The sequence below is a fragment of the Mizuhopecten yessoensis genome, unplaced genomic scaffold, assembly GCF_002113885.1.
Source record: "Mizuhopecten yessoensis strain PY_sf001 unplaced genomic scaffold, ASM211388v2 scaffold9615, whole genome shotgun sequence".
In the NCBI taxonomy this organism is placed as follows: domain Eukaryota; kingdom Metazoa; phylum Mollusca; class Bivalvia; order Pectinida; family Pectinidae; genus Mizuhopecten; species Mizuhopecten yessoensis.
The window spans coordinates 759,556-813,649 of record NW_018408136.1 but is presented as its reverse complement, the minus strand read 5'-3'; the positions used below and the strand labels follow the sequence as shown (position 1 = coordinate 813,649).

At 38.2% G+C, this 54,094-nt stretch overlaps 3 protein-coding genes and 1 long non-coding RNA gene across 5 annotated transcripts; all 4 read right to left on the bottom strand.

The window, feature by feature from the left end:
• Nucleotides 1-7,950: 7,950 nt before the first annotated feature.
• Nucleotides 7,951-16,073, bottom strand: LOC110458455 (mucin-22-like). The gene is made up of 5 exons (XM_021510156.1): nt 13,286-16,073; nt 12,213-12,528; nt 11,898-11,977; nt 9,814-10,105; nt 7,951-9,432 (listed from the first exon to the last, which is right to left on the bottom strand). Exons 1-5 carry the CDS (start codon nt 15,956-15,958, stop codon nt 8,744-8,746), a joined length of 4,050 nt encoding a protein of 1,349 aa, XP_021365831.1. The 5' UTR covers nt 15,959-16,073; the 3' UTR covers nt 7,951-8,743.
• Nucleotides 16,074-18,107: 2,034 nt separating this feature from the next.
• Nucleotides 18,108-24,437, bottom strand: LOC110458481. 2 transcript variants are annotated; one of them, XR_002463799.1, is made up of 3 exons: nt 24,206-24,437; nt 23,841-23,945; nt 18,108-18,208 (listed from the first exon to the last, which is right to left on the bottom strand). It is a non-coding gene; the product is annotated as an uncharacterized LOC110458481 (long non-coding RNA). The 2 variants fall into 2 exon arrangements; XR_002463800.1 differs by having other exon boundaries at nt 23,865-23,945; nt 24,206-24,436.
• Nucleotides 24,438-31,524: 7,087 nt separating this feature from the next.
• On the bottom strand, nt 31,525-34,376 carry LOC110458480. Its single transcript, XM_021510199.1, has 3 exons — nt 34,082-34,376; nt 32,370-32,449; nt 31,525-32,021 (listed from the first exon to the last, which is right to left on the bottom strand). Exons 1-3 carry the CDS (start codon nt 34,113-34,115, stop codon nt 31,782-31,784), a joined length of 354 nt encoding a protein of 117 aa, XP_021365874.1. The 5' UTR covers nt 34,116-34,376; the 3' UTR covers nt 31,525-31,781.
• A 17,107-nt stretch (nt 34,377-51,483) lies between these two features.
• Nucleotides 51,484-53,103, bottom strand: LOC110458478. Its single transcript, XM_021510197.1, has 2 exons — nt 52,825-53,103; nt 51,484-52,030 (listed from the first exon to the last, which is right to left on the bottom strand). Exons 1-2 carry the CDS (start codon nt 53,081-53,083, stop codon nt 51,801-51,803), a joined length of 489 nt encoding a protein of 162 aa, XP_021365872.1. The 5' UTR covers nt 53,084-53,103; the 3' UTR covers nt 51,484-51,800.
• Nucleotides 53,104-54,094: the final 991 nt, after the last annotated feature.

Genomic DNA, 54,094 nt, shown 5'->3' with positions numbered 1-54,094 from the left:
GTGTGGTATTTATACAACTATACCAGGTACGGTACAGAGGCATCGTCACTGTTATATGTAAGTGTGGTATTTATACAACTATACCAGGTACGGTACAGAGGCATCGTCACTGCTATTTATATGTGTGGTATTTATACAACTAAACCAGGTACGGTACAGGATCATCGTTACTGTTATATGTAGGTGTGGTATTTATACAACTATACCAGGTACGGTACAGGGACATCGTCACTGTTATTTGTAAGTGCGGTATTTATATTTCTTGTCATGTCCTCACAAACCTTTATATCCACGAAACCAATACCTGTAAAGTTATAAATAATTCCGAGCTTATCATTGGATGTAAGCCTCAAACGGCTACTGTAACGGAAGCCCAAACAACATAGGTAATTAAGACATTCGGATTGGTGTGAGTATCTACATTCATATTACCAATATAAACAGTGTATTTATATCCAAGAGTAATCATTATTTATATAGTACTGAGTGTGTGACGTACACAGATGATGATGAGTTGATAACAGTATTACCTTTACGTTATAAATAATACTCAACTTGCAATTCGATAACAAATAAAACATGTTTTGCTTTCTGTTGCATTACTGATGTATAGTATTACTGTCTTCTAAATGCTTTTTTATGTTCAACATATATATTGCTAAATATCATTTCATCAATAGAAATAAGAAATAATGAACCACATATTAAACCAAATCTATGTAGAAAGCAAAGCTGAGTAAACATATGCTGTCATATATATCTACAGAATACCGCGTGGATTGATATCCTGTATACATAAATAATACATAATAATTAGGCTCGAATCTCTGATCTTGGATAACCATATTTGACTTCATCAAGACAAAAAGCACAGAATTCCACCCGGTCACATTATACTGACAACACATGAACCAGTTGCTGAGCGTAAAGCAGGGATGGCAACTTTCATTTCTAAGGACTATGATATGTCCCTGCATAGGGACAGACCCAGGGTGAAAAAACAAATCCCCAATTCTGCAGGGGGTTCCACATCAGCTGTTTCTTACGATAATGTAGTTGATAACAATAGGTGTATTCCTTTATCCAAGACTTGCAGGGGTTCTTCGGCATGGCATTTCAGTGAGATAGTAATATAAAGACGGCATCAAGATCCGCGCCATCACAACGAGGCAAATTCACCAACATATTCAGCCTCCGGAACACATACACGCATGCATACACAACAGATATGGAGGCTCGCCCTCAGTCATATTTTACCCATTCGTATTCAAATGCGAGGACCAATCTCAATATGTAGCATGTTACGATCCATTTACAGTAAAACACTTGTTATTAGATTGCAATGACTTTCCGCCAACACGAGAAGAGTTTTATAATAATAAAACAAATCTCAAATCTCTTCGAAGCGGTAAATATTACAACAATTCTAATCTACCTGAAAAGCTGTTAGTCTGTGTTCCAAAAGATATAACTAACCATAGCCATTTTTGCTTTTCAAGATGACATTTGTCCTTTTATCATTTTGTTTGTTCTTTTTCTTGTTTTATCTACGTTTTATTGGCCATAAAGACCTCTTCTGTGTTGAAATAAATGATCCCGAAACAAAGTAACAGATAAACTGTGTACATACTGTACCTGTTTGTGGTGTTTTGTTTTGTTTTGTGTTTGTACATATTTCTTTAACAGGTAATGACTGAACGTGGCTGCAAGAGACATCGCTTTTAAGTCTACCTGTTTTAAAGGATTTAGATGCCACTAAATTTGTCATTGAGTCTGTACGCCATTGGTTACTCTTTACGTCTCCGATCCATTACGATTAAACAAAGCCGCTGTGTTCAATTCATGTTTACAGTCATGCCCCCCAAAAGTGCGTATCAATTTGAAAGTACACGTGTTTAAATAAACGTTGTGAAATGGATTATTCTTGTAGAGAATCTGACATTATTAGTGTCAGATGCAAATATACATTTCCATATAAATGCGAGGGAGTTTTATCAATCGGCTGCTGTTTACAAAGTTATTTCCAACAATCTTACTTACTAATGAAACCCATGCAGGTTTGGGAACAGGCCTGCTGTACCCCACTGTATGAGCGTAAGAGGAGACTGATGGGGGGACGTCCTTGTTTTCTATCAAGAAGACATTGAAGAAATCAAAAATAACCCTAATGTATCCACTGCATGCATGTCGTATCGGCGACACATGTGGGGCTCAATGAAAAAAGGGCGCTTTCATCCATGTCTTCTACGAAGGGGACATGAAAGAGACAAAAAAATTGCCACAGTTGGGATTTATTTTATTTTTTGCGTTTCGTGTTTTCTTTACTTTTTGTTTCAATCGGTATCTCCATAGGCATCCGTCCTCATGTGACCCTGGCTGTTGCGAGGACGTTAAACTTCAATGTGAAACGTTTCAGATTTATTTTATTATATGAATTATTTTGATGTTTCTGTTTGAACGACATTCCTCAATTGCTATGATTTTTAAAATTAAACCTTGATATAATTCAGTAAAATATGAACCCCTCAAGAAGGTATCAGGGACATCGATGTTGTTAGTTGTGTTCCAACCTTTTATTTGCGTACGTAGGTGAGACAGTTTGATGTACGAATATTGACAAATAACAACAGAACACCGTGTTAGCACTGCGATGAGATAGACCACCCGTCGTATAAATGTACCACTTTTGTGAAATTACTGATCATATTGCACGGCAATACCTCTAATAACAGCCTCGAAAATGGCATTAATGTCATTTGCCCAATCAAACTTAAACGGAATTCAAACAGAACATCGACAATGCGAAATTGATAAATACGCAGACGAGCTTCGGTAAGGTAGGGATGCACGAACAAAGTTTGAAACGCCAGCAGAAACAGTTGGTGATAAAGAGTCTCGGAGCGACAACGACAAAACTGCAAAACAAGTGTCGGTATCGCTCATACTCGGTGCGTCCAACTCAAAGCGCATACTATTTTAAGGGTCAATTTAGTGAAGTAAAATTTGTTCGGAAATCTTGACATAAAATTCCTCGTGATAATATGGTTTGATACTCCTTATGAAAAATTCATGTCATGAAATTGACAAAGACAAAAGTCTCTTGGCATTATTTATCAATAATGAAGAAATCCTTAACTGATTTAACGGAAGCTGTCGATGATGCACTTCTAGCTGAGCATGTGCAAACCTATTTTATTTTATTAAACACATTTGTCTTTTCAACTGATGAGAGAAAGTACATTCACGCTGTATACACGTAACTTTATCGGAAAGCAAGTGCTCGCATTTATTCATAATCAATAACAGCTTCCAAAGAACACTTCAATCATCGTTACTAGTTAGTACTTTAGTTTGAATTCTCCTTATAGTACCCTCTAAGCCCGTTTCTCTTTATTCAAATCAAACTGGGAACAGAAATATTGCATAAGGTTATGTTACGATAGTTATATGTTTTGCTTGCAATGTTTTGTGTAAATTCAAAACGACAAGAATGTGTGTGAAATCAGACTCACTTACACTATGTTGTCGGTCTACAGCTTGGTCCTGTATATTTTTATTTCCTACGGAGAGACTCAGATATTACGCTATTTGGTCGTAGATACACAGGACAATGTTATACTAGGCTACTCCAGGAATAATGAATTTTCCATATTGATAAAAAAAATACAGTCATATAAATTATAAAATGGATAATTTGGAAAGGAATGGATGATAAAAAATATAATAACATAACAACCAGCAGTTAGAGATATAATGGAAGCTAATAGTGAATTATAAGATAAAATTGATAATTGTGATATGTAGGAACAAAAAGGAAAAAGGGGCAAATAATCATATTGATCAACAAAAAGCTTTAGATAGATCAAAATGGAATTGAGTAAGTCACTGCTTTAAAGCTTTCAAATTTGGTAAATTATATTGCAATTGGATTAAAATGTTACAGTATAAGATAATGTCAAAACATGTATTGAAACAAATTATTTCACTTCCAAGTCCTTCCCTATATCCAGGGAAGTGCGTCATGGATGCCTGATAGCGCGTTAATGAACATAATCCAAGCAAAGCCTTTGCTTGTACTATTCGAGCTAACTCCGTAAAACGTATAAAATTACCAAATCAAAATATTTCAGAAGTAAAACTTAATGGATTTGCTGATGATCTTCAACATATACACAAGACTGAAGAATCAATAAGAAAGTCTTTTAATATAAAAATATATGAAAAAGCATCAGGCTCAAAACTTCATTTTGTAAAACACGAGCTAAAAACATAGGGAAACAGCATTAAGGGGAATGGCAACAACTGGTTTACCCGTTGTCAGTATGATGTGACCGGGCGGAATGCTGTACTTGGTACCTTCGGCATGGCATTTCAGTGAGATAGCACTATGAAGTTGGCATCAGTCTCGCGCTACCACAAGGAGTCAAGCACACCGATATACCCTGTCTCCTGCATACACACACGCAAGCACGCATACACTACACACATGGAGGCATGTCCTTAAATGACCTTAGCTGTTAATAGGACGTTAAACAAAATGAAACCAAACCAAACCTAGGGAAACGGAAAAATAAAACCATTTTCATTCAAATCAAATGGACCAAAAACTCTAGGAGTCCATCGTGGATATAATATAGACATTTGTAAAGAAAAGATTCAAAACTTAAGAACTGATTATATGTACATAATAATAAACAGAACTCTCACTCATAAGGGTAAGAATAAATATGGCTGATATTGATGTATTTATACAAAATAAAAATTCTTCCTGCAGAATATTATTACATGTATTACCAATGCTTAACGGCCCTTCAACACAGGATAGGTCATTAGGGCCAACAAATGGTCGACAAAAAACAAATGCTAAATAAAAAACATCAAGCCAAACTTAAAAGTAAAAGACAAACGTCAAATTGAATATTCAGAAATTTGATAGATTTTGTAATAAACGGTTCATTTGTTCATGTTCCTGTCTAGAAGGTATTAATTTGAATAACATTCCAAAATTGTGTTAACATTGTACTAAATCTTGGTTACGTTTTAGAGCTAGAATCCTAATCAATAGTAAAAGTAAAGTCTTAAACCAGAAATTATTCAGAAATTCACTTTTTAAGGTTAACTCTTAGTCCCTGCACTACACATCATTTCAACAAATAACTTTAACAACATCAAAAGATATTACAAAGAATGTTAGGAAAACTCAATTGGATATCAAAATCACAACAATTGAGAATCAATCGCACATAAGTATCAACAAATACTTACAAATGATGTGTACCAAGATAAGGAGTGCTTCATTAATTGTGAATTACAACTCATTGATAAAAATAACGTAACAAAATTGTCACATTATCATTCTACATAGAACGTTTCAAGAAAATAAGATACACAAAATAGTTAGTGTCTAACTGAAAACCTAACGCAGAAATAAAATGGGAAGATTACTATCGTTCTAGAAAAAATCAAATACAAAACTGGGGAACTATTTGGACAAAAACTAAGCATCCTGCAGTTTCTGCAAACAATTAAAGCATTTCGATTGGAATTTTATTCATAGGACTGTATTTACTGAAGCAAAATTACAATAAATAATTAGATGTGACAAAAAAAGTCATTTTTGTGAAAACTTAGCATCACAATGTCATCAGATTTACAATTGTAATTATGTACAGCAGTTCATATTACATGAAGAACTTCATCTGATAATCCTTTCTTGAAATGGAAATCAATTGACATTATTAGAAATGAAAAGAAATATTTTCTTGAGGATTTTGAAGACGACCAAAATATTTCATTTTACACGTTTACAAGAAATATGAAATATACAATTTTAAAACTTCGAAATATAGTGACATACCAAAACAAGAACATCACTAATACCTCTGCTTTTGCAATATTTAACGAAATTTTATAACTTAATATAGGAACTTATCTTAGGACAACGAAACCAATAAATGAGGATATTTTATGCCATCAAATAATCACTAATAATAGGTAGTAGTATATGTACATTTATCACATAATCGGCCTGTTATCCAGTGAATTCGCCCGTGTAATATTTTTACATATGTCACTAGTGTAATGTACCCTGGAGCGTTTTGTATTGGCTATGCCAGTCAGAAATCGATTGTGACGTCATAATATGGACATTGACGTGACACTATAAATTGTGAATTGTGCAACAAAATGTCTGTCTCAGTTTGATTAAGCCCTCTACATTTTGGCTTTAAAACTTGTCAAAATGTAAGTTTTCCGAGTTATGTGATAAAAGGTATCTTCAATTCTTTTTTATTTCATATGGGCTTTTATAAAACTCGTCTCAAAGTTTTAACTTTTGCTCGCCAAGGCTCGCACACAAAAACCTCCTAAGACTCGTTTCATAAAATCTCATGAAATGAAAACTCATTTAAGATCCTATATGTATGTTGATAAAGTGTCACTATGATAGTGTAACTCTGCTAAATATAGTGTAACTATTAGTATAAATACAACTGAAGTAATAGAAATTAATATTATTATAAAGTGTAGCCATGGTAACAGAAGTATGGTTATATAGCTTAACTATGGTAATATATAGTAACTATTGTAATATTGTATAACTGTGGTGCTATAATGTAACAACGTGTTACTGAACTGATTTACTGTAACTGCTGATAAAGTATAATTGTGGTCATATAGTGTCACTATGGTGATAGAAGTGTCACCATGATGATTAATTATAACGGTGGTGATTAGTGTAACTTGAGTAATATATCGTAACTACAGTTATAACGTGTATCCCTGGTGATAAATTGTAACTATGGTGATACAGTCTCAATTAAAGATGTGCTAACATAGTGTTACTGTGGTCATATAGTGTTACTATGGTAATGTAGTGTAAATATGGTAATTGAGATTAACTATGGTAGTATAGTGTACTTATGGTTATATCGTGTAACTGTGATATGTAATTTAGAGTAACTATGTTAATAGTGTAAATATGGTAATGTCATGTAACTGATATGATACAATGAAAATAATTATGGTAATGAAGTACAATTGTGGCATCACCATATTGATAGCTTGTAATTGTGGTGATAAGTGTAAATATGGTTACGTTGTGTAATTATGGTTATAACGTGTATTGTGGAGATATATTGAATAATGGTGATACTGTGATAGAGTGTAACTGTTGTAGTATGGTGTAACTATGGTCACATATTGTAACTATTGTAGTATGGTGTAACTATGGTGATATAGTGTAACTTTAGTAATTAAGAGAAATTGTGATGAGATTGTGTAACTTTGATATGATGACAGAGTGTAACCATGCTGACATAGATAACTGTTGTCACAGTGTAACTATTGTAATATGGTGTATCTATGGTGATGTAGAGTAACAATAGTAATTAGGAGTTAATAATGTAATGAAACCATCAAATTTAGATCCCATGAGTGATCGTGAACATACAGTGTGTGCCCTCAGTGTGTAGCCTAGTCAATCATGTTTATAGCTCGCTTGATGTGATAAAAGTTGATATGATCAGCACAGAGATTAAGCTCTCGAGATGATTGATCAGGCTAACAGGCACTAAACCGAATTATTTTGTAACCCCTGCAGAATTGAGGATTTGCTTTACTTTTGGCTTGAATGTTGAGCGTTCGTTCACGTGAGGAAGGTTATGGGTTTTGTCCGCAGGCCGGGATATACCAAAGTCCTTAAAAATGGTAGTTGTTATTCCGTGCTTAACGTTCAGCATTTAGGAGAATGGCAACAACTGGTTCACCTGTTGTCAGTATAATGTGACCGGACGGAATGCTGTGCTGGGTGTCTTGGGCATGGCATTTCAGTGAGAAAGCATTATAAAGTCGGAATCAGATCCGCGCTATCACAAGGAGGCAAGCACTCCAACATACCCTGTCTCCTGCATACACACATAGAGGCACGTCCTTAAATTACCTTAGCTGTTAATAGGACGTTAAACAAAATTAAACCAAACTAAACTTATTAAACCTTGTTGTTAAAGTAAAATAAAACATGAATACGTTATCCCATAGACAGTCGGCTTTATGTAAAATATGTGGTCTGCAGGTTAGTTATATAATGTCAAAAAAAGAGCATTGCATGTGTTATATATACAATGTCGAACATTGTGTAGCTAATGTCTTATACAATGTCCAACATTTTGTATTTTCGAAATTATTTTGACTTTTAATTTTGCTCAGGGCTGTAGGTGGGGTATATATCATGTAAGTTGGTCTTAAAAACATAGTGGTATAAGTTTATGTATTAGATTCATATTATTTTTTATATTTTAGAATAAACAAAGATGGGGATCATTATTTGATCAATATTTTCTTTATTTACTAATGTTTTTCTTCTAAAATACAATACAGAATGAAATGCGATGTCTTGGAATGTAAGAGGCATGGTGCAACATTGTGGTGAAAGATAAAAATATAATATTAAGTAAGGTATTTATGAATAAATATAAGAATGACAGATGCAAGATTATTATTTTGTATATTAAAAGAATGGCGTTGTTTGCAAGACCCCCTAAGTAAGAACAACAGATTGTACGGGAAGCTATTTCCAGGATGCTCAGCCCTGGAAGCTCTCATATATATATTCTTTTCATTCTGAGCAAGTTCACTTTTGTTTAAAAAAAATCTCTCAGTGAAAGCGAAACTATACTGTTGCATAAAACGTTAAGTTATATAGCAGATGTAAACAAAATATAACTATGTCGTGTCCGCTGAATCATTACAGCATATTGTGAGCGAGAAGGAAACAGTCCAAATTACATACGCCACAGTGCCTGTTTTTCGGAATGCCGTTTACCATGGCCAAAGCGTTTCCCATCTGTTTTGTTGTAGTAAAGAACACACTACCGAACCACAGCAAATCCGCGACAGGTAAGTCCTCAGTGTAGAATACTTCTACTGTAACGTTCATTGTTACTTGGACAATTTCAGTGAAACCGTATCTCATGAGAAACGGGTTGTTGGTCTGGTCAACCAGCACGAGTCGTTCACTACAGTAGTGGTCAGTCGGACTGCCCTTGACCGTAAGGACCAATTGGACCTTGTGATTTAAATAGTGACAGTAGAAGTCAGAGAAATACATGTTCATGTTGCGGTTCAACAGGACGAATGTGGGGACATGTAACCTTACTGGCCCGAAAAAGGAAAAGTCTGGAGGAAAACATGTCACCGGGTCCACGGCTGCGCTGAAGAACAGACCCTGTACTTGTTTGTTGAGTGTGGAGGCCTGATCTCCTCCGAAGTTCTTGTCGTACTTGTGCATCAAACCATCTGTATTCATGATATTGTTAAAGTACTCCTTGGACTTATTGCGATAGAAATGAGAAATATTGAAATAGTTGGGCGGTCTTCTTAAAACGAAACGTGTCGCCTTGATGTAAAGTTCGAACACCTCATTTTGCGTCATATCTGAAATAAACATAGCTTTTTACAGGGTCAAGTGTGACGTGTTGTTCTACATGCATACATGTATATCTCTAAGCCAGAATGGAGGCTGTCACGCTTTGAAGTGCAGATTGCTTAATAGTAATGTTAAAAATATGTTTTGCCTGTTTTTTAGTATGAATATACTAACAGAAATGTTGTGTTTAGTGTCAGAGAACGTTAATGTTATACAGGTATTTTTCAATATATCTAAACCGGACTACTTTTGTATGAAACAGCCACTTTACTGTTCAGAACAGTATTTGAGACAATTATACAAATTTGTTCACAAGTGCATTTCTTTGATATAATCTGTGTTTGTATGAATAGGCAAACAGAGTTCGTTATTATTCTTTATACACTTACGTGCAGTAAAAGTTGTTACGGTTGAGTGTGAATTTCCAATAAAAAACACGTCATTCATGACGTATCTCGTGCAGACTCTGAACAGCTGTAGTTTATACTCTGTGGCGGGGTTTAGATCGAAGGGGATCTCATACGTTGTTTCTGAACCGTGGTATATCATTATACATGCGGCTGGAGGGTGAGTCTGATACAGAGTGATAATAAAGGCGTCCGTGTGTTCGCCCCTGTGCTGTAGGTCTGTCAACATGTACCGCCGTGGGCCGGTACTGACTACAGTTACATGGTAGGATTCCTGAAGTGAGAAAACGGGTAAATGCAATATAACTATGACAACATGTACAATTCATGACATTTTAAATAACTGTCCTTTATACATATTTCTGGCTGGTAAAAAATGATATGTTTGTGGAACCTATTCAGTTGGAAGAGACAACTAATATGGGAACACCTGCATAATTGTGCACTCTGCTTCGAGACAATAAAGCGACCAAAATAAATCTGAAACACCCACTGCAAACTTATCCTTGTAACCCTATCCTTTTTTACTCCATTCTTTCTACCAACTTTTTAATTTCCAAGCGCCAAGCAATATACCAAATGGGGAAGGCAATGGGTTCTGTGCCAGAACGGGATATACAAAAAGACCTTTAAAATGGTAGTTGCCATCCCTACTAAATATTCAGCACTAATGGTACATATAATTACAATTTAACTGTTTAACATAACGTATCATTTTTGTAATGATAGTGTTAGGTTTGGTTTGTTTTTATTTTGTTTAACGCCCTACTAACAGCCTAGGTCATTTAAGGACGTGCCACTCCATGCGTGTTGTGTATGCGTGCTTGCATATGTGTGTGCAGGAGACAGGGTGTGTTGGTGTGCTTGCTGCCTTGTGATCGGATCTGATACTGACTTTATAGAACTATCTCACTGTAAGGGAGTGCCGATGTCACCCAGCACAACATTCCGCCCGGTCTCATTTTACTGACAACGGGTGAACCAGTTGTTGCCATTCCTTTTAATGCTGAACGTTAAGCAGGGAATAACAACTACCATTTTTAAGGACCTTGGTATGTCCCGGCCTGGGGACGGAACTAATTGCCTTCCTCAGCTCAGCATTAGAGCCAAAATATTTATATATAGGTTTTGCCAAGCAATGCGCTAGTAAATAAAGGGAAGTTAAGAGAATACAGAAATCTAAAAATCCCAAATATTGCAATGGGTGCAGCAGATTTATTATTGATCATTTTTGTGTCTCGAAATAGAGGACACAATAGCAAATCCCCAATTCTGCAGTGGGTCCCCACCTATATCGCCTTTAACGATGGATGCAGTGGATAACAGCAGAGGTATCCTTTTCTCGATCTCCGACCTGCAGGGTTTTGATGGTGTATTAGTGAAGTTGCAGTCCAAGGCTGGTATCAGATCCGCTCTATCGATAAGAGGCAACTGTCCGTCTTTTACACACTCACATATATATATAACACACATGGTGGCTCGTCATTAAATTACTAATATTAAATTGTTTCACATAAATAAGATCGGGACTAAATTATTAAAAATAGTATCAATTTCATAATTTGCGGTGAACTTAAGACAAGGTTTTCTTCCATGTCTTTTGCTTGGGGAAAATTGAAGAAAGACGAAGGAGATGCACCTATAAAATAGATACTGTTGATAATACTAACTCATACATTCATTAACAAAGATGATTTGCTGCCCGTAGGGCAGTATTTGGATCTGTGTGTTTTCTTTTCTCACTTCCCTACCAACTCTTATTTAACGGTAGGCTCTCCCTAGGTACCGGACTTAACATGGCCTTAGCCTTTGATGGGACTTCAAACCTCATCCCATATAAACAAATTAACAAGGGCTAAAGGTTATGGCAGAAATAAGCAGATTTATCTGTAACCTATTGGCCTGTGAGAATATCGTGTGAAGCCAGAAATATTACCATTTAAGGGCAAATTAAATCTATATCATTGGGAAGAGAAACAAAAACATGTTTAATTGTTACCTACGTGCATCCTACGCTGGCCTGTCTATTGATATAACACATCTCTCCGAAAACAAAATTCATTTACCTTTTTCGAATCATCTGCTACAAAATCTTGGTATGTTCTTATAGGTTGTGCAGTCATCATCAGATCAGTGTAATTCAGGCCTGTGTATCAAAAATATGCAGCAATTCGATTTTCAGTTATAACCATACATATGTGCATATTTTTTGTAAATCAAACGGCTATTACTTTTGCAATTTTACCAAGATAATCAATGGCGTTTATGATTTTGTCAGTGCAAATTAAAAATCTACTAATTTACCTAGTGAAGATACTCATAAATATAGAGATGATAGATAGTTGAGGTTATTATCAAATGATATCATTAACAACAGTTACCATCTCTAAAGAGCACTGTTTTCTTGTCTCCAGTCAGGACGGTGTACCAAAGACGATTGTTCACACCAGACATGCGTACACCGTGTACAGTTACTGTTGCTGTGGACGCTTCCAATACGTCATATGGGCACATGAAGTTACGGATCTCAGAGGCACGACTATTTCTGATAAATGTTTGAAATATCGCGTGAGTTTTCAAATTGGTTACTTGCAACAGAAGAAATTCTAGATCAGGTTCGTTTGCGCGTTTGATGTCTATACGGAATGTTGATGGCGTTTGGACTCCTTGGCCCCACAGGATAACCGAAGTCACTATCTGAAAAATGTAATAAACACATATGTTATATGGGAATAGCCAAGGTTCGGACGCTCGTAGGGTAAGATATTCCCCTGGTCAGGATATCACATGGGGATTTCTCGGAGTACTCGCACACTAACAGTTCATTGTATTTGAAGAATGAGTCACTGAATTTGAAGTTAGGAAGCGCTAATTATAGTTCAAGTAGTTTGGAAAATATGTACAATGGCAGCAATTGGAAAGGTACTTATCACCCTTTATTACGCCACAAGTGTTTAACTTTTGCTTCATCTGAATGTATATTTGAAGCTTAAAACAGCATGTTATGTAACATTGTAACTGTTCTGTATCAACCTGATACGTGAAACTTCTGGGACCTAATCTACCAGCAGAATCCTATAAAATAGACCAAACATCTTGTAAGACATGCAAGGATATGTTCAATATACGTATTCTGCACATACAATGCTGTTTAGTGTACGAACACGAGTGCAATGCTGTTAACAAACACATAAGCTTACTGAAATTTACCCTCGTGGCATCCAAGAAGTTTTGAACATGACGTAAAGGAGTTTTTTTAAGTTAGCGACCAGAGCTGTTGGTTTAGATTGCTAGACAACCCTTACTTAGGTATTTCTATAATATTCTTTACTGAATGTACTGTGTTATTTACACATCTGTGATCAAACCTTGTTTTTTTTTGGGGGGGGGGGTTAACATATACAAACATCCATTAACTCAAGTTAATTATTTATACATGTGTGTATCATCCTACCTTGTCATGCAGGTTCCATTTCTCACGCTGCCATTGGTTATAGACTGCCCTGTCGACGACTTCATCAGAGGTTTGAACCTCATTCGACTTCAGCACATTTGGTCGAATACTTGAGGACACGGTTGTTGCCGTACTCGTATTGATCTGTATGTGCTTCAATGATGTATGAGCACATTGTTCAGAACATGTCACTTGAACATTCTCTTGTACACTATTAGAGTCCATGAACGAGAAAGCACTCGTGGAAGCAGCTCTTGACTTGGAGAAAGATTTTATGAAACTAGATTTGTTGGACATGGTAGACACTTTGGTTGTAGGGTTTGTACTAGCTTTGTGGGACATGGTAGACACTTGGGTAGTAGAGTTTGTACCATATTTGTTGGACATGGTAGACACTGGGGTTGTAGAGTTTGTACTGGATGTGTTTGCTGTGGTATACACTTGGGTTAGTGTGTTTGTACTAGATTTGTGGGACATTATAGACACTGGCGTTGTAATGTTTGTTCCAGATTTGTTGGACATGGTAGACACAGGGGTTGTAGTGTTTGTACCAGATTTGATGGATGTGGTAGACACTGGGATTGTACTAAATTTGATTGACGTGGTAGACACCGGGGTTGTAGTGATTGTACTGGATTTGTGGGACATGGTAGACACTAGGGTTGTTGTGTTTGTACTAAATTTGTGGGACTTGTTAGACACTGGGGTTGTAGTGTTTGTACTAGATTTGTGGGACATGGTAGACACTAGGGTTGTTGTGTTTGTACTGGATTTGTGGGACATGGTAGACACTGGGGTTGTTGTGTTTGTACTAGATTTGTGGTACTTGTTAGACGATGGGGTTGTAGTGTTTGTACTGGATTTGTTTCCCGTGGTTGACACTGGGGCTGGTGTGTTTGTACTAGATTTGTGGAACTTATTAGACCCTGGGGTTGTAGTGTTTGTACTAGATTTGTGGGACATGGTAGACACTAGGGTTGTTGTGTTTGTCCTGGATTTGTGGGACTTGGTAGACACCTGGGTTGTTGTGTTTGTACTAAATTTGTGGGACTTGTTAGACGATGGGGTTGTAGTGTGTGTACTAGATTTATGGAACTTGTTAGACACTAGGGTTGTAGTGTTTGTACTGGATTTGTGGGACACGGTAGACACCGGGGTCGTAGTGTTTGTACCAGATTTGATGGACGTGGTAGACACTGGGGTTGTAGTGTTTGTACCAGATTTGTTGGCCACGGTATACACCGGGGTCGTAGTGTTTGTACCAGCTTTGATGGACATTGTAGACACTGGGGTTGTAGTGTTTGTACCAGGTTTGTGGGACACGGTAGACACCGGGGTCGTCGTGTTTGTACCAGCTTTGATGGACGTGGTAGACACTGGGGTTGTAGTGTTTGTACCAGATTTGTTGGACACGGTATACACCGGTGTTGTAGTGTTTGTACTATATTTGTGAGACTTGTTAGACACTGGGGTTGTAATGTTTGTACCAGATTTGTGACACAATGTAGACACCGGTGATGTAGTGTTTGTACTAGATTTGTGAGACTTGTTAGACATTGGGGTTGTAGTGTTTGTACCAGATTTGTAGGACACGGTAGACACCGGTGTTGTAGTGTTTGTACAAGATTTGTGAGACTTGTTAGACACTGGGGTCGAAGTGTTTGTACCAGATTTGATGGATGTGGTAGACACTGGGATTGTAGTTTGTATATTAGATTTGTTGGACCTGGTAGACACTGGGGTCGTAGTGTTTGTACCAGCTTTGATGGACGTGGTAGACACCGGGGTTGTAGTGTTTGTACTAGATTTGTGAGACATTGTAGACACTGGGCTTGTTGTGTTTGTACTAGATTTGTTGGACGTGGTTAACACTGAGGTTGTAGTGTTTGTACTGGATTTGAGGGACATTGTAGACACTGGGGTTATTGTGTTTGTACTAGATTTGTGAGACGTTGTAGAGGCTTGGGTTATTGTGTTTGTACTAGATTTGTCGAACATGGTAGACACCGGGGTTGTAGTGTTTTTTCTAGATTTGTGAGATATGGTAGACACCGGTGTTATAGTGTTTGTACCAGATTTGTTGGACATGGTAGACACCGGGGTTGTAGTGTTTGTACTGGAATTGTGGGACTGGTTAGACATCGGGGTTGTAGAGTTTATACTGGATTTGTTGTACGTGGTAGACATTGGGGTTGTTGGTATGGTATAATATATTTGGGACTTGGTAGACACTGGGGTTGTAGTGTTTGTACTGGAATTGTGGGACTGGTTAGACATCGGGGTTGTAGAGTTTATACTGGATTTGTGGGACATTGTAGACACTGGGGTTATTGTGTTTGTACTAGATTTGTCGAACATGGTAGACACCGGGGTTGTAGTGTTTGTTCTAGATTTGTGAGATATGGTAGACACCGGTGTTATGGTGTTTGTACCAGATTTGTTGGACATGGTAGACACCGGGGTTGCAGTGTTTGCACTGGAATTGTGGGACTGGTTAGACATTGGGGTAGTAGTGTTTGTACTAGATTTGTGAGACATTGTAGACACTGGGCTTGTTGTGTTTGTACTAGATTTGTTGTACGTGGTAGACACTGGGGTTGTTTGTATGGTATTAGATATTTGGGACTTGGTAGACACTGGGGTTGTAGTGTTTGTACTGGAATTGTTGGACATGGTAGACACCGGGTTTGTAGTGTTTGTACTGGAATTGTGGGACTGGTTAGACACCGGGGTTGTAGAGTTTATACTGGATTTGTTGTACGTGGTAGACACTGGGGTTGTTTGTATGGTATTAGATATTTGGGACTTGGTAAACACAGGGGTTGTAGTGTTTGAACTGGAATTGTGTGACTGGTTAGACATCGGGGTTACATTGTAGACACTGGGGTTGTAGTGTTTGTACTGGGTTTGTGGGACACGGTAGACACCGGGGACGTAGTGTTTGTACCAGATTTGGTGGACGTGGTAGACACTGGGGTTGTCGTGTTTGTACTGGAATTGTGGGACTGGTTAGACATCGGGGTTGTAGAGTTTATACTGGATTTGTATGACATGATAGACACCGGGGTTGTAGTGTTTGTACTGGATTTGTGGGATATGGTAGACACCGGGGTTATAGTGTTTGTACCAGATTTGTTGGACATGGTAGACACCGGGGTTGTAGTGTTTGTACTGGGATTGTGGGACTGGTTAGACATCGGGGTTGTAGAGTTTATACTGGATGTGTTGGACATGGTAGACACTGGGTTTGTAGTGTTTGTACTGGATTTGTGGGATATGGTAGTCACCGGGGTTATAGTGTTTGTACCAGATTTGTTGGACATGGTAGACCCCGGGGTTGTAGTGTTTGTACTGGGATTGTGGGACTGGTTAGACATCGGGGTTGTAGTGTTTGTACTAGATTTGTGAGACATTGTAGACACTGGGCTTGTTGTGTTTGTACTAGATTTGTTGTACGTGGTAGACACTGGGGTTGTTTGTATGGTATTAGATATTTGGGACTTGGTAGACACTGCGGTTAAACCTGGGATATTGATAGGAGATTGTGTATAAACTGGTATTGTATATGTTGATTGAATATCGATATTCGACTTGTTACGTAAAGTCTGAGTGAATCCAGAGTTGGTCAGTGTCTTTCCGGTAATAGATAACTTTGCAGGTGAAGATAAATATCCAGATGTCGTCGAGTCGAAAGTTTCGAACAGAACACATTGTTTAGATGGTTCAATCTGATGTGCGGCGTTTACGTCATGTTTTGGAATTGGTGGTGTAGCATTTAATAGTGGGGGTCTAGTATGGAAAGGAAATGGTGTAGAGCTTGGCAAAAGCGATCGTTCAGCCGCTGCAGGGGTACAGGTGGACTGATATATAGCTGGTGTTTTAACGTGGACCGATGTATAGCTGGTGTTTTAACGTGTACTGATATATAGCTGGTGTTTTAACGTGTACTGATATACAGCTGGTGTTTTAACGTGGACTGATATATAGCTGGTTTTTTAACGTGGACTGATATATAGCTGGTGTTTTGACGTGGACTGATATATAGCTGGTGTTTTAACGTGTACTGATATATAGCTGGTGTTTTAACGTGGACTGATGTATAGCTGGGGTTTTAACGTGGACTGATATACAGCTGGTGTTTTAACGTGGACCGATGTATAGCTGGTGTTTTAACGTGTACTGATATATAGCCAGTGTTTTAACGTGGACTGATATATAGCTGGTGTTGTAACGTGGACTGATATATAGCTGGTGTTGTAACGTGGACTGATATATAGCTGGTGTTTTAACGTGAACTGATATATAGCTGGTGTTTTAACGTGGACTGATAGATAGCTGGTGTTTTAACGTGGACTGATATATAGCTGATGTTTTAACGTAGACTGATGTATAGCTGGTGTTTTAACGTGGACTGATGTATAGCTGGGGTTTTAACGTGGACTGATATACAGCTGGTGTTTCAACGTGGACTGATATACAGCTGGTGTTGTAACGTGGACTGATATATAGCTGGTGTTTTAACGTGGACTGATATATAGCTGGTGTTTTAACGTAGACTGATGTATAGCTGGTGTTTTAACGTGGACTGATGTATAGCTGGTGTTTTAACGAGGACTGATATATAGCTGGTGTTTTAACGTGGACTGATATACAGCTGGTGTTTTAACGTGGACTGATATACAGCTGGTGTTGTAACGTGGACTGATATATAGCTGGTGTTGTAACGTGGACTGATATATAGCTGATGTTTTAACGTGGACTGATATATAGCTGGTGTTTTAACGTGGACTGATATATAGCTGGTGTTTTAACGTGGACTGATCTTCCCGATCTTCCTTCTATACTGAACCTGTCTAGTACCTTCTTCGCTTTGAAGTCAAATGTGTCTGTTAACGACAGATTTCTCCTTAACTTCTTGGAAATCTGAAACACAATTCATATTCAAAAGTGTAAACTGGCACACAAGACATCTGCAATGTCAAAATTGTACCACTGCAATACATACTGCATTGTTAAAACTGTAACAATGCAAAAACGTCCGATTTGCTTCGAATTACTCGATTCTAAAATGTGTGTTTTTTACTGCTTTTTTAGAATTAATTCTAATATATTTTATTTAATAAAATGTAGTTTAAAATGTAGTTGTAAATTATACTGTGCGTATAGTTCATTGTTTTTATGCAGATGCCCGGCCCATTTATATGAATTTCCTTTGTTAAGGGTGAAAGCGTTACAGAACAAGTACATGTATAAATATATTGTTATCATTACTTGCATAAAATATTTTTTAACAGTATTCATTTGCAACTGACGATCTGAGGATCTGTGCTTTCCTTCCCTCCAATTAAAAATGCGTCCTGACCATGTAATGCCATATCGCTATTGAAATGTAAAACATTGTACAAAAAAATACTAAACCTAACCACATTTGGAAAGTTATTCATTTTCGGCTATACATAGCATGGCGTTACCTGAGCTGGTATGCATTTGCTCTGAGAACATAAACTGCTTGGGCCGTGATACGGGACATGGCCATGTAAACAAGTGAGTAAGGAGGAGGAAAGATACACGTTAATTTGCTCTGAGAACATAAACTGCTGGGGCCGTGATACGGGACATGGCCATGTAAACGAGTGAGTAAGGAGGAGGAAAGATACACGTTAATTTGCTCTGAGAACATAAACTGCTGGGGCCGTGATACGGGACATGGCCATGTAAACGAGTGAGTAAGGAGGAGGAAAGATACACGTTAATTTGCTCTGAGAACATAAACTGCTGGGGCCGTGATACGGGACATGGCCATGTAAACGAGTGAGTAAGGAGGAGGAAAGATACACGTTAATTTGCTCTGAGAACATAAACTGCTGGGGCCGTGATACGGGACATGGCCATGTAAACGAGTGAGTAAGGAGGAGGAAAGATACACGTTAATTTGCTCTGAGAACATAAACTGCTGGGGCCGTGATACGGGACATGGCCATGTAAACGAGTGAGTAAGGAGGAGGAAAGATACACGTTAATTTGCTCTGAGAACATAAACTGCTGGGGCCGTGATACGGGACATGGCCATGTAAACGAGTGAGTAAGGAGGAGGAAAGATACACGTTAATTTGCTCTGAGAACATAAACTGCTGGGGCCGTGATACGGGACATGGCCATGTAAACGAGTGAGTAAGGAGGAGGAAAGATACACGTTAATTTGCTCTGAGAACATAAACTGCTGGGGCCGTGATACGGGACATGGCCATGTAAACGAGTGAGTAAGGAGGAGGAAAGATACACGTTAATTTGCTCTGAGAACATAAACTGCTGGGGCCGTGATACGGGACATGGCCATGTAAACGAGTGAGTAAGGAGGAGGAAAGATACACGTTAATTTGCTCTGAGAACATAAACTGCTGGGGCCGTGATACGGGACATGGCCATGTAAACGAGTGAGTAAGGAGGAGGAAAGATACACGTTAATTTGCTCTGAGAACATAAACTGCTGGGGCCGTGATACGGGACATGGCCATGTAAACGATTGAGTTAGGAGGAGGAAAGATACACGTTAATTTGCTCTGAGAACATAATCTGATTGGGCCGTGATACGGGACATGGCCATGTAAATGAGTGCGTAAGGAGGAGGAACGATACACGTCAATTTGCTCTGAGAACATAAACTGCTGGGGCAGTGATACGGGACATGGCAATGTAAACGAGTGAGTAAGGAGGAGGAAAGATACACGGTAATTTGCTCTGAGAACATAAACTGATTGGGCCGTGATACGGGACATGGCCATGTCAACGATTGAGTTAGGAGGGGGAAAGATACACGTTAATTTGCTCTGAGAACATAAACTGCTGGGCCGTGATACGGGACATGGCCATGTAAACGAGTGAGTTAGGAGGAGGAAAGATACACGTTAATTTGCATATGCTGAATCATCTACTCTACAAGTACAGACTAACTATTTAGCTCTCATTCCGTACCTGTGAGTGACCCAAGGAAAAGCGTGCAGTCGTACATGTGTGTACGTGCCTTACCGAGCGATACTAAATATTGACTTTACTCATATACGCAAAATATCTATTTGTGTTTATATCATGGATTGACATTATCTTTATATTCCACTACTGTAAAATGGCAGCTGAATTACCCAAAAATAGGCAAAAACCGCGTCGAAACATTAAGTGCACCCGGGGACCCTCATACGATCAAACAGGTAGTGGGCATACTTATGGACAATGCTATATTAAAACAGACTTTACAGCCGTCAATGGGTATTGACAATCTCTAGGCCGAGAAAGTAGCATTAAAAGATCGAGTTGACGAAATGGAAAGATACTTCCGACGTAATTGTCTTTAGTTCCGCGGTATCCTTGAGACGGAACGAGAGAGTACTGATGATATCATCTTAATAACTTGTAATGACGCGCTCGGTGTAGCGGTAGTTCCTAGCGATATCAGCAGAACACATCGAGTTGGTCCAAAAAGTGCTGATCGACCTTGAGACATTTATCGTATCGCACGCGAGCTACAGTCTACGAGGCAAGGTTCAACCCGATTAAGTCGAATAAAGGCGAAAAGTCTGGTCAAAAACCACACAAATAAATAAAGCACTGACGAAACAGCGGATGGAAGTGTACAGTAAGACCCCGTGGTTAAGAAAGAACAAACACATATCTGGTACGTTGACGGTCGCATTGTTATTCGCGATAACCACCAGCAAAAGGCGCATGTCACCTCTCTGCGTGAGCTACACAGCTATCCCGACCCCCTCTCCGGCGTTATTGTTATTGCAATTTCACAAGTGTGCACTACTGTCTCTCCATACGATATACATAAGTTTTGTAACGTAAACATACTATACCGTTTTCTAAAGTATTATCTTTACTCTCGAGTGCAACTTGATTTTCTATAATATGTACATGGGAATACAGTTTGAAACAGAAGTGCCTTTTACATCTACCCTTTCTGTGTAAACATTTACCTTGTTGATCAGCGAGGATGATCGTCACGGATGGTATGTTGTTACTGTACACACAGATTCCACTTGTATCGACTACACCCGTTCATAATTGATTTGTCCAAATTATTCTAAAACATTTACCAAAATCTTGACGCCCAACATAATGTTTTCATAATGTTTATAACCTGTTTACTAAATTTACTTTCAATTTTTTTTAAAATATAAAAATAAATCCTTGCAAATATTTCCCAAAACTGTGTTTTGCACATATATTTATAATACTTACCTGTGGTGACAAAGCGTGTTGGTTCGTCACGGATGGTTTCATATGCCTGTGTACAATCAAATTTACGCACCCATAATGGAATTGCCTAATATATATTATACACGTGCTGGATTACCCGTGATGACCGACACCGCTATCTGATTTTACGCCAGTGAGGTTAAACACCACAAACATAATCACTTACACACGAACGGTAGCTTTACTCAAAAGCAGGGCGGATACAAGAGCACGAACAGTAACCTAGTCTCGTTCAACCAGACTCTTGTTGCCTGCGCAAGCTACGCCGAATTACAAGTGATCAAGCGTCTGGTTGAACGAGACTAACAGTAACCATTACATAAATTAAGCCGGTGCCGGGAGGTCCGGAATCTGTCTTAACTATCTTTCGATCCATGTGCGACATGTGTGTGAAAATGACGATTTGTTTCTTAAATATCAGTTTGAATTGCGACCCGGGCGCGGGTCGCTTATTTCCCGCATATTATAGAGGGCCGGAGTTCTGACGTTAATCGACGACAGACCAATATAACAAAAGTCGATAAAATGTCAGAATAATTTGGACTAATTCCCCCTCTGAAAGATAATGGCCCTATTCTCCAACATCCATTTGATCAGGCAGAATGCCTGAATACTTACTTTTCTTCAATTTCTACTTTATCAAATGACCTTGATCCTCCTCCCTCCCGAATTTTATTTCATAATTGACAACATTGTACTAAAAAGGACATCGGAGATCAGTTTTCCACTTTACATAAAAAGAAACCCGTTGGTCCTGATAAAAGTGTCCCAAAATGTATAAAACGACTAACACCTGTGACTCTTCCTCTTACCCTTCTTTGTAACAAATCTATTCCTTTGTCTAGGAAAGCTGCAAATGTCAATGTTATATAGTTTCAAACTATTGTCCTATTTCTGTTACAACATGCTTTAGTAAAAAAAATAAAAAATAGAAAAAGTATTTTTTAAATATCTGTATAACTACTTGCGTGATTGTGAAGTTATTTCTAAGCACCAGTCAGGCTTTATCCACGGAGATTCAACTGTGAATCAAACTCTGTATATATACCATACTATTACTATTTCCAAGACAAAGGGAAAAGGTTCGCTCTGTTTTCTGTGATAGAGGTAAAGCCTTTGATAGAGTGTGGCACGATGGGTTATTATATAGATACTATGGCATAAAAAGAAAAGTGTTAGGGTGGTTTAAAAATTATTCATCTGATAGAAAGCAACGTGTTTTAACCGATGGCATATTCTCCACTTTTAAATCTGTGAATGCTAGAGTCCCTCAGGGATCTGTTTTAGGCCCTTTTATTTTTTTCTGTTATATATAAACAATATAGCTGATATTGTTACCAGTGACTTAAAATTATTTCCAGATGGAACTTCGTTCGGAGAAATTATTGATAATAACCAAATTGTATAGCAAACAAACTTTCAGAAAATCTGTCAAATATTAGAAATCGGTGTTAGAAATGGGATATTAAATTTAACCCTACAACAACTGTAGCATTGATATTCAGTAGAAAACGAAATACACCCAATATATACTTTAATGATAGTACAGTTCAATCTCCCTCTACTCAAACACTAAAGCGTAATATTATCTGATGATGGTAAATGGATTCATCATATTTATTACATATACAAGAAAGCATTTAAAAGGATTAATGTATTTGAAAAATTATCAGAATACATTGCTGAAACTGGCAGATTTGAATAGAGTACTTATACTTTGTTCGATGGGTCGGGGAGATACACTATATTTATTGTTTATATGTTTTGTTAGATAACTGTACCATACCGGAATTATTTGGAGATGGCTTACATAGACTTTGCCTGATGCCAAATTCATTTGCTTCTTTTTGCAATAAAATTTGTTGAAATGAAATATTTAGCATTGAGGCACGATAACATCCGCTACTCCGTACTTTATTGAAATACGTTACACTCCACAACAATGCTTTTGAATGAAGACTGTTGTAAACGTCTTCCCACATGTAAATGATCACATAACAGCTATCTATAAGTGCTTTCTGATTACGTAACAATGAGACTATCTTTATCAAAAAATATTGTCAACCCGTCATAAAGCGTTTATCGCTCGTGTGACCTCGTTTCTTTGTAATAACACCTAAGCGTCCTTTATCAGAAGTCATTTTGTTGATAAAAATATCACCATAACTCGACGTTGGGAGCTAATTGTTTTGTTTAATGGTCTAATTTAGCACTTGTCAGCAACCAACAAATGAACATTAAAAAACATCAGCATTCCTAATCAGCTCTATTACAATAACCCAATACATATTTACTTTACCTGTGTCTAAGTAACATGAAGTACCTGGACATTCAAAGGTGATCCGGTCCTGTGACTCCCTCTACACTCATTTAACAATGACAGCATACAATGACACCATATGTTCTACAAGAAATACACATGAAGTTTAAGCTAACTTATCCTCCATGTTAAATGTCAGGTAGCATTTATTGCGTTGAAAATTATAAAAAAAATGTTCGTATGAAATTCACAACATCATTGTGTACAAGGAAGTTAATATTTATAACATCAATGCACCCGATGTTTACTGCAGTTAAATACCGTATGTGATTATAATGATATAATAATGCTATACTGATCTAGCGTACGTTAATTGTAAATTAACACGGTCAGTTAGCGCTCACCTCCTGCTAAATATCATTTTTGCCGATGTAGGTGTAAACGACATGTCCCGGTACGTGTGTATCCTGGCAGCCACTCTAAACGTTAATCTAATGTGTATGTGTCCGGGTACGTTGTTAGGCTTCTCATGTTCGTCCACAGCTAGCTGACTCACACACGTATACTGTTAAGGGAGACATCAATAAAGCTATATATATAGACAATGGGCTGTATACCTTTGTCATTATAGGTAACAAGCGTTAACAGTATAAACAAGCATCATATGCTTGAAGTAGCATAGGCGGTTCTTTGTGGCGGTTTTTCCATTTGTGGCGGTTCTTTTGGGACGGTTTGTACTGAGTGACCTCTTAACTCATGACGTCATAATGCCTTTGATTTATACTTTCAGATGACGTCACGAGGGTTGTCTGGAAGAGTTGCCTGGACTGCGGGAGCGGTAACACACTACGTGTCCGGGTTTGGACTGCGGGAGTAGTAACAGCTGGACGTGTCTTGATTATGTTGAGAGAGAATACTATTTATTCGCTGCCGTCTGAAGTTAACAATTTCTAGCTACTCTCTCGTTTTAAAACAGTAATGAAATAGAATTGTGATGAAATACGTTTAAAAAAAGTTGTAATGTATATTAACTCTACAATAACAACTATATGTACAATAAATAACATTTTTTCTTACATATTTGGGTTTTTCGAGTTTTTCGGATTACGTTAGTTGATATCTAGCTTTCGAGTTTTGACGACGTCCTCAATTTTTTCGGTTTACGTTATGCTATCTAGCTTTCGAGTTTTGCGACGTCCTCGATTTTTTTGGTTTTCGTTATGCTATCTAGCTTTCGGGTTTCGACGACGTCGTCCTCGATTTTTCGGCTTACGTTAGTTGATATCTAGCTCGGTTTGGTTTGGTATTGTTTAACGTCCTATCAACAGCTGCATGTATGGTCATTTAAGGACGGCCTCCCCTGTGTGCAAGATGCATACGTTCAGTGTATGCGTGTGTTTTGGGAGGCTGCGATATGTTCGGGTTTGTCTCCTTCTGATAGCGCGGAACTGATGCCGACTTTATATTGCTACCTCACTGAAACATACTGCCGAGGACACCCAGCAGGACACAATACCCGATCACATTATACTGACAACGAACGAACCAGTCGTCCAACTCCTAAATTGCTGAGCGTTAGGAATTAGGCAGGAGTAGAATCTACCAGTTATACAGACTCTGGTATGTCTCGGCCAGGGGACAGAACCCAAAGCCTTCCTCACCGGGGCGAACGCTCACCTAAAGGCCAAAAGTGAGGCATTGTCAAGGGAGACATTAGGAAGAAGAAACTTGTTTAGAAAGAAGAGAAAATATAAGATCCCAAAATGAGTCGCCTGTTACGATCATGCAATAGGGGCAGCAATTTAAGTAAAAATCATCAAAAACGATGACTCCAAACAGAATGACCCCGACTCCATAACACCAAAAATCATTGAAGTTTTGGATATTGCCACGCACACCTATGTCGTCAAGGTCTTTCAGGATACCATATTGCCACATAGTATGATAGGCATTTTCAAGGTCAAAGAACACAGCGACAAGGTGTTCTCGTATGAATGTTTCCAGTCTGACCAGATGACCACCTGTTTCTCTTATGTTTTTTAACCTACTTTAAAGAGGTTTTTTTCGTTAAAATATCGATAAATCAATATAGTTTTCATTTCTTTAAGAATAAATACCAAAGCAAGTAAAAATTACTTTGTTTAATGTTTTCTCTGTTATTCTTGATTGGATGAAATGTCTTTGTGAAAACAACCAAAATAACCAAAATCATTTACGGTAAAAGGAAGTAACTACATATATTTTTTCCGGATAATTTGCTATCTTTCAAATTCCGTTTAACTAGTTTGTACTTCCGGAGCCTACAATAAGCTACAATTATCAGTTATTTTCTAGGAAATATCTACCTACAATAACGACTTGCGCAGGAATTCTAAGGTAGGCGTCATCTCGCTATGACGTCATTAAAACCCATCCGTCTATTACACCATACAGTCATGCTTAAACTCGATAACTTCACCAAAACCAACATATTACACCCCCCATCAGGTGAGGGTTAAATTGACGAGGTGAAGGATACATACCGTTAAAAAGGGTCATATCGGTTAATGAACTCTGGTCCTTTTAATGGAGACGAATGTCTTTTATGTAACCAAGTCTTTACCTAAGAAGGATTCGTTATACGAGAGACGTGGAAATATTTTTTCACGAATGTGATTAAAATCCGAACATTTCTATTACACTGCGCATTGTCAATGGATAGTCACATGCGTGGCTTGTACGTGGATCTCCCCGATAATTCCACCCGACAGGACAACCTCCTCTCCGCTTTCGACTGGGCAAACAAGGTCTTGGTTCCACTTTTAAAAGTTTGTTACTGGTCTCAATAAACCATTGTTGTTGTAATTTTATGAATTGCTGCTCAGATGATGGGTTTAAAATAATTAGTTGTTGGCAGATGATTTTGGTTTTCTTGAAGTTAAACACATTTTTAGCTTGTTTATTTTAGAATTTCATTTATTATCTTATGTTCCGACATTGCTCGGAGTTCATAAAAAAAAGAATGAAAAACAAATTTGCATAAAGCTTGTATAGTCCATACTGCAACATCCGATATGGTGTTTTCAGCCACATGTTTGGTATGCCTAATAGATGTTGAGCTCCTACAAGTGATTGGAAATTTGGGTGTGTTTGATATTGCTCGAATAGAGTTCGGTAATTTTGGTTGAAAAGTGGGTGGAAGGCAGGATTTTTTTATGATTTTATTTGGGGTTTGGCGGCAAAATGTAATGATATTGTTTTCTTCTCTCATTAAACAATGATTCATTTGCATCCACTTAAAGGCTTTAAACTGGTGTTAATCGAAGAGATCAAAGTGCTACATGTTCACGTAGCTATTAGTTATGAAACGATCCAGCCTCTGCAGAGAGTAACTAAGTGCCGACCCATTGTCCATACAACCGCAATCGAGCCATGAATCAGTAATCGCTAGAGGAGTAAATAATTCCACGTTCTGCACCCCAATCAGTATGAGATAGGGCGCGTAGAAGGTATAGCGCCTTTAAACATTTATCTTTCCCATACGCTTTTTGTGGAAAGAAAGAAAGCTATGAATAGAGCAACAGACCAGGGAATATGGTTTGTTCAACAGCTGGAATTATGTTTTTAATGCCGGGGTCATTGAATGGTTCTCGTTTTTGACAAAAGTGTAATGTTATATATATCTTGTTATATATTGTTGAAGTTGTCGTTCCATCATGTGCATGTTCTTCGATCTGTATTATATCAAGATCATCCACGAAAAACGATCCTTTGTTGACTGAATGGAACATTTGTGATCAAACAGGTGAAGTGATTTGATTCCACGGTAAGGGACTCCCTTTTTTCCTGCTTCAGAGAAAATTGAACCAACACAGCGACAAGGTGTTCTCGTATGAATGTTTCCAGTCTGATTAGCGTCCTTGTCAGCTCTCGGGATATGTATATTACTGCCGAGAATCTTCCCGGAATCTTCACTTGATTGAATGTATAAATGAGGCATCATAGTGATAACTTTGGTATGCGTTTAGGAAATTGGTACGAAATTTCATCTTGACCGGTGATCGAAACATGTGATTTTCGAGAAAATCTATTAGTTTCGGTAAATGAAACAGTTTATTGTAGCAACATTTGAGAATTTGAAATTAACATGTTTTTATCTTCTTCTTTTTTTGTAGTTTTGAAAGGCTGGAATCTGTTTGAGTAATTAGAATCGATGGGTTTTTAGCTATATTGTTTTGCAAGTAGCGTCGTAGAGCAGCTTTACGGTCAGACCTAGCTTTTAAAAACAAAAATTAGGGAAAAAGAATTTTACAAGTTTTTGAGCGGATTTTGGTATTGTTCTATTTTGCAATAGAAGTCAGTGTTTCATAGAAGGTTTTATTTGCTCATAAGAATATGGTGAAAGATTTTATTTTTTACATGAAATTACATCAAAACAAAAACGTCAATTGAAACAAACAAATATTACAAAAATTTAACACTTAAAAGTAAAGTTGATGAACTATTTTTTCTGGTTAACACAATAATGGAAGATTATTTGAGAAGATTTCATAAACACTATCTCCATATATATATACACTGTAAGAATGACTTCCAAGCCCCATACATATATATATATATATTATAAATCAGAAAAAATTATCCTTATGGACGAAGAAATATCATAAGAAAAATTCTTAACAGCGAGTCTTTAGTACTTTCATCTCTTCTAGGAGATTCTTCAGACTAATTGATATCTCTTATTTTGACCTACAGATGAGTCCAACTTTTGTTCAGCTGATTGTGAGAGGAGGCAATAAGACAAGTTTGGACAAAGGAGAAAGGAGCTAACGACAACGAATGAATCAGACTTACAACACAATACGGGTTCGCCCCGACACTGGCCCAGGATTGGAATAATATCCCCTCTTACTCCATCCAACGTTTCACCAGCTCAATACGGGGACGTAGCAATTCAGTGATCATAACCAGCGGCGGCTATACATGCTACTAAAGCGAATGGGTTACAAATATGACCCTACCTGTATCCCAATAAACCATTTGATACCGAGTTTATAATGAAAACATGTGACAGCCGCCATCGTAACAATTGCTAAATATTATATTGGCCATTGATGTATTACACAGTCACAAACACCTGTGTCTGTTGAAAGTAGAAAAATATTCAATCTTATACAAAAAACATCTTAGTATTGATATGATATTAAATAAGTTATTGTTGAATCACCAATTGTTTTACGCAATATGAAACGATTGCTAAAATTAACATCCAGTCGGTCAGGAATTAACTTGAGACCAGCACAGACAAATTGTCCATAAGGCACACCATCCTGAGCAGCAGACAAGAGCAAGCCGACTAAGTCCCGCAACAATAATAACACATATTATAAAACGAGAAAATCGGAAAACAAATAAATGTCTAGTATCCAAAATGAATACCTGAATCGTCCCCAAATACAGTAGATATATTCAAACTAATCAAGTAATTGACAGCTTTAAAAGAAATTAGAATATTCATTGAACTATCATCAGTCAGATCAGATATGGAGTGAATTAAGGATAGTCTTTGGTTTATATAGAGAGGACAATGGAGGAAGTGATTACAGTCTTCAGTGGGATAACCACACATTAAGGCAGGGCTATCGTTTAAGCGGGAATTAAGTAAATCCGAGCTCAGATCATTAAAAAATAAAAATAAATAGCATTTAAACTAGCATTACTAAGTTGGTTTGTGCAAATGGCACATCGAAGGGTCAATTTTAACGAAACCGATAATTGTCGGTGTGATGATAAGAATATGTTTGTATTGAATCGTACACATGATTGGTACATCTAAAACAAGTTATTGAAGAATATGCTAGGATGCAGCGTCTCGGAGTCAATGCGTCTTGAGAAAATGAGTCTCTGTTTAGGTCGGGTTAAAATTACTCACCATTATTTGCCCATATAGAAATTCTTCTCAAAACATCATTAAAATTGCCCGTTTTCTAAAGTAAGACTACATAATGAGGTGTTATCTGCGAGCAATTTGACATTAGAAACCAAAAGTGAACCAATATCGTTGGCTGAAAAACTAACCCTTGCGGGTACCCCTACCTGTAGTGTTTCCTTCCGATTAGATTTGTATCCCCCATGACCACTCTCTGTCTCCTATCAGTAAGGCAAGAAGAAAACCATTGCAGCATGTTATCACTTACTCAATAGGTTTTTGATATCGCTTAAAATCGTCTAAGTAGTTCATCAAATTTACTGAAGGAAAAAGAAACGTAAGAAAAGACCTTTACCTTTGAAGAAAAAAATGTCCTGGGCATATCTTCTATAATATTTCACTTGGATTAACCAGATTTGGTGTTCAAGGACATCTTGGGATGTCGGAGTGCAAGAAATATGTATCAGGATACTTTCCTAACAGTAGGTACATTCTGACAATTGTGCTGTTTGTTAAATAAACATGTACAAATAATGAACGGTGGGGGACTAGAGATTGCATTGCAATATTTTGCCATGTTTTGTAGCGCCTTGCTTGGCAACACCTCATTTTGGCTTTAATGTCGAACGTTCGCCCAGGTAGGGAAGGCCATGGGTTCTGTCCTCATGCCGGGACATACTAAAGTCCTTAGAAATGGTTATTCCTTGCTTAACTTTCAGCATTAAGGGTTATGGTAATGCTTCATCCGTTGTCAGTATAATGTGACCGGGTGGAATGCTGTGCTAGGTCCCTTGGCATGATATTTCAGTGAGATAGCACTATAAGGTTGGCATCAGATCCGCGCTATCACAAGGTGGTAAGCATTGACACGCTTACGCAAAACATGGGGGCACGTCCTTAAATAACCTTAAATGTAAATAGGACGTTAAACAAAATGCAACTTAACCAAACCAAACTTATGGTGTAAAACCACATTCGATTGTATTACATGGCAATTTTACGAATGTAAGATACCATATACTAATGTTGGGAGTACCTTACTATGAACTATGAATTCCTAAACAACTAAACATCTAATGAATATTTGGTAATTTGTTTATGAAAGATAAAAAAAAAATTAAATATTCACAACACTTGTTTTAAAGTTATAGCCAACCTCTGGCCTGTTTCTTTTTCCCTTCACTTAAATCACTATGTTAAAATCCTGACTGAATTTTGAAGAGAATGTTATCTCTCGGGAGATTTAACGTGTATTTTTAAAACATTTTTTTCAAACAATTTGCAAAAAATAGTAACTGATATGTGTCTGTAGTTAGATGGGTCACTTCCATATTTTGTACCACCCTCGCCGTTATATATTGGTGTAACATGAGTTTCTCCAGTGTTATTGTACTTCTAAGATCAAAATCAGAAAGTTTGGCATCAAGAATATGAGTTTTGTTCCTCAATGAACACATATTAACATGACACACAGAGATTTTAACTAGACGACTATTAGAATCATTAGGAGGGCCGAGATATAACGCAAATATAGTTGTAGGAAATATGATCCATTAAGAAGTTTAAATGCCAGTACATTGTATAATATATAAAAACTGTCATATTGAATTACTTCCAGGTGTTTCAACCAACATTACTCACTATAGGAAATATAATTGGTGAAAGACCAATTAACGAATCACAACATATTGTGAGCGAGAAGAAAATAATCCGACAGTTGCTATTTTTCGGAATGCCGTTTATCATTGACAAAGCGTTCCCTTTCTGTTCTGTCCTGGTGATTAAGTAACCGTTAAAGCATACAGGTGTAATTTATTTTCATCTGATAAATTTCTAGCAGGTAATACCTTACCTTTTTATAATACATGTATATCAAATATACAACTGGTTAAAAAACATTGATATTCACCGAAAACACAACTAACACTTATTTATTCAACTAAATTAGATTGACTCTGTTGTATGGAATAAATGTAAAAGTACAACTTGACTATAATTATCATTTGATAAGCTGGATACACCTACATGTAGTAAACGTTGTTACGTTTGAGTGTGAATTTTCAATATATACGTCATCCATGGCGTGACTTGTGTGGATTCTGAAACGTTGAAGTTAACTCTGTGGCGGGTTTCAGATCGAAGGGGATCTCATACGTTGCTTTTGAACCATGTTTGAACATGATACACGCGGCTGGAGGGTGGATCTGGTGCAGGAAGATGATGACGCCGTCCGTGTGTTCGCCGCCTTGATTCAAGTCTGTCAACATGTACCTATACGGGCCGACCCCAACCACGTCCACAGGATAAGGTATCTGCAGAAGCGAGTTAATATGTAGACTGGTTAAATTAGTTTTAGCATCTCAAAATATTACTCATAAATATGCAAAATGGTCTTCACATAACCAACATTCTCCTTTACAATCATTGATATATGTTGACCTCTTTTTCACATTGAGCTACATGTACGTATGTATTGCATGTAAATAAAATCGCATACTAACCGCAGAGTAAGAATTGATGCAGATATCCAATACATTATCCCAGGTTAGATCTTCAGCTGTATTTTATATTGGTTATGTTATTATTTTGGAAAGACATCAATTACAAGCGAGACATATTTTTCAGGAAAATCAGGATGATTTGTAAATGGCGTGTTATACCTTATTTGTCGCACCTGCCAGTAGATCTAGGTATGTTGTAAGCGGTTGTATATTGACCAAAACGTGGTTGGTTGTTGCACCTGTTTAATGATTGAAAATAAAAAGGTAGTTTGTAGTGCTTAATGCATACGATATTATATTTAATATTTCATTTTTTTGAGATACATGTATAATAAGATTTGGGATATGGTTCTGACGGTTGTAATAATTCTGTCAAACAAAATAGAAACTACGAATTCATCAGAAACGTATACTGTCGTAGAAATTTAACCTTAGACTGACGGAAGAGTTTGATTGTAAACCACTTGGTTCATTACACGTACAGGTTTTAGAACAAGGTTAGCCAATATTGGTAATATATATATAGTAGATAGAGGCTACTTAACGAGTGGTTGTTGGATGTGGTAATTATTTTAATCGAGCTAGTGAATTTTCAACAGTTACTTTTGAAAATTAACTAACGAGAGTGAAATAAATACCATACGAGTCGTGTGACCTGTTTCTACCACAATATCAGTCGGAAACAGCTGGAGTGTGACCTGTTTTTTACCACGGTCTCAGTCGGAAACAGCTGGACTGTGACCTGCTTGAAATGACCCATATGTAAAATGTCAATTATTGATATTCAAAAATGACTTCATTTTACAAATTTTATAATTTTCAAAGTCAATTGTTCGACAAAATCCTTTATGACAAAATAAAGTTGATAAACGTCTTCAAATATGCTGCATTGCAGTCTGCCTCCCGCTAAGTGATAAATAGACCTAATCGCTGTCATTGTCTAAAACCATAAACGTGGGACGTTTCTTCGGGACGATTTCATGGTTGACGAATACAGTGAATGTTCCGTCATAGACAGGTCAACCAGATAGTGATAACGGGCCGTGGGGAGAACGAAACATTTTCTGACAGCGATATATCTTGTTTTGGTTTCACGAAGGTAAGACGTTGAAACGATATCGAGCCTCTGTATTATTTTGCCTGAAACTAATTCAATATGAAGGCGATCAAAACTTTGAGTATTATCATCTTTTGTTATTGCCTTAATCACCCCCTTTTTCCATTGCATAGCCTCACAAAGTTACTAACATTTGCCGGTAATTCGTCTTCATGCAAAGTAGCCATGTTGACAGCAGACGATGCAAACAAAACAACACGTTGTACAAAGTGCGTGAAAAAGTAGTCCCGGTCGAATTTCATCTTCTCGGCAAATTTAAACACTTGAAGACCATATGCATGTACCACGTGTGCTTCACGACCATATGTATGTTCCACGTGTGGTAAATAACTTATAACTCATACTTATCTTAAAGTCTGCATGTGTATACAATTCGATCTGAGAGTGGAATAACACAGCGTATTGTGGTAGAAAAAGCCAAATGACCAGTGACAATTTTCAAAACATTATTCTTTCTTTCGATATAGTTCTAATTTGATATATTAGGGTAAGAGATGACTTGCACGGTCAGGCTATTTACATTACAATATAAATTATAATAAAGTTACACATCTTCGTGAATTGGTTTGTCCCTACGTAAATACGGTGGTCATTTTCCGACTTAAGAATGGACATTTCTTTGATAAACTAGTGCCTTTTCTTCCTTCTTTAGTGGATAAACTGTCAAAAACTTAAGAAAAGAAGGGTAAAATTTTAGATGAGACACGTTCTGCTCTATACCATCAACAGTAACCCTAGCAATAAATATACGTACCGCCTGTAAGGCTAACTGATGCCTTGCCTCCCATCAGGATGTGGTACGAGACACCTGTATCAGTACCCAAGGTTTTTACAACGTACACGGTAACGGTTGCCAAGGGTCTCCTCAATACGTCATCTGGACACGTAAAAGAGCAACATTGTGACACACGAAAGAAGGATTGAAATATCGCATGACTCAAATTAATTGATAGTTGCAAAAATAGGAAATCTGTTTGAGGATCTTTTTTCCGTTTGATGTTTATTTCCAAAGCGGATGGGTTGTTGCTTATGGGACTTCTCAAAGTCAGTGTAGATACCTGTGAATGAAAAGATATATTTCAGCTTTAAGTTCCTTTTTTCGAGCTCCTAATTAAGAAAAGCGGATTTGAAACCATGGAAAGTAATTTTCGTTTGAATCAAATGTAATCAGCATATTTTATGGCAAGTCTTTACCTTTTTTTCTATTAAAAAGTAAAACGTATGTACAAAGGTAGCAGTGTACAGTAGAAATGGCTTGACCATAAAAATAAAGGGCATGTCTCAGATAAACATGGATAGTGAATTCAACCTACATATATATATATATTTATAAACTACATTTTGATTTCATTTTGTTTAGAAGACTGTTTTTTTTCAAAACCTGTTTTCCCCAGATTTGGGACTTGTGAAAACCATGGNCAAAATATCACCCATGGCCATCGTACGCTACTGTGCACTGCTTCCATAAATGCATCACTTTCTTTTTCCCAAAATTTAATTAAAACCTTTTAAATGTCTGAAAAATGACAATGAACAAAACGATGTATCCGTTTCCTTTCTCCCTTCAATAATGACCGAGTAATGTATTCTCCTTAATGTAAGACAAGTTCCACTGCTCTGGCAGCATCAGCATTGTACGCCTGTTCATCAAAAAAACATAGTTTAAAACTGTTATGCAATATTTAAAACAATATAATCATATAACTCACAGATTAAATAACTTGTTAAAACAATAGCTGATATTGATAAATATTACAATGCAAACCTGTTTAATTTTCGCGTTTTCCATTTTTTTCTATTGAAAGTAAATGAATCATATTATGAGTAGACTATTCGTTAATTACAATTGTGAATAATTATACATTTTCTACATACCTGCAATATAAGATCAAACCCAATACAAACAAATATTTCCGGTAACTAGATGAAACCAAAACAAAAGGAAATACAAAATACTTTCCGAGAAACTTTAATTTCTTTATGAGTGAAAAGCATATTTAACACATTCAATTACTTCAAAGATTTAATTTAACAGTCCTGGCCTTTCTGTATAAGTAAGTTTAAACTGGTACATATCAGTCAAAATAAGATTGTACGATGTTTTTAAATATAAAATGAAAGCAAAACACAAGCCTGTATTTCTTCGATCAGTTGTCCAAATCGCTCTCAACGATCCGCATGATAGTAATAATAAGAGGGTCTTATATACCGCTTTATCACAACCTAGTAGGTCGTCTCAAAGCGGGGGACACATTATTATCCCTGGTTATAGCGCCAGCCAATATCTTTCTCAACTCCCTGGGGAGCATACAGCCGGTGCTTCAATTTCAACGCTCATAGCTACAATTCTAACACTGCCCTACCACGTACCCGCGTACTACAGCTGAGTAGCCCGGAAACAAGCGGGGCAAAGTATCTTGCTCAAAGATACAACACATTGCCGTGCCATGACTCTAACCCGCAACCCTTCGGTAACGAGCCTGGCGTCCTACTCCTTGACTACCGCGCCTCCTAAGGTCAGTAAGGATAGGTATATTTATGTAGTAGGTACATTTATGCAGTTGTGTCTGAAGACTAAGCATCTTATAACGCCATACTTGCCTGCACACACTATTACAGTAGAGGCTTACAGAAAGATATAGGCTAAAACTCCGAAACGTTTTTTTTCTTTTTTGGGGGGTTGGGTATATTGGAATCACCCCGTCTGAACGTCTGATTGTCTGTTCTGAATATTGTGTCAGAAAGAACTTAATCTTCAACGTGATAGCCTGTCAACGAAACGTCCGGAAGTGCACTTATCTTGCAAAGAAATGTGTACATGTTAGACATTGCAATCAGATAGCAGTGTGTTTTCCCTGTCCATCACTTCCAGGTATGTAACAATTGTTTTATACATGTGTATTTATACTGTTAAACGGAATATAATAAGAGGTATCAAATTACTGGAAAGTTCACTATTCATTGTCTGCGGGTGAGTCCTCTACGCCACCGCCATCCGTCCCCCGTATGTATTAGCACTTGGAATTCTTTTCTAGCTACTTTCTGTTTCAGGCGGTATCTCCAAAGGCACCCGTCATGTATGCTCCTTTCTGTTGCAAATCTATTCATATCCGTATACGTGTTCGTGTTATTGTAAGTACATGCTCCCCTGCTATCATGGGCTTAACTTGAATGAATGTCTATAATCTTTTGTGCTACTATGCCCAGTCATATATTCCAGTTAGCTGGATATTCCTGTTTATTACATAAAAGCCGGTTATACGTGGACAAGTAGGACGATCATACTGTACCGACGTGTGAGCGTTATACTTCAGTTGTCAATTCTTCAGATTGCACATACTTCCTAGTCTAATTCAAATGTTTACCTTCACTACCAGCTCTGTATGGTATACTTACATTTCCCTGCCTTCCACACCAGCTTTACCCGTTCGGTATACGTATGTTACTCTTCCATATCAACTCTGTATGGTATACTAACATGTTCTGCCTTCCACACCAGCTTTACCCGTTCGGTATACGTATGTTACTCTTCACTATCAGCTCTGTATGGTATACTAACATTTCCCTGCCTTCCACACCAGCTTTACCCGTTTGGTATACGTATGTTACTCTTCACTATCAACTCTGTAGGTTATACTTACATTTCCCTGCCTTCTACACCAGCTTTACCCGTTCGGTATACGTATGTTACTCTTCACTATCAGCTCTGTATGGTATACTTACATTTCCCTGCCTTCCACACCAGCTCTACCCGTTTGGTATACGTATGTTACCCCTCACTACCAGCTCTGTAGGGTATACCTACCTTTTACTGCCTTCCACACCAGCTCTACCCGTTCGGTATACGTATGTTACTTTTCACTACCAACTCTGTAGGTTATACATGTACTTAAACTGTATCTGTCCCTGGCTTCCAATCTAGCTTACACGTTCGGTATACGTAATGGTGTACTTTACTACCAGCTCTGTAGGTTATGCTTACATATCCCTGCCTTCCACACTAGCTCTACCCGTTTGGTATACGTATGTTACTTTTCACTACCAACTCTGTAGGGTATATTAACATTCCCCTGCCTTCCACACTAGCTCTACCCGTTTGGTATACGTATGTTACTTTTCACTACCAGCTTTGTATGGTATACTTACATTTCCCTGCCTTCCACACTAGCTCTACCCGTTCGGTTTTATACGTATGTTACTTTTCACTACCAACTCTGTTGGTTATACATGTACTTAAACTGTACCTTTCCCTGGCTTCCACTCTAGCTTACACGTTCGGTATACGTAATGGTGTACTTTACTACCAGCTCTGTAGGTTATGCTTACATTTCCCTGCCTTCCACACTAGCTCTACCCGTTTGGTATACGTATGTTACTTTTCACTACCAGCTTTGTATGGTATACTAGCATTTCCCTGCCTTCCACACTAGCTCTTCCCGTTCGGTATACGTATGTTACCCTTCACTACCAGCTCTGTACGATATACTTACATTTCCCTGCATTCCACACTAGCTCTACCCGTTTGGTATACGTATGTTTCTTTTCACTACCAAGTCTGTCTGTTATACTAACCTTTCCTGCCTTTCACACTTGCTCTGTCGGATTTACTAACCTTTCTCTGCTTCAATACTAGCTCTACCCGTTTGGTATACGTTTGTTTCTCTGTAATACCAACTCTGTCTGGTAAACTTACATGTCCCTATCTTCCACACCAGCTCTTCAGCGTTCATTATTCTACCAATTCTATCGGTTATACCATCCATGTTCCGCCTTCCACACCGACCCTTCCTCATCGGTATACATCACCTGCAGGACTCGGTTTGAGTAAACTTATAATGTCAATAAAGATTAAACTGTTCCGTGCGCGCCGTTTTAACAATAGGAACATATTTACCGCTGTAAGATAGTATGAGATTTTTTTTTATTGTTTTATTACAACTGAAAACAATGTATACTGCATTTTGACGTTTGCGAATTTTAGTCAAGTTTACCTTCGACTGATTTTTGTTTGTTACCAGATTTTAATCTTGGATCCACAAAAATATAATACTCAAACGGTCAACAACTCATACAAAGCAATGGCAGCTTCAAAACACTACCCACACCTTAAATGTTGAAAACAGTAGCACATCCATATAATGACCCACGTTGTATTTGCCACCTTACTTACCGCCTAAAAGGTGTATGTTATCAAAGCTATAGAGAAATCCGCCGAGACGAGGTTCTCCTGGCTCGTCTCTTGATTGGTCATTCATACAGTACCCATTCTTATTTATTGAGAAACGAAGACAAGCCTCAATGCACAGCATGTCACGAACCATTTACAGTGAAACACTTTTCATTAGATTACATCGACCTTCAACCAGCAAGAGAACATTTTTAAAATAATTCAACACAACTCAAATCACTTTTCGAAACAATAAGTATCTCTACAACTTCAAACTACCTAAAACCTGTTGGTCTGTTAATAACTAACTTCTAGCCACTTTAACTATTTTTGAAGTTGACATTTGTCTTTACCTTTTCCTTTGTTTTTTTTGTGATTTCCTTTTACGTGTTTTGTCTATTTTTACTGGCCTTAAATACCTCATTTGTGTTGATGGGCCGTTAAGAATCAAATAATAATAATAATTTATTTATTTCAAAGTCCTCTCTACTGTTATTGTCTGAGGTATGCACTTTTTAGCACTTTTTATATTATAAGTGTCTCTCTCAAGTTTCTGTTATTGTCTGATGTATACATTTGTTTTATTATTAGTATCTGTCTAAAATAATGTGATTGTCTGATAAAAAAATCTTTTTTTTTTTGTAAAAGATAAGAGTTGAAATACAATATAATCAGCGAAACATCAAAAATGGAGAGATGACATCTTACTATTTATAAACCCACACTGCTACAGAAAGTGCCACATAATTAAAAAGAAAAACAATAAAAACATATAAATGTTTCATACAGCTTGTAGTAGAGTATAAAACAAGAAATTCATTCAGACCACGCCATTTAATAGAAATGAGTTTTTACAAACGATAAGTAGCGAAACGCATTTTTCTTGGTATTAGTGAAATGTGCATTATTTGATCTCTTCCTCATAATAACATCATGGACGGAATCATCTGATCCTGAGGTAAATTACAACTTTATATTGTCTCATTCTACTCTGTCATTATTATCATCGATCACCGATAGGGTATTCTCTTCAGGCTATTTTCCCAGTGGAAGTCAAATTATGGATAACATTTTCAAAAAAAACATCAGTTATCAAATTGAGTTAGTGTCTATGACAGTAAGTGAAAAACAGATACCATACGTAATATATATATACATATAATACGTTTATATCAGTTTGTTCACATTCTAAAAACTTATAGAGTCTTGCGTTTAATCATGCTGAAAACACTAACATCTTCGCGGAAAAAGTAGGTCTACCTTAGTAGTTAAGAAACGCCTTCTTGCATACATCAGCCGTTGTTATTTCAAACCTAAAACAATAGATACACAGTGTATGATTGTTTAGATAACGTACTGCTAGAATATAATTCAATGTTGTTTCCTTTCCATGGCAAGAGTTCATTTCTTATCCTTGGGTATGTTATTGTAGATTTTTTTTATATATTCACACACAATTAGTAGGAGAATCATCACAAACCAGAGCATTACAAGCTTGAGTTGATCATATAAAGATAAACGAATGAAATTTGTACTAACCCGTACTACATGTTGATATGCATGCCTGAATTTTAAAATTTCAAGATTTAAATCATAGACATCTATTTTTTGCAAATATTCTGGCTTCAACTTCTGTCTTATTTTTATAAAGATAAAATACGACAAATTACTACAACAAAGAGTCATATTTTATGGCGTAACTGACAAATCACTAAATCGTGATTGAAAACCATAAATAAACGTTTGGGTATTGAGTGGAATAGTATCACACATCGCTGACAGAGAGTTAAGTAATAATACCCTTTGGTTAGTATGACATCATGCAAGTGTTGATATACACCAACAGGTCTGCACATTTTCTAATATATGTCGAAACAATTGTTCAAGTTTTCCATAATAATACATATAAATTATCCCTTGTATTTTTTGTTTTTATAAATTCTAACTGTGGTTTATAATAAGTAAAAATAATAAAGTCCCCATTTTGTCGAAAGAATTATGGTAACTATCCCAAAATAAACATCAATTGCTTCTACAACACAAACGCATTGAATGTTTTAAAGTCATTATTAAACTGTCTACACAGGTGATTCTTCGTTGTTTGCATTAGTTACATTTATTACCTAAGTGATACACTAGTGCTGCTAACATTACTCCTTATGGTGCCCTACATTGCATTACAGTGCTTGCTATTCCTGAGATATACAAACAATTTAGATATGTGATCAGTTTTACAGTAAAGATGTAAATACCATTTCTAAAGCGCTCAACATTGGGCTAAGGATTTGTTCGACACTCTTTTACAATCACTGCGAAAGACTCGAACTCGCTTCGCATAGCATCGCCATGTTAGTTTTCTTTCTTTGACACACGAAGACGCAGAGCTATATATACTTACGGGCCTTCATATATGAGCGAGAATTATCAAATATGTTTGCAGACACTTAATATTAGTGTAATTAAGAGAAAGTATAAGTTTTGTGGAATATTTACAAAAAATTGCTAATGCAAGGATGCGTATTATTTGGATTAAATCAAGGATATGTTTCCTACACCCCCCCCCCCCCCCCCCCCCCCACACACACACACACACACACACACACACACTTACTTTAACGCGCCACTGAAATCCTTAAGTGAAGCAATAAGAAACAAATGTTATCAAAAACAAAAAAAAGATCCCAACTGTTACATCTGTATCACTCGCCTCTTAAAACATGCATTTGGTAACAGTGTGTACAATATTTCTCAAGAACGACTTGATTCAAGCAAACTATAGACTTGTATATGGGACCAAACTATAGACTTGTATATGGAACCAAACTATAGACTTGTATATGGGACCAAACTATAGACTTGTATATGGGACCAAACTATAGACTTGTATATGGGACCAAACTATAGACTTGTATATGGGACCAAACTATAGACTTGTATATGGGACCAAACTATAGACTTGTATATGGGACCAAACTATAGACTTGTATATGGGACCAAACTATAGACTTGTATATGGGACCAAACTATAGACTTGTATATGGGACCAAACTATAGACTTGTATATGGGACCAAACTATAGACTTGTATATGGGACCAAACTATAGACTTGTATATGGGACCAAACTATAGACTTGTATATGGGACCAAACTATAGACTTGTATATGGGACCAAACTATAGACTTGTATATGGGACCAAACTATAGACTTGTATATGGGACCAAACTATAGACTTGTATATGGGACCAAACTGTGCCCCCCTAATGGCTTTTGTTTGTTTGGGATTGAAAACAGCAACAGCCAGGTCTATAAGATGAGTGGGCCTTTGGAATACGACGGAAAAAGAAAATAGAAATAAAATGTCAAGAGTTTCTTGGGGGCAATAATTGGTTTCCTTCATTGTGTGTATATGTCATTACCTTGAGAACGCTAATATGTGATGCCGATATTATAGTGCTACACTGTATCTCACTGACATTTTATGCCGAATAAACCTAGCGTAGCTTTTCGTCCGGTCACATTATGCTGACAACGGGTACACCAGCAGTTACTTTTACCATAATTGCTGAACGCCGGGAAGAACAACTACAATTCTTAAGGACTAGATATGCTCTGACATTTGATCGAAACCCATTTACACATTTCTCACCTTGGCGAATTTTCAACATTAAGCCACAGAAACGAAAGAAAGGTAGAAGTAGGGAGAAAAATCCTATATATTACAATTGGTACAGCAGCTTTATTTTGGTGGCTTTACGTCCGCAGGTACACGACATATTCCAACATTAGTCGCTACTTACTTTCATACAGTGGGTAACGGCAATTGAATTTTTTTCCTCGATCCCAAACTTGCAGGGGCAAGTCTTCCACAGAATTCACTAGTAGCTTGTAGTTCTCAATTACTTCTTTTAACAGGAAAAAGAGTTTGTAATCGATATTATATTGTAAAAGTTATACTTGAGAATACTGTATACAGCTGAGAACCTTATATCAACTTTCACCGAACTGAAACTGCAACGCAGCAATGATTTCCGATTTCGTTCTAAAGTTGTTATTGCGACTTTATGATGCTCAATATTGTCATTGTTTGGAAATTTGAAGCAGATAAAGGAGCATTTTTGCACTTATATTTAACGTAAGAGGGAAACCTGTCACCTTCCTCGTGATGAAAGGTTATCACAGTTATATACTTCATGTCAGCCATCTGAATAGGCATCCGAGTTCCTTTCACAATTGTAATTTACTGACTTGAATTAGATAAATATGATAACTTACCATCCTGCGTTTGGGAACATCTCTTAACGTCATAAACGTCATATAGGTATCAGTAACGAAGGCGCTGCTTATAGCTTTCTTTTAAATCAATGTCCAAATCTTATTATGGAAGCATAGTTTGTTATTGAATATGATGCTAATTACAGTAATCTAACACCTCATGACGAGGTGTTATTTACTTACTGCTAGAATTAATCACATACATCCACATCTAATATCTGACCCAATATCATGACAGTCCTAGATATTGGTCCAGATTTCAAAGATAACACTTAAAATTTCTCACTGAAAATATTAAAAATTTGTTGATGATATGTACTTATACTCGTATTACTACAGAATCGGTGGTGGTTTCTTCCTTGTCTTCTATTTTTGGGAAATCGAAGAAATCAAGAATAAACCTGCTGTATCTCACTATGTATCGTAACAGGTGACTTATGTTGGGCCCCCTTTAGAATCGGTGTCTTTCTTCTGTGTCGTCTTCAAAGGGGACATTGCAGTTCCACCATTGATCTGCTGTTTCCATTGCAAAACATTCATTTCCTTTATTTCCTATTTTTCATTTTTCTATCCACTTTCTGTTTAAGGTGGTGTCTCCCTAGGCACCCGTCGCTATATGACCCTGGCTGTTGTGTCTCCCTAGGCACCCGTCGCTACATTACCCTGGCTGTTGTGTCTCCCTAGGCACAAGTCGCTATATTACCCTGGCTGTTGTGTCTCCCTAGGCACCCGTCGCTTTATGACCCTGGCTGTTATGTCTTCCTAGGCAACCGTCCCTATATGACCCTGGCTGTTGTGTCTTCCTAAGCACCCGTCCCTATATGACCCTGGCTTTTGTGTCTCCCTAGGCACCGGTCGCTACATGACCATGACTGTTGTGTTTTCCTAGGCACCCGACGCAATATGACCATGGCTGTTGTGTCTCCCTAGGCACCCGTCGCTATATGACCCTGGCTATTGTGTCTCCCTAGGCAACCGTCCTTATATGACCCTGGCTGTTGTTTCTTCCTAAGCACCTGTCCTTATATGACCCTGGCTTTTGTGTCTCCCTAGGAACCGGTCGCCACATGACCCTGGCTGTTGTGTCTCCCTAGGCACCCGTCGCTATATGACCCTGGCTGTTGTGTCTCCCTAGGCACCCGTCGCTATATGACCCTGGTTGTTGTGTCTCCTTAGGCACCCGTCTTTATATGACCCTGGCTGTTGTGTCTCCCTAGGCAACCGTCACTATATGACCCTGGCTGTTGTTTCTTCCAAGGCAACCGTCCTTATATGACCCTGGCTGTTGTGTCTCCCTAGGCAACCGTCGCTACATGACCCTGGCTGTTGTGTTTCCCTAGGCATCCGCCGCTATATGACCCTGGCTGCTGTGTCTCCTTAGGCACCCGTCCTTTTATGCCCCTGACTGTTGTGTCTTCCTAGGCACCGTCGCTGCATGACCCTGGCTGTTGTGTCTCCCTAGTCAACCATCATTATATGACCCTGGCTGTTGTGTCTCCCTAGGCACCCGTCGCTACATTACCCTGGCTGTTGTGTCTCCCTAGGCACCCGTCCCTATATTACACTGGCTGTTGTGTCTCCCTAGGCACCCGTCGCTTTATGACCCTGGCTGTTGTGTCTCCCTAGGCACCCGTCCTTATATGATCCTGGCTGTTGTGTCTCCCTAGGCACCCGTCGCTTTATGACCATGGCTGTTGTGTCTCCCTAGGCAACCAATCTTATATGCCCCTGGCTGTTGTGTCTCCCTAGGCACCCGTCGCTACATTACCCTGGCTGTTGTGTCTCCCTAGGCACCCGTCGCTTGATGACAATGGCTGTTGTGTCTCCCTAGGCACCCGTCCCTATATTACACTGGCTGTTGTGTCTCCCTAGGCACCCGTCGCTACATTACCCTGGCTGTTGTGTCTCCCTAGGTACCCGTCGCTTTATGACAATGGCTGTTGTGTCTCCCTAGGCCCCCGTCGCTACATTACACTGGCTGTTGTGTCTCCCTAGGTACCCGCCGCTTTATGACAATGGCTGTTGTGTCTCCCTAGGCTCCCGTCGCTATATGACCCTGGTTGTTGTGTCTCCTTAGGCACCCGTCTTTATATGACCCTGGCTGTTGTGTCTCTCTAGGCACCCGTCGCTATATGACCCTGGCTGTTGCGCTCCCTAGGCAACCGTCGCTATATGACCCTTGCTGTTGTTTCTTCCAAGGCACCCGTCCTTATATGACCCTGGCTGTTGTGTCTCCCTAGGCCCCCGTCGCTTTATGACAATGGCTGTTGTGTCTCCCTAGGCAACCGTCCTTATATGACCCTGGCTGTTGTGTCTCCCTAGGCCCCCGTCGCTTTATGACAATGGCTGTTGTGTCTCCCTAGGCTCCCGTCGCTATATGACCCTGGTTGTTGTGTCTCCCTAGGCAACCGTCCTTATATGACCCTGGCTGTTGTGTCTCCCTAGACACCCGTCCTTATATGACCCTGGCTGTTGTGTCTCCCCAGGCACCCGTCGCTACATTACACTGGCTGTTGTGTCTCCCTAGGTGCCCGTCTCTTTATGACAATGGCTGTTGTGTCTCCCTAGGCACCCGTCGCTACATGACCATGGCTGTTGTGTCTCCCTAGGCAACCATCCTTATATGCCCCTGGCTGTTGTGTCTCCCTAGGCACCCGTCGCTTGATGACAATGGCTGTTGTGTCTCCCTAGGCACCCGTCCCTATATTACACTGGCTGTTGTGTCTCCCTAGGCACCCGTCGCTTTATGACCATGGCTGTTGTGTCTCCCTAGGCAACCGTCCTTATATGACCCTGGCTGTTGTGTCTTCCTAACCACCTGTCCTTATATGACCCTGGCTTTAGTGTCTCCCTAGGAACCGGTCGCTACATAATCCTGGCTGTTGTGTCCCCCTAGACACCCATCGCTGTATGACCCTGGCTGTTGTGTCTCCCTAGGCACCCGTCGCTACATTACACTGGCTGTTGTGTCTCCCTAGGTACCCGTCGCTTTATGACAATGGCTGTTGTGTCTCCCTAGGCACCCGTCGCTATATGACCCTGGTTGTTGTGTCTCCCTAGGCAACCGTCCTTATATGACACTGGCTGTTGTGTCTTCCTAAGCACCTGTGCTGTTGTGTCTCCCTAGGCAACCGTCGCTATATGACCCTGGCTGTTGTTTCTTCCAAGGCACCCGTCCCTATATGACCCTGGCTGTTGTGTCTTCCTAAGCACCTGTGCTGTTGTGTCTCCCTAGGCAACCGTCGCTATATGACCCTGGCTGTTGTTTCTTCCAAGGCAACCGTCCTTATATGACCCTGGCTGTTGTGACTCCCTAGGGACCCGTCGCTACATTACACTGGCTGTTGTGTCTCCCTAGGTACCCGTCGCTTTATGACAATGGCTGATGTGTCTCCCTAGGCACCCGTCGCTATATGACCCTAGCTGTTGTGTCTCCCTAAACACCCGTCGCTACATGACCCTGGCTAATGTGTCTTCTTAAGCACCCGTCGTTATATGACCCTGGCTGTTATGTCTCCCTAGGCACCCGTCGCTATATGACCCTGGCTGATGTGTCTCCCTAGACACCCGTCCTTATATGACCCTGACTGTTGTGTCTCCCTAGGCACCCGTCGCTTTATGACAATGGCTGTTGTTTCTCCCTAGGCACCCGTCGCTATATGACCCTAGCTGTTGTGTCTCCCTAAACACCCGTCGCTACATGACCCTGGCTGTTGTGTTTCCCTAGGCAACCGCCGCTATATGACCCTGGCTGCTGTGTCTCCCTAGGCACCCGTCCTTTTATGCCCCTGACTGTTGTGCCTCCCTAGGCAACCGTCGCTACATGACCCTGGCTGTTGTGTCTCCCTAGGCAACCGTCGCTATATGACCCTGGCTGTTGTTTCTTCCAAGGCAACCGTCCTTATATGACCCTGGCTGTTGTGACTCCCTAGGGACCCGTCGCTACATTACACTGGCTGTTGTGTCTCCCTAGGCCCCCGTCGCTATATGACCCTGGTTGTTGTGTCTCCCTAGGCAACCGTCCTTATATGACCCTGGCTGTTGTGTCTTCCTAAGCACCTGTCCTTATATGACCCAGGCTTTTGTGTCTCCCTAGGAACCGGTCGTTACATGACCCTGGCTATTGTGTCTCCCTAGGCACCCATCGCTGTATGACCCTGGCTGTTGTGTCTCCTTAGGCACCCGTCCTTATATGACCCTGGCTGTTGTGTCTCCCTAGGCACCCGTCGCTATATGACCCTGGCTGTTGCGCTCCCTAGGCAACCGTCGCTATATGACCCTTGCTGTTGTTTCTTCCAAGGCACCCGTCCTTATATGACCCTGGCTGTTGTGTCTCCCTAGACACCCGTCGCTACATGACCATGACTGTTGTGTTTCCCTAGGCACCCTTCGCTATATGACCCTGGCTGTTCTGTCTCCCTAGACACCCTTCGATATATGACCCTGGCTGTTGGTTCTTCCTGGGCACCTGCCCTCATATGTCCCTGGCTGTTGTGTCTTCCTAGATACCCATCGCTATATGACCCTGGCTGTTATGAGGACGTTAACGCTCAAACAAATAAACAGGTAATTCTGACTTTAAATTAAGGCACCTGCCCTCATATGTCCCTGGCTGTTGTGTCTTCCTAGATACCCGTCGCTATATGACCCTGGCTGTTATGAGGACGTTAAAGCTCAAACAAATAAACAGGTAATTTTACCTTTAAATTAAGGCACCTGTCCTCTTGTGACCCTGGCTTTTACGAGGACGTCAACGACAAACAAACTGTAAAAGTTTCTCAATGTAAATGTTATTAATTTGTTGTTGATGATATGTAATTATACTCGTATTAGATCTTACATCTTTGACATCGAAGTGGAAAAAAAAATCCAGAAGTCTTTAATAATGAGTCTAAGTACCTGATGGTGAGATGTACCGCCGCTAACAGTACAAGGGAAATAACATCGCCACGTGACGTAAACCAAACACCACTATGAATCAGTGATAAATGATTTTGCACTATGTTAACTATACTAGTTAGAATACACATTTTAAGATATATTCTAAACAACTCTTGATAACATACACAGATTTTTATTATGTATTTAATTTGTAATACTGATAAGTCTGATTGAAATGTCTCTTTTCTTATTTAATTTATTTATGGCTAACGGTATACGCATGTCGTCATAATTTATGAATTTGAAAAAAGTTTTCAGACACATTTTGTCGAGATACATATGTTTTAAGTAGTTCACTCGGCCATTTATCGTGTTAAAACTCCGATGTGCCATCGACTTGCAAGTAAAACTTATACTAGCTATATTGTTGATATTCGAACCCCGAAACAAAGCGTATTGCTGGGCAGACCTTATAAGTATAAGCCGTTAGTACATCACATGATCATTCCTGGAAAATGATTGGTCACCTATCCATGTTTTACTGTTCATAATAGTTTAAAGTTAATGCGAATTGTATATAGATTATGTCGACTCATACGGAGATAATGTCGACATCTTTTCAAAGTTATGTCGACATACGTAAATTGTAAACAATCACAGAAATATGTATGTTTCAGTTAACGTCAAGGTACCCAACTCGGGATACTTTTTAGTGAAATATTGATGTAATTCATAGCATAAAAGCGATCCCAAACATTTTGTTCATTTTTTCGTATATAGATATCATTATCTTTTCATTTTGATAACAAGTTGATATTTTCGGCGTGTGGTTCTATAAAGAGAACCGGAAATATAGTCATGATTACGTTATCGTGAAACAGCTGTAGCTGTACCCAAATCGGGACACCCCTATCAGTTTTGGCTTATACTTGGAAATGAAAAAAGTATTTAGCAGAACATGGCATATCTTTGGAATATTTAAGAGTCAAGGGTTGCTCTGAAAGAATTTCAATTTAGAACGTTACAATTTCGTCATTTTTCACAAACTAAAACTGTGAATGTAACCATAAGTGGCAGTTAATAAAGTACATATAATGTTTTATTGGTAGATAAGCATCTATAAATCAATATTTTCAATTTAAAAATACTTCTTTGCAGAGCATACAAATTTCTTGTAACTTTTTCCTTCAAGTGTACCGATTTGGGTATTGTCCCGATTGGGTACTGTCCCGATATTTATACAAAATACAAGTTTAGGTGTTTGTATCAAATTGGAAAAAATGAAAACAATATAATGCATGTATTTATTATAAAAATATTATAGCGTCAACACATAAATACAAAGCATTGGAACTCCATCTCAAATCCATTTCAATATGCGAAGGCAGCAACAGGAACCGAAACAAAAAACAAAAAAAACAAAAAAAATATTGTTGTTGTTAGCCATTTGAACAGTCATCGGAGTCGACCTCGCTTCGCTTAACAATTAGAATAAATTAACTCAACTTAAAATGTAAGATAAACATGACAGCTACCTGTCAGGCGTTTACAACGTCATTAACGTGATGAAAAGCGGAATATGGTATAGCCCTTCCTTTATCTTATTTGAATGTAATGAACTTGTAAATTAGCTATTTGAATAGTACAGGTACAAAGCGAGGTTACCGTATTCATTTATAATGCATTTGGGATGTGTACTCTTGAAAATAGGTCCCCATACTTATCACATGTCAATCTCTTTTGCAACCAAACAGAATACTAAGAAATTATCTAAATTTTATATACCTAGGTCATGCGGAGCTTATTTATTTGTACTTGCCCCCCAGCAATATCCCACTGTTTGCCTAACAGGCGACCAATGTTTGGGGCCCCTGCAGAATCCGGATTTTCCCACTTGTGTCTTCCGTTAAGGGGACACTATGGACACCAGAATTGATCTGCTTCAGACATTTGTAAATTTTGGATATTTGTGTTCTCTCTGCTTCATATCAACCTTTTTTCCCCAAGTGTCTTGCTTGACAATATCCCACTTTTGGCCTCAGTGCTGCACGTTTGCTCAAGTGGGGTAGGCAAAGGGTTCGGTCCCCTGGCCAGGACATACCAGACTCCTTCAAAATGTTTTTTGTAATTCCACGCTTAGCATTCAGTTTTGAGGGTTTTCGCAACAACTAGTTTACCCTTTGTCAGTATAAAGTGATTTGTTTGAATGTTTGTTGACAGTAAAGTAGCACTCTAAAGTCGGCATCGGATCTGCGATATCACCAAAAGGCAAATACAGCATACATGAACAAACACATAATTTATTATGTACTCATACATAATACATACGAAGGCATGCCCTTTTAAACCTTAGCTGTTAATAGGGCGTTATATGGAGCGTTTGGTTTGGTTTAGTATAGTTTAACGGCCTATCAACAGCTACGGTCAATTACGGACGGCCTACCATGTGTACAATATGCATGCGTGTAGTGTATTCGAGTGTGTTTTGGGAGACTGCGATATGTTCGTGTTTGTCTCCTTGTGATAGCGCGGAACTGATGCCGACTTTGTAGTGCTACCTCACTAAAACATAGTGCCGAGGACACCCAGCAGGACACTCCATCCGGTCACAATATACTACTGACAACTTGCGAACCAGTCGTCCCACTCCTAACTTGCCTAGCATTAAGCAGGAGTACAAACTACCATTTTTACAGACTCTGGTATGTCTCGGCCAGGGGACATAACCCAAAGCCTTCCTCACAGGGGCGAACGCTAAACTAAAAGCCAAATGTGAGGCATTGTCAAGGGAGACATTAAGAAGAAGAAAATTGTTTAGAAAGAAGAGAAAATATAAGATCCAAAATTTAGTCTCCTCTGACGATCATGAAATGGGGGCAGCAGGTACAATTCTTACGCCCTACATGCAGGAACTTATGTGGAAAGGCATACCGGCATCAACATGCGATAACTGCACAAAAAATCAGATGTCCGAATAACATATTTTACCCAAATGAATACATTTGTACATTAACTTTGTTACGAGTTTCCTGTCTTAGCATAAAATGTTGTTATGAAGAAACTAGACAGTTTATGAGCATATTGCATTGGTAACACTATTTCAGTATTTATGTTTATAACATGTCTAGCACATTTATAACATCACAAATTGTTATGAAATGTTTTCTTATTTATAAATTGATAAATTATATTAATAGAGACTTTTACTATGATTTTAGTCGTTTTGCATGGATTTCATGCTGGTATGCCTCTTCACAGCTATTAATTCAGCATTGAACTGTTTATGTATGGTATTTATGATCTATTTGATTGACAATAGATCATAAATACCATACAAAAACACTTCATCCTGGTATGCCTCTTCACAGCTATTAATTAAGCATTGAACTGTTTTTGTATGGTATTTATGATCTATTGTCAATCAATTAGATCACTTTTCTGCCAAACCATATAACGGAAAGGACGACTGATTGAATTGTTTTCGTTTCCTCATTGCAGACTACTCTGTTGATGGAACCTACGCAATACAGCTGATTCGCTACACACGTGTATACATTATAGTATTTAATTCAAAACATGCGTCCAGCAGTCAAATAAACTATTTAGTACATGATATCTTTCTATTTGTATACTGAAGCATTTGTATGTGGAGTTCATGATGTGTTTCCTCATGTTTTAGGATAGCATAAGTTCCTATCGCTGAGTTCAGATTTCGTATTTATACATGTATGCTTACGCTGTGTTATATTATTCGTTATTTTAAGATGAGTTATTGCGCAATTATCCTAGTCCTGTGAAGGTTATGATAATCAAACAATATGCAAAGTCTCAGATGTAATATTTACAAGCAGATTTTATTTACAAACAAGCTATCTGTTTACAAAACATGTTAACGAAGAGTTACCCCCATCCCCCGTTAACCACTATACTGTTTGATTGGTTATAATTCGGTCATATTTTTTAAGCAATCTTACACAGGAGTGTGTTACTTAGGAAATAACGTAGAACATTGCAACGTTCACACTTTAAAATGAATTAACGCTACCAAAATTACTCAAATGTTTAAATATCTGTTCATTTTTGATATTACAAAACTTCAAAGGTATTCACATTCTTCTAAAATGTTGGTGTTCTAAAGAAAGACATTCTTTGTCAAACAGAGCTTTCAATACGAAAAACATCTGGAAATTTCTCTCGCAGTACTTTCAGGATAACTTTACAATCTTCCTTCAGCAATACTTGCCGCAATACGTTTGGTGATGCCCTTTGTATACCACTCCAATGGTTACAGCATTGGAAGATTTGTTCTCGGAGGTTATGAGGGTGGTCGCTCTCCGCTACCTTAATCTCTGTGTCAGCCTGTTCACCTTTAAGTCCCGAATCTAAACATATCATCAGACTATGTTATGTAAAAGAAATGGTAAGATCGCTCTGTTATGAAAACCCTATTGTTGTATGTTCAGAGATTAGAATATAAAACGTGCTTTATAACGCAAACAGTCCATTACTATCTTAATAGTATATATTATTATTGTATAATATACAACAGGTGTACCTTTACGTAAACTACGGTACACATCACAATTAATGTATAACATTTCCCCCCTTACGTAAACGTCGGTATCCGTCCGTTAACACCTAACACTTAAACAAGTGTTGTACAACATATGTTCACTTGCTAGCTACGATATCCTGTCATTGACCCATTTTATTTTGACAATTACTATTTGACATATCTATGCGTTTAGTTCAATATATTTTCATATTGATTAATTACTCTTTATAATAAACAATTTCAGTGGAACCTGTATCTCGTGCATTCCCTTATTTGTTGTATTGTCAGGAACACCGTTTAACTTAAATGCAGCGTACTGTCATAGATAAACAAAATGTATTATTCTCCATTAAGAAGCTTATTTTCATATGGATACCGTTTACCATCAGAAGTGTCATTACCTTTTATTTAGAGACNAGTGGAACCTGTATCTCATGCATTCCCTTATTTGTTGTATTGTCAGGAACACCGTTTAACTTAAATGCAGCGTACTGTCATAGATAAACATAACAGGCACATGTATTATTCTCCATTAAGAAGCTTATTTTTATATGGATACCGTTTACCATCATAAGTGTCATTACCTTTTATTTAGAGACAAACCATATCAATGTTCCTTACCTTCATAAAGTTGACGAATAATGCGTTGCCACGACTGAGCGGTAATTAACTCCTCACTCAATGCCATCATTATTTTACCACAGTCGTCACACCAAACGTCACCACTTCTCATGAAATCCTGGACAAGGTTATGATGTACGAATGGATAAGGTGACTGGTGACCTGTAGGAGTAGGCGGATTTTGTATATTGAAAGATAGCGTACTCACTGGGGATGATGGTTCGGATGATCCCCCAAACCCGTAGATATTATTTTTCATAAGGTACCCTTCCGTCCTGTAAAAACATTAAAAAAATTGTAAACAAGCAGCCATTAACAAAATGATTCATTTATGAGCTATTTTCAAGCAATACCATAATTATGTTAGAGTGTTAACTAGCATGTATTACTCTGGCCTTTCAGTCTTTCATACTGAAAACATTTCATATTGCAACCCCTAATAATACAGGCGTAAATTGATGATACAAACTGCATTAGCTAAAGTCAGTTTTAATTTCTAAAATTATTTATCACATAACTACTCTGAGTCTATTATGGCGATGTCACAATTCAGCCAATCACAGAACTGGAAAAGTAGTATCAACAGTTTGACAGCATACAGTTTGACAAGAATACAGAAGAAAAAAAATGTATAAAAAAAATCTGTATTCTTGTTTCTGTAATTTACCAGCTGAATCTGATGATCTGATCACTTTCACTCGTGCGATTCCCTCTAACTATTCACAGCGAAACACTTTCTTATTCACTAACCAAAACAAGTGTGGTATGATAGGAAATACAGCAATATTTGTTATATATTTAGTTTATAGTATTTAATAAGTGGGAAAAAAAGGTTTGTGATCTGAAGTATTCCTTTCCCACTGCAAGCAACAAACTAACGGATTCCATACGTCATTTTTAAGCTTACATCATTTCTCCTTTTTGCTTTTGCCACAATGTTGATAGTTGTGTTTGCTTTATATGTGTTACATTTGTATACTTCAAATAAAGACCCTTTTGATTCAATGAGAATATTTCAGTTTCATTTTTCTAAATTCGATGAAATTAAAATCGGTAATTAAGAAAGTTCCGTTGAAAGTTTGGCAAAATGTGTGTATGTTTTTAGAAATGATTAACTAAATTAAAGCCATGCTGATTCGAACTGTCCTATACATGCTAACAGATATTTAGAGTTGGTACGATGACCCTTAAACATGATAGCAAAACATGTGTGATAAAAATAAAGTACCATGTCAGGAAAACAAGGTTATTTATCACGCTTAACAACGGT

Coding starts and splice junctions, on each gene's coding strand:
- LOC110458480 (XM_021510199.1), bottom strand. CDS start 34,115: ATGGGAGGCAAGGCATCAGTTAGCCTTACAGGCG. Junction 32,450..34,081: donor ATCAGTTAGCCTTACAGGCG/GTACGTATATTT, acceptor ATCATTAAACAG/GTGCAACAACCAACCACGTT. Junction 32,022..32,369: donor TGGCAGGTGCGACAAATAAG/GTATAACACGCC, acceptor TCGCTTCTGCAG/ATACCTTATCCTGTGGACGT.
- LOC110458478 (XM_021510197.1), bottom strand. CDS start 53,083: ATGAAAAATAATATCTACGGGTTTGGGGGATCATCCGAACCATCATCC. Junction 52,031..52,824: donor TATTCGTCAACTTTATGAAG/GTAAGGAACATT, acceptor TGATATGTTTAG/ATTCGGGACTTAAAGGTGAA.
- LOC110458455 (XM_021510156.1), bottom strand. CDS start 15,958: ATGTCCAACAATTCCAGTACAAACACTACAACCCCAGTGTCTACCAAG. Junction 12,529..13,285: donor AATGGAACCTGCATGACAAG/GTAGGATGATAC, acceptor TACATTTTTCAG/ATAGTGACTTCGGTTATCCT. Junction 10,106..11,897: donor TAGCAGATGATTCGAAAAAG/GTAAATGAATTT, acceptor TTCTCACTTCAG/GAATCCTACCATGTAACTGT.